The following is a 72,089-nucleotide window of genomic DNA, read 5'->3' on the forward strand; positions in this document are numbered from 1 at the left end:
TGCTGTGAGGTTGTCATGTGCCAGCCCAGTCAATGTCTGCATCCTGTCCCTGAATCTCAGAGCATACTCCACCACAGAAGTCTTAGGGGCAGGTAGCCCCCCTTCCCATTCTTCCCTAACTAAATCTCGGGGCCCCCGCACTTTGTGACCATATAATAACTCAAAGGGCGAGAAACCTGTAGGCTCTTGGGGTACCTCCCTGTAAGCAAATAACAGATGGGGTAAATACTTTTCCCAGTCTCTGCCCTCCGATTCTACAAATGTTTTTAGCATTTGTTTCAAGGTGCCATTGTTACCGGACACTCTGTCCAACCAATGTAGAGGGTTGTGATCAGTTATGACAGTAAAATCCCTGCCATACAGGTATGGCTGTAATTTTTGCAAAGCCCAGACCACAGCTAGACATTCCTTCTCTATGACCGTATAGGCCACTCCCAAATGTCCTGCCAGGGGGTCTCATGGGCCAACCTCAGCAGCTCTTTCCTGTACTGCCTAGGAACCACTAACTGCCTTTCTCTCTCCTGGGCCCCTAGCATGCCTTTGGAAAGGGATATCAAGATATCATTTTCCCAATATACCCGATGCCCCTCTGTGTCAACATCTGTATGCTCAGCACGTTGTCTCAGCCCTTCAAGGGAAGGGGCACTGCGCAGAGCTTCCCGGAAATGCTAATTTCCCTCCCCCCATCTTGGGGCATCAGGGAGCACATTTCCCCAGGTGAACTAGCATCTCCACCTTCCTCTCCCTCAGTTCCAGACATCACAATGTTACAGGCATCATACACAGGGCTATCACTCCTTCCCTCCTCCTCCTTAGGCTCACATGATTGGGACATATCACTCACTGCTGGGGCAGGGGCACACCAACCCCTCCCCCTATCCCATCTCCACTAGGTTTTAGCATTGGCAATGCATTGTCACCACATTTTACAATACACCCCATTCCACTTTTGGAAAACATTACTGGTTCAGTCACAGGTAAACAATTATCAATCCCCTGCACTCCCTCCCAGTTACCACGTTTCACAATACACCCCATTCCACTTTTGGAAAACATTACTGGTTCAGTCACAGGTAAACAATTATCAATCCCCTGCACTCCCTCCCAGTTACCACATTTCGCAGTGTCTCCCAAAGTCTCGCACAGTACCTCAGAATGAACAGGGCTCTCTCCTAGCCCATCCGGTGTGCAAGTAGTGTCCTCTGGAGCATAATGACAGAGCATCTGACCCAAATCATTCCCCAGCAGAACATTAACAGGGATGTCCTCAGAGACCCCCACCTCCCGCAAACCTTTGCCTGTACCCCAATCCAGGTACACACGGGCCATGGGCACAGCAGGCCGCACACCTCCAATTCCTTTTAAAGCCATGGTTCTTCCAGGGATTATGTCCTCTGTATCCACCACTTCAGGCCGCACCAAGGTAAAGGAGGCTCCAGAATCCCGCAAACCCACTGTCACCCGGTCACCCACAGTTACACTCTGCAGGTTTTCCGCTCTTTTCTCCACTGCTCCGGACACCAGAAGAACGGCTGTGTGTCCTCCAGCTACTGGTGGAGAATTCTTTTTGTTGGGGCAAGTGGCACTCAGGTGCCCAATATTGTTGCATCTGTAACATCGGCGGGTGTCCCCCTGACCCAATGTGGCTCCTGTTGCTTTTGGGAATGATGGCAAGAATTTCCCGGCTGACCTGGTGGTGCTTTGTGGTTGTGTGGCTCCCCTCCAGGTACTTGCTCCAGCTTGTGCAGATCCACGCTTTGCTGCTGGCGCCCGGTTGTTGGCAAAGTCATCTCCTAGTTCTGCTGCTTCCATGGCTGTCTTGGGCTTGAGGTCCAAAATCCACTCTCTGGCTTCAAAGCTCCGTGTTTGGAGAAACTGATCCAGGACCATCAAGTCCTCCAGGGCCTCATAGGTAGTGACTTGTAGGCCCCCAGTCCATTGCCTGAATGCAGTCCTTAGCTGACCTGCATGTTCAGTGCAGCTTTCTGTGGCGCTTTGTTGCAAAGTCCTAAATCTTTTCCAATAAGCCTCTGGAGTCAGATTAAAACTTTTTAGCAGGGCAGATTTTATTATCTCATAGTCCTGGTCACTTTCAGAGGTAAGCGAAGCAAACACATCCAGAGCTTTCCCTCACAGCCGTGGGGTTAGATATCGTCCCCACTGTTCCTTAGGTAGATGGAACTGCCGGCAAACCTTTTCAAATCCCCTCAGGAACACATCCAGATCACCATCTTTCTCCAACATGGGGAAATGTTCCAAGCGGGGTTTGTGGTCTCCTTGATCCTGCACATCACTCCGTGCGGATGAAGCATCCCCTCTCAGCCTCAGAACCTCCAGTTCATGCCTTTGCTGGGCCTCTCTTTCTGCGGCCTCTCTCTCTGCAGCTCGTATCTGTGCCTCTCTCTCTGTGGCTTGTGCCTGGGCCTCTCTTTCTGCGGCTCGTGCCTGGGCCTCTCTTTCTGCAGCTCGTGCCTGAGCCTCTCTCTCAGCAGTTTGGTACTGGAGAAGCAGTTGGAGTTTCATATTGGCATCCACATTCCCATGGTGTTGTAAGGCAGTCCGCATATAAGAGTCCAAGGCCTCATGGGGAGTACTGTCCTGATGGGGAGTAATGTTATATTCCCCAGGAGATATCAGTCCTTGGATGGCAGTTCCAGCTGTAGGACTTTGCCTCATGACACTCAGCTCTTCTGCATGGGCATCATACTCCACAAGATCAGCAATAAGTTGTTCCTTGTTCTTTCCTGCAGTACGGATGTCCTTTTCTTGACACATTTGCTCCAGTGCAGGCTTGGACTGCTTGCGATATGCCTCCATATTTCCGAGATGAGACAGAGGAGGTAAAACAGGAGATGGGGAGGACAGAACTGTCTTGCACTCTTTTTGTATGTCTTTTAAACCAGCACTGAGCTCTGTCTTTGGAATTTACACACAAGAAGATGTATGCAATTTCTTTTGTAGTGCTAAGATCCAGTAAAATCCAGTAAGCACTAAAAATCTCTAAATATATCCCGACGCTGCCACCAGTTGTCATGATCACACCCTATCAGTAGAGCCAAGACATTAGAGAGAGTGTGATGGTGCAAGGGTTAAGGCCACCAGACCTCTGGGTATCCACTACTAGTCCCAGCAAGTCACCAAATTAACCCTTAGATAAACGTGTTTCCACCAGAGCTGCCTTCAGAAAGGTGAGCTCATATATTTAGAGATCAAAGACCAGAGCTGATTAATTAAACATTTAATCTGATAAAAGGTATCACAGTGCTATATATATAAAAATAAACAAATGACATACAGTTACAAAAATATGAAAGAGTTTAGCAAGACAAGTTCAGAAAACAAAAATGAAGTTCTTACAGCATGATGGTATAGCAGTTTTTCAGTGAGTTCCAGCTGTTCTTAGGATGGTCTTGTCAGCTTGTTGCACAGCATTGAACACACTGAGTCTAGCATTGTTAAATATTATATATCTGCCTTTTTGGAGGGAGACTCCATTCCCCCCTCCCCTCTGATCCCACCAGGGGGCATCTCTGTTCCTGACCCCTTATCTGTTTGATTATATGATGGGACCAGAGTGCTCTTGCATCCTGCTGCTTCAAAAGGGCCTCTGACTTCAAAGGAGATACAAACAAACAGCCAGACCCCCAATAAAATGCAATACACAAAAAACAAAGGATACACCGTCTGAATGACCTCTCACCCATGTCTTGGATAATCCATCACACACAGTTATAATTTATAATACACATATAGGATTTTAATAATCAGGCCTTGGGCCTGACACCCTCCAATGCCACTTCATTACTCCCCCCTTGAACCCCCAGTGCCACACCATTTCCCTTTGATCCCCCCCACCAGGGCCATTTCATTCCCCCTTTATTCCCCTGTACCACTTTATTCCCCATGTGCCCTGTTCCAAATAATCCCCCCTTCCCCTTTCATTCCCTCCTGTGCCATTTCATTCCCCCTTTATTATGTGGTATGGGGGTGTTTGGTGCAGGGCAGATGTTGTTACCCCAGGGGCAGATGGCATTAACCCCTTGTTTTCATGACACCAGGGTGTAGTTTAGCCTAAAACCACCCGAAGGTATACCGCTGGATCCTGGGCTAGGCAGGGGGGCAATAAAGACCCCGATGCCAAGTTACGGACAACGGTAGCTTTACTGAGGGCAGACAGATGGTAAAGTCTATACAGTTCAGCCAGGGTCACCTCGGGCCCAAGGAGATGACCAGTGACGCAGAGACCTTAAGTGCTTGCTGGGACTTGTAGTAGGACTGAGACCATGCTGACTTGACAGATGGCCGCGACTGACTTGACTTGACTCATAAAGCCGTGACTTTAGCTTACTTGACTTCATGGTGGCTGCAGGACTTGACTTTGAGGCCTCCAACACTCTGGACACACACTAGGCACGACTGCACTGGTCCTCAGCTTAGCAGAAGAGCAGAGCTCAAAGAACGAAGCTAGCTCCACCCAGTGCTTATATGGGGGAGACTAGCAGGGAGCTCATAGGTCACTCTTGGGATCACCTGGTCACTGGTACCTACTGGGTAACAATCACATTACATTTTATAACACTTTACATGGTAAAACATATTTACAATGAGGAAACAAGTGCAGGGGGCCTTGGGGACACTGATGGAGGCTGTCTGACAGGACAGCAGGAGCACCAAGTAACACCTCTTGTACTGTCCACCACAAACTCCCCTCTTAATAAAGTCGTCCTCGACGCCCAGTCCTGGAGAGCGGAGGACTAAAGTAGTCACTAAGGCCTAGTGACAGTTCCTGGGGCATTTATGCACAATGTCCTTCTCAGGTCTGGATTACGAAACGAGATAAGGATGAGTCCATGTGGCATGGAGAATGTCCATACATGCTCTATAAACATATGGGGTTATTTAGACTTTGTAACTGCTTTCTGAAGACACTCAAGACAACAATATACATATCAATATACATAGATTCACAGATTGGGCTGCCGGAGGCTATCTACCCAATGCCTTGGCTTCTGGGGCCCCTCAGTTTTCAACTCTTCTCCCCAGAACTCAATATATGTTGTTACACTATACAACAGTGTTACCTTTACATTTAGTAATTCTGTCGCTCTACGTACATTATCTAGATATCACAGCAGTGATTGACAGATGCTTAGGACCGGAAAGTTCTCTTTAGCTTTAGAGGATTGTATTTGCATAGATCCGCCAGATTTAGGGGTATGATTAGGTCCGGAGATCTTGCGGAGATAGCGGGGAATTGTATGAACTAGCGCAGGCTTAGGCCGCAAGGCTTAGGCCTAGTAATTGTCTTGTAAGCTGCGGAGGTCCTACCTCGTCCAGAGTCTGCAACCCAAGAGAGCGATCAAGATGGTGCAGCTCCCTTATATGGGCAGGGGCTGGCCGTTTTGGATTGTCCCAATCAGCTGTCACTCACCGTTACAATGGATTGTGGGTGATCACATGTCCAAAACCACCAAAGGTCCTTTAGCAAAAACCATAGAGTTTTGCAACTCGGTCACATGACCCGCAGGTCCTGCGACGCTAACAAGGTAAGAATATTAAATATTCATCTTTACACTTATATTTACATTAATTATAGCTAACCGAAGGGTGACGAGGGGATAACTAAGGAAGAGGACCCCCACTGTTCCTAGGGACTCTGACTTTGGGGACCTCACCACAAGGTAACATATGTAATACGGTACCGGGACACCTCAAATCCCCTTACTTAAAACAAGTCGACCCCGACGCCTGTCCTCTAAGGCAGAGGGACTAGGGCTAGGACAGGATTGCTAACTAAAATACACATCCTGACAAAAATCTGAGTAAACATTAGACACCTTTAAATTCTATTGATACTCTGACTAGCATTTTGACTAGACAATTATGAGGCTATCTAGGCATTATAAAGCTATCTAGACATTATGAAGCTTACTATACATTTTGAAGCTTGCTAGACATTGATGAAGCTATCTAACCTTTAGTTTCTAGCTCCTTGGACATTTTTATAGCTCTCTATACATAGGCTAACTAGACATTAGTACAGCTCTCTATACCTTTAGTTTCCAGCTGACTAAAACATTTTTGAAATATCACCACATTTATTTTTGTTTTGCCACGATGAGTCACCTGTTAGTACACAAAAAAGTATATTAGCTTGCCTGAGGCTCTCTACCAATAAGGTTAGCTACTAGGGTCTATCGGCTACACGCTACTTACCCCTAGAACACAACAGTATAACCTACCTAGGTTACCTTTAGAAATACGTGTTTAATTTTAAGCTTGCAAGAGCACCTACTGGCCAGGTAGAGCATCTCACACACGTAATAAAGAGAAGAGAAATATGAGTGTACCTAACAGTGGCAGGAATTGGATATCAATAGGCTACAATTCCTAAGTGTTTCTTGAATGTGAGACATATTGTCATTTTTGTGTATGTACTGAAGAAGACTGAGGTAGTATATTTAAGTGAGCTATTTAGTAAACTGAAAAGATAGAGGTAGTACATTTAAATGAGCTACTTGAGGTGCCATGTGTGCAGGTACTGACTGTGAATCTTGATATCTTAAGGGTAGTTTACACTGGGTAGTCCTTTGAGACCGTCGCAACACCACCTCTGAGCCATCCGGGGTCTCTTCACCTAACGATTCCGCAGAAACTTCAGTCCCCGAGGGACCAGCTTGAGGGCTGGACACAGAAGCAACATCTTCGGTTGGACCGGGAAATTCTCTGAAGTCAGGTGGAGAAGGTGCAGCATAACTTGGAACAGTTACAGGAACGGAACTGGTACTGGGTGTAGCAACCAACGGTGGCTGACTAGGTGGAGCAGCTTTTGGCAGTTGGCTGTATGAAACAGATGACTGATGCTGTAGAGGCTCCTCCTCCTTGAGTACGGTGGTGGAGGCATCAGGAGCAGACCATTTCGGCTTCAGGTTGAAGGGATCCGATTCCCAATCTGTAGACCGAAAGTATTTGAAGGGAAGCTGTGTTGGGGCTGTTGGTCTTGTGACCGCTGCAGCCCATTCTCCATGCAGGCTCTGGACGGGGGTGTACTCCACTATCTTAAATATACTTAAATATATCCAGAATATTAAATATACATCTTTACACTTATATTTACATTAATTATAGCTAACCGAGGGGTGACGAGGGGTTAACTAAGGAAGAGGACCCCCACTGTTCCTAGGGACTCTGACTTTGGGGACCTCACCACAAGGTAACGTATGTAATACGGTACCGGGACACCATACCGGGCATGTACACTGTAACGCCGAGCGCTCCGGGTCCCGCTGCTTCCCCGGAGCGCTCGCGGCGTTACTAGTGTTGCTCGCGAATATTCGCAATGCGAATTTTATTCGCGAATATCGCATATTCGCGAATTCGCGAATATTCGCGAATATAGCACTATATATTCGTAATTACGAATATTCTTTTTTTTTTTTTAAATCACAGTACACATCACAGTGATCATCCCTCTTTGGTTCCAGCTTGTGTGGTGTAATGAAGGCTCTAATACTACTGTGTGAGTCTGGCGTGCAAATTTTCGCATATACGAAAATTTGCATATGCTAAGTTTCGCATATGCGAAGTTTCGTTTATGCTAATTTTTGTATAGGCTAATTTTCGCATATGCAAATTTTCGCATACGTGAATATTCGCATATGCGAAAATAAAGCGCGAATATTACGAATATGCAAATTTAGCGAATATGACGAATATTCGTCTATATATTCGCGAATATTTGCGAATTCGAATATGGCCTATGCCGCTCAACACTAGGCGTTACTCTGCTTGCAGCGCTCCAGTCGGTGCTGCTGACCGAGAGCGCTGCTACCCTGTCACCGGAGGGGATGCGATTCGCGGGACGGGACGTGCCCGCTCACGGATCACATCCCATGTCTCTTCTCACCTGCCCCATCCTTCCTCTGTCCTGTCCCGGCGCACGCGGACCCACTCTCTAGGGCGCGCGCGCGCCGGCTCTCTGAAATTTAAAGGGCCAGTGCACCACTAATTGGTGCCTGGCCCAATCAAGTCCAATCACTGTTTTCCCTATAAAACATCACTTCCCCTTCCTGTCCCTGCCGGATCTTGTTGCCTAGTGAAAGAGTTCCAGTGTGTCCTTTGCCTGTGTTTCCAGAATCTTTGCTGTTGCCCCTGACTACAAACCTTGCCGCCTGCCCTGACCTTTCGGCTACGTCTGACCTTGCCTTGTCCTTTTGTACCGCGCCATCTCAGCCGCCGGAGAGGTTGAGTCGCTACCGGGTGGAACGACCTGGGGGTTACCTGCCGCAGCAAATCCAACCCGCTTTGCGGCGGGCTCTGGTGAATACCAGTAACCCCTTAGACTCCGTTCCCCTGGTACGGCCTACGCCATCACCTCTCTGGCACAGAGGATCCACTTCCAGTGTCCTCACCCTCCGCCAGCCCGGATCCTGACATACACTTACACAATTGGTTACAAATAAACTTCTTGATAAGTTTGTCAGGCACTTTTCTTAAACGTTACATAACCTGTGGAGAACAAAAGTACCTCACAAGGGAAGTTAATGAAATATATCAGAATTATCACGGGTAGACTTCCCTAACTTGTTAACTTGCCATCCCAGCCTCCCCGGTTGGACTGCTTCCGAGGTTGGGACATGTAATGGGGTCCACGGGACTGTGCCCCCTCTAATGGACTCCAGTTCACCTGGGACAATGTGATTGGGCTGATGGTGACCACCATTTGCACTGCAGTGGCTTGTGCCACTGGGGGAACAGCGGTTGGTGCCTGTTGGGCCGGCCAAATCTCCTCTGTGGGAGTAGGCCGAGGCACTTCAGTTGGTGCTTCTTGGTTAGGCCAAACCTCCTCGACCACAGGAGTAGGCCTGGGCACATTCACAGACGACTGTGGTAGATACTTTGGTGCCATGACAGGCACTTCTGGCAAATTTTTCTCTTCTTCTGGACAGATGCCTTTGACTTTAGGGGACAGCAGGGATAGCAGATACTGTTGCAGATACTGGATAACTTGTGGCTCATTGCCAAACAACCACTTAAGTAAAGGTGGGGGATCGGGGACCTGTGGGGTTTTGCTCTGGGTTAGGGGTAGAAGGAGGGGATGAGAACGCAGCCTCAGCCGGGGTACTCACTTCTGACTCCTCGGTGTGAATTTCAGCCCAGGACCCCCAGGTCTGGTGGGGAAGGGACAGCCTCACCAACGATGATGCACTAGAAGATTCTGGCATTCCATCCTCCGGGGTTTGTGGCCAGTCTCCATCGTCCTCGGGCAGCAGGATGTGGTAGCAAGCCTCTTCGGCCCCGATGGAGATGCGCTATAGACGACCTGCCAGCTCCTGAAACATTTGTGCCATGGCAACTTTCCGGGCCTCTGGCGCCATCTTGGGACTCTCTGCACGTTAGCTTGCCATGCTGCCCCTGGCTTCCGGCAAACTGAGAGGTTCAACCGCCGGACGGAAGTGCGTCAACAATGCAATGCTGACTTCTGCTCCCCCAGGAACAAGGGGCGGATCTTCACAGTTCCACTTTGGCACACTTCTCCGGCACATCTTTAACCCTTGCAGGTACAGGCAATACTTGACAACGTAACATAGTTTCTGATCTGATCTTGCACATGGTTTTCATGACTTCCATACTGTTCCAAATAGCAGGCAACAAACTTTTATCTATCTCCCCCCTTTATTTCACAAGCACCGCAGGTAAAACACATTTCATAGACAAAGTCCCGTACACTTTTTGGCGCAGACTTAAATCGCATCGGCATGCGGTTTTTGCAGACAATATTGGACAAAGTTCAGACTGGGGGGGGAGGATTTGTGGCATAAGGTGCACACCTGTATCCTGTTCATTACGCCAAAAGTTGTGGTATGGAGGGTGTGTGGTGCGGGGCAGAGTTTGTTACCCTAGGGGCAGATGGCATTAACCCCTTGTATTCGTGACACCTGTGCATGGTTAAAGGGGTACTCCGGTGAAAACCTTTTTTCTTTTAAATCAACTGGTGCCAGAAAGTTAAACAGATTTGTAAATTACTTCTATTAAAAAATCTTAATCCTTCCTGTACTTATTAGTTGCTGGATACTACAGAGGAAATTTTTTTCTATTTGGAATTCTCTCTGATGACATCACGAGCATAGTGCTCTTTGCTGACGTCATTATAATCATAACTCTATATTTATTGTTGTCCTTAGTGGGATTTGAACCCAAGGCCCCAGCACTGCAAGGCAGCAGTGCTAACCACTGAGCCATCATGCTGCCCTTAGCATACATCTGCTATGCACGGTTACTAAAATGGACAGAGATGTCAGCAGAGAGCACTGTGGTCGTGATACCATCAGTGTTCCAAAAAGAAAGGAATTTCCTCTGTAGCATTCAGCAGCTAATAAGTACTGGAAGGATTAAGATTTTTTAATAGAAGTCATTTACAAATATAAAACAAAGAGAATATGCTCGGCACTACTGTATTAACACTATATGGTGGAAAACTACCGGATAATAGTACTGTCCCCTTGCAACCGCTGGAGATGCCAATAATGGTGCTTCCATGCTTGTAGTAGAAGGTAAATCACATCCAAACATTGTAGATAGAAAAAGCAGAGCACTCACCCCATTAGGCTTCTTGATTGCGATCAGACTTTATTCATGTAGTCTTCAGGGGATACAAGCAGGGGTGTCCGGACGGAAGCGCTTCGGCGCCAAACGATCCGTCACAGAGAGGGCACCCCCCCGTCCGCACACCCCTGCTTGTATCCCCTGAAGACTACATGAATAAAGTCTGATCGCAATCAAGAAGCCTAATGTGGTGAGTGCTCTGCTTTTTCTATCTACACAGTTTGGATGCAATTTACAAATATATTTAACTTTCTGGCACCAGTTGATTTCAAAGGAAATTTTTTTTTACCGGAGTACCCCTTTAAGCCTAACACCACCCGAAGGTATATATATGGATCCTGGGCAAGGCACGGGGCAGTAAAGACTCCGACGGCAAGTTACGTACAATGGTAGCTTTGCTGAGGGTAGACAGTTGGTAACTTCTATACAGCTCAGCCAGGGCCCAAGGAGGTGACCAGTAACGCAGAGACCTTAAGGCTTGCTGAGACTTGTAGTAGGACTGGACAATTGAATGCAGACCATGCTGACTTAACAGATGACAGGGACTGACTTGACTTGACTAATAAAGCTGTGACTTTAGCTTACTTGACTTGATGGTGGCTGCAGGACTTGACTTTGAGGTCTCCAACACTCTGGACACACACACTAGGCACGACTGCACTGGACCTCAGCTTAGCAGAAGAGCAATGGAGAAACAAGTACAGGGGGCCTTGGGGACACTAAAGGAGGCTACCTGACAAGTCAGCAGGAGCACGGGGTAACACTGAGAGGCTGTGAACAGCGGCAGCTGCCAGCATTGACAAGTGACGCTCCTGACGTAACTCGCCAGTGACCGCAGCCGTCGCTGCTGCTATCAGTAAGTGATGCGCAGAGGACGTCAGGAGCGTCATTCATCAATGCTGGCAGACGTCGCTGCTCTCAGTGAGTGCAGCGCAGTGGACATCAGAGGAATGTCAATTTCGCTGAGAGCCCCTGCACCTAAGCATGCTGGCCAGGTAAGAAGATCAAAAGGGCGAGGAGGGAAGGGGAAAAGTCATGTGGCACAAGAGGTAAGGCTCAGGGCACTGGGGGAATAAAGTGGTACAGGGGAATAAAGGGGAATGAAATGACACAGGGGATAAAGGGGGGGGGGGATAATGACATAAGGGGTGGTAAAGAGAAGGCGATGAATTTGCACAGGGTGAATAAAGTGGTTCGGGGGTTCAGAGGCGGTTGCATTATGTGGCTGGCAAATGTACAGAAGCAGGAGACCACTGTTTAAACAGCAGCCTTCTGATTCTGTGCTAAGGCTGCTGCAGGGGGGTACAGCAGGGACCATTGCCCCTTACTGGAGTATTGGCTATACCCCCCTGATGGCGTCCTTGTGTACAAGGTAGGGACGGCACTTGAAGCCTGGATATCCCCTATTGGGAGTGTCTGCATCCACTATTGGAAGTGTCCCCTATTCAGAGGGTGCAAATACATTAAGCCTTATGTGACTCTGCTAAGGGGGTCCACTAAGGGAGATTATACTGTATTGCATTGTTTTCCTGGTAGTCTAGCAGAAGTCTACCAGTGACATAAGCTATCTTATCAGAGGCGGAGAGTTTGCTCAAAATCGCTGCATGTAAGAGGGTGTAATACAAAACCTTTGATAGTCAAACTATTCTAAACGGAAAAATTAAGATGTCAGTAGGATAACAGAGTATTAAATAGTGAAGTGTGACAGAGATTTGCCATTTTTTCTTGCCAACCCTGCAATATTGTGTTGGATGGACATTAGCTTCTTAAGTGGCTGAACACATACGGTAGTTACTGAAAAATATAGAGACATCATGGGAGAGAGAAGCGGCGCCGACAGCCAGGGGGAGAGAAGGGGCAGCGGCACCCATTGCCGACGCCGCTGCCCCGTTGCCTCCCCCCATCCCCGGTGGCATAATTACCTGAGTCGGGTCCGCGCTGCTCCAGGCCTCCGTCATGCGTCCCCGGCGTCGTTGCTATGCGCTGAACGGCGCGGCGCATGACGTCAGAGCGCCGTGCCGTGCATAGCAACGACGCTGGGGACGCACGACGGAGGCCTGGAGCAGCGCGGACCCGACTCAGGTAATTATGCCACCGGGGATGGGGGGAGGCAACGGGGCAGCGGCGCCGGCAATGGGTGCCGCTGCCCCTTCTCTCCCCCCTGGCTGTCGGCGCCGCTTCTCTCACCCTGGCTATCGGCGTCGGCACCGATAGTCAGGGGGACAGAACGGGCAGCGGCGCCGATAACCAGGGGGTGAAAAGGGCCGACAGCAGCGCTCTAGACCCCAGGAAAGGCAGGGGGAGAGAAGCGGGCAGCGACGGCCTCTCTCCCCCTGCCTTTCCTGGGGGTATATCGGGGTATACACGCGCACACACGCACCCTCATTTTATCATGGATATTTGGGTAAAAAACTTTTTTTACCCAAATATCCTTGGTAAAATGAGGGTGCGTGTTATAGGCCGGTGCGTGGTATACCCCGATAAATACGGTAAATAATTAATAACCAACATCATTCTGAGGCAAACAGGCTATACACATGATAGGTGTTGCTGAACATCTACCTCACTCTTTTGTGAACATACATTCTCCAAGATATTTACTTTTATATGGAGAGGGGTAAGCAGTGATCAGACACCTATGATAGGAAATGTCTCCAGACAGAATGATGTATCAGATATGTAAAATGCACTGAGAATGCCCTGTCTGAGAATAGACTGGTGCCATTATTTATTTATTTATTGACAAATATGAAAAACACATGCAACTTTTGTATTGGAAAATGTAATAGCACATTGGGATAAAACATGCAGGAGAGAACATTGGGGGATGGGAAGGGGGCTAAACAAAAACTGTAAAAAAACGAAACTGCTTCATCTACCCATAGCAACCAATCACATCTCAGCTTTTATATCTGAACAAGTTTTGGTATTAAACCAGACATTGTTTGGTTTTTACAGTTTTTATTTATTCTCCCCATTGGGTTGGCACATATTGTAAACTTCACAACAGTAGAATTACATGTGCTTGTCAAGAAACTGCACTGCAGTAGGATAGAAACTACTAGTTTGTCCTCAAAAACACTAGTTCTAAAACATTCCAACCTATAAAAGTAATAAAAGTACCAACAGGTATAGCTACCTTATACAACAAATGCTTTTTCTTCATAGTACCAAAGTACCAAACCAGACCTAATAAAACCCCAGCAAACCCTAAGAACAACTATAAAACTACATTAATTTTGCATAAGTTATTGTTGACCATGACAAATTGTGTCAGATAGTCAACCCCAAAATCATGTGACATAGTCAACTTAAAAGCTTCAATTCTTCTACTATTTCTATCTAATTGCTAAAAATATTAATTTGCAGATGTTTCTTCCGTTGCTTCCTGACAGTAATGATCATTAACTTTGCCATTTATACGTTAAAGACCCTATTATTATTCTTAGACCACCCCTTCAACTAAATCTCCGCCCAATAGGATGTCTTATGTCTCATCCCCATCAATTATTCAGTATTTTTACCATATAAACCACATTCGGAGGTGTAAAAGACGAACAGTGCAACAATGCCGAGATTGCATTTTTGTTGAAGAGGATGTCAGATATACCCTTTCCACTTAATGTCTGTCAGTCAGGAAATTCTGGAGCCATTCACACAATTCCCATGATAGCCAAAGCTTCCCAAGCTTATCTACAAGACACGAGGGCACCACAGTATTAAAAGCTGAGGTAAAGTCAACACACAAAACTCTCATATAACAGCGACTAGTATCAACATATCTTAGAATAGTAAGCATAACTAAGGCTACAGCCTCCTTATGCAATTGGAAGATAGCTTAACCTTCTAATACCCCATTTATATGGACAGAAACATTTTTCTCAAAGCACTCCATCATCACAGCAGTCACGATTACCAATCGATAATTGTTTTTAAATGCCGCAGATTTCTTTTTTTGGCGCTGGCACATTAACCGACCTCTTAAGGCAGTCAGGACAGATTAAAGCGGCTTCTGAAACCAGTGGAAAATCATATACACACAGATGAAGATGTCATGGTGGAATATTGTCTAGTCCTGATGCCTTCTTTACGCCTAAATATTCAAGAGCATTCCATCCATGGTCTAGAGATGCCTGAAATGACAGTGCTGTACTTGGTGTTCCCCTAGTTCTGCATTAGTTGGCATTTCAAATCTCACTTTATTTTTCCAGCCTTTCAATTGCTTCCTTTACTCCAACATATCTCCAGAATTGTTACACAGCATACCATAGAATCTAACATATTCCCATTCTGCCCTAACACTAGATTCCTGTAGGTGGTACTTGGCCTTGGAATGCATGCATCCTTAAAAAACAACTAAATACACATCAACAAAATCATGTACATCATGTCCTTTAACATAGTCCAACTTGTCTAAGACACCTTGTTCATAACTGTCTCCTCTGGTGCCTTTGTTCATAAATGTACAGTTGTAATGTCCCAGTACGGGATGTTGCCAGGCAGAGTCCCTGCATGTCCTTGGGCTCTCCTGCAGCAAACCCCATCATTTCTACAGGTTATGTGCAGTTATGTATTGTAAGTGTAATATACCTTTAAGTCTTTGTACTACATGATTTTATTGTTACCCAGAGAACCCTAGTGACCAGGTGACCTCCCTAGTGACCTACGGTCTCCTTGCACAGTCCCCCTATATAACAAGAGGAGGAGCTGCAATCTTCTTCTGCTGTATGCTGAGGTCCAGTGCAGTCAAGTGTTCATTGCCTGTGTCCAGCCATTGGAGGCCTCAAGCCTAAATTACTGCAGCCACCAGTCAGTCCTGAGTAAGTCAAGTCATCTCAATTGTCTGTCACCATCTCAAGTCAAGTCATCTATAGTCACCGTGGGCTGCATTATAGTCTGTCAAGTCACTGCAAGTCCCAGCAAGCCCGCAAGGTCCCCCTGTGTCACTGGCCACCTCTCTGGGATATTGGCTGAACTGCACAGACTGTACATCTGTCCTACCTCAGTAAAGCCACCGTTACCCTTAACCTGGGCTTGGACTCTTTATTGCGCCTGCCTAACCTAGGATTAGCGGTACTATCTTCAGGTGGTTATAAGGCCAAACCACGCCCTGGCGTCACGACAATAAAGCATTAATACCATCTACCCCTGGGGCCATAACATTTGCCCCTTTACACGTCACATCACACCCCATGGTGCACCTCACAGTCTTAACCATTGGTCTATATGCTGGTGGTACGACTTCCCAAAGCTGAGCTTCCCAACAATGTGAACAGCTTTCTTTATAGGCTCATAGCTGTGATCTAAAGTCTTTGCCATTTGAAGGATTCTGCTATATGTTCCTAATATTGTGGCAGAACGGATCTCAACTAGAAGTGATGATCAGAGTCACAAAGAAAAGCATGATGCACGTATGGGTTATGAGTGATGTGGTCATACTACACCCCAAGAGCGCTGTCCTCTGCCACCCGTGGATGGATATAGGCAGTCATAATAGTGAGCTAAGTGAATTTGCACGCCAGATAAAGAGGACGGCATTTCATAGGTAATTACTCCACGGACTTTGACAATACAACCTCCATCTGTTGTTTACCAGTATGTACACGCCTCTGCCCTTACTTTTTCCCATCATCTCTTTCATACGGTCACTCCATAACAAATTATAAAATATGTGTCACACAGTCTAACATTTGCTCATGCAACCATGTTTCAGGAAAACAAAGGACACAGCAGGGGGAAACATATCTTTGAGTTGCAATGCACATCTGCAGCTCATCCAACTTAATAGGCAACAACTGCAAAAATGTATTCGGGAGCTGTGGTCAATACGCTCTACATTTCAATCTCATCAGCACCCTGAAATGCTTGCTTATCCTCCCAGGGGCGTAACTATAGGGGATGCAGAGGATGCAGTTGCATCGGGGCCCTGGTGACTAATAAGGGTCCCAAGGCACATGGGGCCCTGTTGCAAATTTTGCATTGGGGCCCAGAAGCTACACGTTACACTTCCTTATCCTTCTATATCCTCCATGCATTTTTCTCCATCATTCTCCTCCATCGACCCATCATCACCAACAACTATTCCTCCAGGACCTGCCATAATAGCTGTACCATTCTCATGTCTCCTCGTTACTGTAGCAATATTTCAAAACCAAGGAAGTCCCTGGCAAGAACCTGAAAGCAGGAGCCCAGAAGATTAATCTTTTGCCTTTCCTCCTCCCGCTCCTACCCCACTTCCTCCTGAGATGGGCCGGGGGGAGCCCTGGCAAGGGAGTGTTGAGATGCTGCTGGGGGGACCGGCCGTGGGAAGCTGCCTCTGCCAGGATGGTGACGGTGCCCTCTGCTGCCCAGGCAGTATCTCCAGAGATGTGGGAATACTGCTGCTGCTGTGGTGATGACAGCGAGCCTGAGGCTACAGAATAAGCTAGTTACCTCCACTGCGCTATATATTGGGTGACTAGCTACATATTGACTAAAAAGAAATAAATACCAAAGTTATTTTGTCTATTATACAAGAATACATAGATTTTTTTTCCTTTAGGAGCCTGCTGCAGCAGACAGAACACTTATCATTCAGGTCTCAAGTTTTCTTTGGTTGTCGGTGCCAAATGCTATGTATAGTTTATATGAATATCACCAGGGAAAAATGCACGTAGGGAAATATAAAGACAGGATATGTCCCACTATACAAACAATTTTCCTTCTGGGGAAAGTGTTTGTTTCTATGGCCAGCTTTACATAGCTAAGCACAAGCACCTGGTAATGCAGAAAAGTGTTGTCCCTTTCAAGCATACTCTCAGTACAATGGAATGGAATGCTTTTGTGTGAACATTGCCTAAAGGCAGAGTCATGTAGAGGGGCACTGCTGACAGCATCTACTCATTGGAAAATTAAAAGGCGACAAAATGGGAAAAAGAAGAAGAGATTATAGTGTAGAAAGAACATTCTAGCAACAGAGATAACAGAGTGTTTAGGAGATAAGGGATCTAAAGAGTGAATTACAGTACAATGTTGCACCTTTAGGTGTACTGAAATTGCTACTGTCACGCTTGGCCTAATAGGATAACAGGGAAATAATGTGAATTCTCACAATTGACTCATAAAACTGTTACAGCTATGATAACTATCGCGGTCTCAAAATATGAAGTAAACTTTCACTTTCAGCAGTATTTGCCATGTTCTGCACTGACTATTAAAGGGGTTCTCCGGTGCTTAGACATCTTATCCCCTATCCAAAGGATAGGGGATAAGATGCCTGATCGCGGGAGTCCCGACACTGGGGACCCCCGTGATCTTGCACGCGGCACCCCGTTTGTAATCAGTCCCCGGAGCGTGTTCACTCCGGGTCTGATTACCGGCGACCACAAGGCCGGCGGCGTGTGACGTCACGCTCCGCCCCTCAATGCAAGCCTACGGGAGGCTTGCATTGAGGGGCGGAGCGAGACATCACACGGGGGCGGAGGCGTGACGTCACACGCCGACGGCCGTGTGGTCACCGGTAATCAGACCTGGAGCAAGCACGCTCTGGGGACTGATTACAAATGGGGTGCCGTGTGCAAGTTCACAGGGGTCCCCAGCGTCATGACTCCCGCGATCAGGCATCTTATCCCCTATCCTTTGGATAGGGGATAAGATGTCTAAGCACCGGAGAACCCCTTTAAAACTATACATATTAAATCGTAAGATACTTTTGTCCCAACAGAAAAGTACTTGGCACTACCTGATGTGGCAATGGACACACTGTAGCAGTAGATAGTGGTGAAGTACGGCTCCATAGAAGCTTGTGTTCATCTGTACAGGTGCTGACTCATAGAAAAAACTGGTTCGGGACAATGGAATATGTGAAGAATATGGAGCACTCACCCAGAACTGCTGTGAAGTTTCTTTATTAGTTCAAAGGAACAAATGGGATACAATAAGCAGGGAGGCAGATGGTGAAGATGCGGGGGTATGGAGAGGCGATGGGCCATTATCACCCCGAAGCGCTTCATCAGGCCGCCTGGCCTGACAAAGCGCTTCAGCGCGATAACAGCCTGACACTTCTCCATACCCCCGCATCTTCACCATCTGCCTCCCTGCTTATTGTATCCCATTTGTTCCTTTGAACTAATAAAGAAGCTTCACAGCAGTTCTGGGTGAGTGCTCCGTATTCTTCACATATTCCACAAATCATAAGATACAGTTGTCAGTGGCATTTATGGCTCTAAGGATCAGGATGGGATATATTATTTCACTTGAACCAACCTAAGATACTGTTTTTGTGATAGGGAATGATGAACTCTTTTGTAGTAGGGATAACCAAAACCCTTCAATATAGTCTTCTGTTATTTAGCATGGTTGTAGTGGTGCTCAGTTTGTCACATTGGGTGAGGCAGACTACCACTATGGCCAGTGACTGGCTGAGCGGATTGGATGTCACATGTTGATTCCCAGCACTGGTAAGTGAAGCATGGACAATACCGGAGGCTGCAGGAAGGCGAGGGAGGTAAGTAATTTTTATTTTATTTTTTTTGTAAGCAGGTAGCCTGGGCCTATTTTTTTAACCCCTAAGGGACACTTCCCATTTTTCCCTTGAGGACAAAGCCAATTTTAATTTTTTTGTTTTTTTTTCCTCCTATCCTTGTAAAAGACATAACTCTTTTATTTTCCATCCACAGAGCCATATGAGGGCTTGTTTTTTGTTTGACCAATTGTACTTTGTAATGACACCTTTTATTTTACCATAAATTGTACGTTGAAACAAAAATGAGTTGTTTTATTTTGGAGGGATTGAAAAAAAAACCATACATTTTGCTACTTTTGGGCAAAAAGGCTTTGCTTTTATGCACTGCACTTTAAGGTCAAACTGATATGTTGTCTTTATTCTGTGGTTCAATACAAATAAAACGATATCCATGCTCTTATGCTTGTCTTTTATTATAGTCGAGGTTGAATGAGGGCTATTTGTGACTTTTTGATCATGTTTTATTCCATTTTATTGGAATGTGATGTGAATATGTTTATTTATTTTTTCACATTTTTTGTTTTTTAAGTGGGAAAAGGGGGTGATTTAATTTTATTTTGGGGGAGAGGCTTATTCACATTTTTAAAAACTTTTTATTTTTTTATGCATTTTGTTTTAAGTCTCCATATGTGAGCCTAAAGCTCAATTTTGTAACATCATGCATTGGATGCCTCTGCTCCTTTTGTCCCCTACCATTGTCCCCTCCCTTTTTGTGGCTTCACCTTCACATTTCACACCTATTTAAAAATGCTGTCCCCCAAGATCTGTGGGGGTTCCTACATCCCTGGCTTTAGGTTATCAATATTTCCCCTACACTACTCATATATGGCAAGCATTATATAGCACATGTAGGAGGAAAAGAAATTCTAGTGTAACCTAAATGGTTTGTGAGTGTTGTGGGGGCTGTTTCTGTTCTCTTTATGAATCATGTATTGGTTGTTGCCGGACTGATAGACTACAAAAGCAGTCATGAGCATTTACATAGAGTAGGGCTGCTTTCACTCTTTTAGTTCTCAGTATTCAGATAAATTTTTTATTTTTAAGAGCCGAGGCAAGTGCTCTCTATCACCCAAAGTGCAAGAAAAAGTGCAAATGTGTCACACTAAAAAAAGTGCACAAAGGATGCGGTCTACTGCTAAGCCCTTCTCCAACAGGAGAGAGGCCCCCAACAAACCTACCCTTCACCTCCGGGCCAGAAGGCACCTGCAAGGATCCAGGTTCGATGCCCCTTTTCGCCGAAGCTACTAAGGGGCCACAAATGCCCCTGGCTTCAACCTAGGCGTTAACCAAGGTATCGGCCGAGGAGCCGTATACTGATGGCATCTCAACCGAAGCCAAGATGCCCAGGGGTTGCAGGGAGGTGAGGAACCTGATGGCCACACACACCTCCCCTAGACCACCAGGAGGGACACCCAGAAGGGCTACCACATCCTGACAATATGTTTAGCCAAAACCATGAGTGGCTCCAAAACACAAAAAAGGTGCAAATCTTTCCATTACAGTTTTTCACTCCACTAGGTTTTGGCTAAAAATACTGATGAACATACTGACTGTAATAATATGTGTGAACCCAGCCTTAGGGCAGGTTCGCACTGCAGTCATTTTTGCGTCGTATTTCATTTTATCCATCACATTTTTTTTTTTACGATTATGTGTATAAAAGCATGTGAAAAACTAAATACGTCAAATATTGTGAAAATACTGACTTATATATGATCAATGTAGGAAACACAAGACTGCAAGAGACCTGTCAAAGCAAGATAAAAGTGCATGTTTGGTGCTTTTTTTAAGTCTGAGCTGAAAATATGCAGTTAGGAAATTGAATTTGCATATGTGCAATTGAGCAAGAGTGTGTGAGAATGACTGGCAGGAGAGACAATGTGACAAGGGCGGGAGGGAGCTAGGAGGGGGGGGGGGGGGTGGAGGGAGTCAGAGTATGGGAGGTGGAGAGACACACAGCACTTTGGGGAAAGCCAGCAGTGAGGAGAGCTAAGAAAATGATGAGTTCATGAGACTGACTCTACAGACATATCCTATTACTTCATACTAGGGAGAGTAGGAGCAAGCATTTGCCAGCAAGGTAGGAGAAGCTGCTTGTTGCATGTTACATGGTGGAATACAGTGCATGTTTTTTTTATTTTTTTATTATACTTTTAGTATTAAACATAAAGGCTTGTCTGTGGAAGAGTCACAGAGTAGCTGTAGATATAGACCAGGTACTTATGCTCCAGGCTGATATGGACAGAATGTCTCCAAGACAATGTATAGTGATGGTTATATCTTCATTGTCATAACATTCTATTCTAATATTATTATTACAATATCATTGTGGTAAAGAAGATTGTAATCGCGATCCAGTGCTGGCAGAGCAGGAATCAGAAGTTTGATGAAAGTAGAAACATGTTTGGGGTTGTAGGGTAATGGAGAGCTGAATGTTCTAGCTTTAGACTGATAAGAAACTTGTACTGTAGTTCATTTTTATTTTAGGAAAATATGCGTATATAAAATATAAGTTTAGTTTTCTGAGTAATCTTTACATTGTGATCTCATCACTGGTACTATTCATTTTTGTGGTGTTAGCATCTTCCATAGCACTGGACATTAAAGCCTAATATGTTACTGTACATACAGAGAATCTACAATTCATAGCCTAGCATAATAAATATAACAACACAATAAAATATATATACAGATACCCTATAAACTATAGACATGAGCAGAATCAGCCCTGCTTGTATCAACTTCTAGCCAGGTAAACTTTACACCACAAGCAGAGGGCTCATCTTGGGTTTAGTGGGTGAGGCTGGTGTTGCTTAGGCACCCCTGACTGCAAGGCATCTATATGCGAAAGCCTATTCTACCTAATTATTACAGGCACTGGCTATAGAGAAGAAAATGGACGACCTGTTTAGAAGGGAATACATTACAGTTAGTCTTGTTTAAATTCCTAATAAAGGAGAAAAATGTTTAACCCAGTCCATTGTTGTTGTTGTTTTATCTATTTCTTGACTAGATACAGTAGTTAATGTAGGGTGTTTATATAGTTGTGTAGAGTCTACCTGTGTATTGAGGGTTGGATGTGTCATTGTTGACGTCACTGGACTCTGGGTGAAGCGATATATTTTTGTTACCCATGGGCCTTTGCTTTCTCATAGTATATCTGTATTGTGCACCTGTCACATAGCTGTGGGTGTATGAGTGGTTTATACTGATAATGTATGCGTAAGACTAGCAGGAGCTTGAACATGAAAACACCACCCTTAGGCTGGATTCACACACACACCCTCCTTCTTCATTATTTTTCTTGGAAAAATAATCATTAATTCCAAATGTTTATTACAGCATTTTTCACAAGGATATTTGGCAGAATTTTCTTTTACTGTGTACTAATAGAAAAGTCTATGGGAAAAGCACAGCACCATACCTAGAACCTGCTGCATTTATATATAAAAAAAAGTGCTAAAGACCCCCCAAAAACCCACAGGGAAAGCTATCAAAACCCCCCAAAAATTATTTTTGATAAAACATCTTGCTGCACAAAATAGCTCACAAAAAAAGAAAAAAAAATGCTGTGTGTGTGTGTGTGTGAAATCAACCTCAAAGTGGCCACATTTTCCACACTTGGTTTTGGAGAATGGGCATGTGAGTTCTCAATGGGGAGTAAGCTGCTGGCACAAACCTCTGGCAACGGTTTATCACCATAAATATCAGCATGTCTGGACCTTCTTTCCCCTTCTTTTTGCCATTGGAGAATACCCAGTACACCCCTAAACACATTTGGAGGTCACTGATGTTGGTGCCTTAACCCCTGGTGGTCACCTTAACACCTTAAGGACTCAGCCCATTGTGGCCTGAAGGACTCAGCAAATTTTATTTTTAAGTTTTTGATTTTTCCTCCACGCCTCCTAAAAATCATAACTTTTATATTTTCATCCATAAATGAGTATGAGGGCTTGTTTTTTGCGCAACCAGTTGTCCTTTGTAATGACATCACTCATTTTGTCATAAAATGTATGGCGCAACCAAAAAAATACTATTTGTGTGAGGAAATTGAAAAGAAAACAGCAATTTTGCCAATTTTGCAAGGTTTCGTTTTCACGCTGTACAATTTACGGTAAAAATTGCATATATCCTTTATTTTATGGGTCAATATGATTAAAATGATACCCATGATGACATACTTTTCTATTATTGTACCGCTTTAAAAAAATCGCAAACTTTTAATCAAATTAGTAAGTTTAAAATCCCTCTATTTTGCTGACCTATGAGGTTTTCATTTTTCCGTATAAGCGGCGGTATGAGAGTAAATTTTTTGCACCGTGATCTGTACTTTTTTTTTATTGATACCACATTTGCAGATATATAAAAGTTTTAATACATTTTTTATCAATTTTTTAAGGGGAATAAAATGTAACAAAAAAAGCAGCAATTTTTTTTTTTTTTACGTTCACTTCGTTCACCGTATGGGATCATTAACATTATATTTTAATAGTTCGGATATTTATGCAAGCGGCGATACCAAATATATTTATTCATTTTTTTTATACTTCTTGGGGTAAAATGGGAAAAAGGGACAATTTACATTTTTATTGGGGGAGGGGATTTTTCACATATTTGTACTTTTTTTTATACTTTTTTTTTATTTTATTTTTACACTTTAATAGACCCCATAGGGGACTATCCATAGCAATCACTTAATTGCTAATACTGTTCAGTGCTATGTATAGGGCATAGCACTGATCAGTGTTAGTGGTCATCTTCTGCTTTGGTTAGCTCAATCTCATACCAGAGCAGAAGACCCCTGGAGACGGCCAGAGGGGATCCCCCGGCAGCACCGCATTTTAGTGACCGCACTGCCGCAGATGCCGTGATCTGTATCGATCACATCATCTGAGGGGTTAATGGCTCACATCAGCTCGATCGCTGATGTGCGCCGTTATTGACAGGTCCCTGGCTACTGATAGCAGCCAGGACCTGCCGCGCATGACCCGAGCATCGGTCCGATGCTTGCGGTCATGTACGTCCTGGTGCATTATGTACCACCGCACCTGGATGCACATTTATGTCCTGCGATGTTAAGGGGTACTCTGGTGCCAGAAAGTTAAACAGATATGTAAATTGCTTCTGTTTAAAAATCTTAATTCTTCCAATACTTATCAGCTGCTGTATGCTCCACAGGAAGTTCTTTTTTTTAAGTTTCCTTTCTGTCTGACCCCATAGAAAATCTATCTTTCTCCGGACTGTTCGTGACATGGACAGAGGTGTCAGCAGAGAGCACTGTGGTCAGACAGAAAAGAAATTCAAAAATAAAAGAACTTCCTGTGGAGCATACAGCAGCTGATAAGTACTGGAAGGATTACGATTTTTAAATAGAAGTAATTTACAAATCTGTTTAACTATCTGGCCCCAGTTGATTTAAAAAAAAAAAGTTTTCCACTGGAGTACCCCTTTAACACTTCTACCATTCATGACCTGATATACTGCTTCTCCCACTTTTTAGTAACCATTTGCAAATTACTAGACCTGGCAGATGCAACTCCAATAACATTGTGTTATTGATTTATTAATACATTTAGTTCCTGTTTCCATTGCCATGTGTGATGCATTTATATACTTAATATTAAATTACATTGCCAAATGTTCTTTGACCAGTTAATATACTTATGAAGTTAATATACTTACTAATATAAAGATGATGTTAATGTCTTGTGCACTATAATGCTGGTGGAGTATTTTTGGAGTAGATCGCTAACTGTAATCTTTTCTCTGGCAGGAATTTGCATCTGCTGCATTGTACATACATAACCAGTATGGACTGCCTGTGGATTTTGTTTAAAGATGGTCCTAGAAGCTCCCAGAGTTAAGTTGCTGATACAAGATAAAGCTGGCCAATGCTTGGAGTACCACCACTATTCTCCAAAGAAAGCGAGCTACTGTAGAAATGACTGATGAGGCACCAGCACTTCTCTACTCCATGCCAACATCACCATGTTAAAAGGGGTGTTCGAAACAGAGGACCTGATTTACATAGTTCTAGAGGTGGTCATTGCCATTTTGGCCATTCTTGGCAACGTCCTGGTGTGCTGGGCTGTGTACATTAACAGCAACTTACAGAATGCAACCAATTATTTCGTGGTATCCCTGGCTGCAGCAGATATAGCTGTGGGGGTACTTGCTATCCCATTTGCTATTGCGATTAGCACTGGATTTTGTGCTACTTTCCATGCTTGTCTCTTTATCGCTTGCTTCGTTTTGGTGCTGACGCAGAGTTCCATATTTAGTCTTCTGGCAATAGCTGCAGACCGCTACATTGCTATTCGCATTCCACTCAGGTAAGGAAACTTTAGAATTTTTTTTAGATTCATGTAAATAAAATATACAATATGCTCCCAATTTACATGATATTGTAAGTTTGGTGCATCTTATTTGGCAATGTTTCGATCTAGTAAGAAAACCTAAACACCCCTCCCTCTCCTTAAATAAATAAATAAATAAAAACCACAGTCCTTGAGATGCCATTTTTTGTCAAATATCTTTTTCTGGTATTTCTTAATTAAATCTTTTTCTGGACAATACAACCAATATGCTGACTGTTATGGCTGCCCCCTAAGAGGATGGCTGTATAGAAATCTGCCTAGTTCTGCTGTCATACATTCCACTCTCGTGTGTATATATTGGTTTCAACCCAGAAATAAATGTTACCAAGGTACAACTAAAGTAGATATCTTAGCAACTTGACAAAAGGGAATACCTTTTGCATTAAGGTTCTGTTCACCCAACCGTCGTGATTTCTATTGTAATGGAAACCATGACGGCAGTGTCATACCCGTCAAACGACAACACCAAGCCCGATGGACTTTACTTACTAAGGTATATATGGGGTCTGTCAGGTTTCGTTTTGGTGTTCATCATTTTGAGGAAAGAATATCCCTGCATGCTGCACTATTCTTCCAGGCAAATCTAATAGAACTAGTGAAGCGGGCTCCAAACATAACCTTTGAAGGCAGTGTGAACATAACCCTATACTTGTGTTTGCTATTTTATAGTTTTTTTCTTTTTTTTTTTTTTTAAATCATTTTGCAATCTACTTACCTTTCTCTGGTTTAAAGGGGTACTCCGGTGGAAAACTTTTTTTTTTTTTTCAATAAACTGGTGCCAGAAAGTTTAACTTATTTGTAAATTACTTCTATTAACCCCTTAAGGACTCAGCCCATTTTGGCCTTAAGGACTCAGACAATTTAATTTTTACGTTTTCATTTTTTCCTCCTCGCCTTCTAAAAATCATAACTCTTTTATATTTTCATCCACAGACTAGTATGAGGGCTTGTTTTTTGCACGACCAGTTTTCCTTTGTAATGACATCACTCATTATATCATAAAATGTATGGCGCAACCAAAAAACACTATTTTTGTGGGGAAATTAAAACAAAAAACGCAATTTTGCTAATTTTGGAAGGTTTTGTTTTCACGCCGTACAATTTCTGGTAAAAATGACGTGTGTTCTTTATTCTGAGGGTCAATACGATTAAAATGATACCCATTATTATATACTTTTATATTATTGTTGCGCTTAAAAAAAATCACAAACTTTTTAACCAAATTAGTACGTTTATAATCCCTTTATTTTGATGACCTATAACTTTTTATTTTTCCGTATAAGCGGCGGTATGGGGGCTCATTTTTTGTGCCATGATCTGTACTTTTTTTTGATACCACATTTGCATATAAAAAACTTTTAATACATTTTTTATAATTTTTTTTTTTATAAAATGTATTAAAAAAGTAGGAATTTTGGACTTTTAAAATTTTTTTTCGTTCACGCCGTTCACCGTACGGGATCATTAACATTTTATTTTAATAGTTCGGACATTTACGCACGCGGCGATACCAAATATGTCTATAAAAAATGTTTTTTACGCTTTTTGGGGGTAAAATAGGAAAAAACGGACGTTTTACTTTTTTATTGGGGGAGGGGATTTTTCACTTTTTTTTTACTTTTACATTTTTTTACATTTTTTTTTACACTTGAATAGTCCCCATAGGGGACTATTCATAGCAATACCATGATTGCTAATACTGATCTGTTCTATGTATAGGACATAGAACAGATCAGTATTATCGGTCATCTCCTGCTCTGGTCTGCTCGATCACAGACCAGAGCAGGAGACGCCGGGAGCCGTACGGAGGAAGGTGAGGGGACCTCCGTGCGGCGTTATGAATGATCGGATCCCCGCAGCAGCGCTGCGGGCGATCCGATCGTTCATTTTAATCGCGAACTGCCGCAGATGCCGGGATCTGTATTGATCCCGGCACCTGAGGGGTTAATGGCGGACGCCCGCGAGATCGCGGGCGTCGGCCATTGCCGGCGGGTCCCTGGCTGCGATCAGCAGCCGGGATCAGCCGCGCATGACACGGGCATCGCTCCGATGCCCGCGGTTATGCTTAGGACGTAAATGTACGTCCTGGTGTGTTAAGTACCACCTCACCAGGACGTACATTTACGTCCTGCGTCCTTAAGGGGTTAAACAATCTTAATCCTTCCAGTGCTTATTAGCTGCTGAATACTACAGAGGTAATTATTTTCTTTTTGGAACACAGAGCTCTCTGCTGACATCATGAGCACAGTGCTCTCTGCTGACATCTCTGTCCATTTTAGGAACTGTCCAGAGTAGGAGAAAATCCCCATAGCAAACATATGCTGCTCTGGACAGTTCCTTAAATGGACAGAAATGTCAGCAGAGAGCACTGTGGTCATGATGTCAGCAGAAAGCACTGTGTTCCAAAAAGAAAATAATTTCCTCTGTAGTATTCAGCTAATAAGTAGTGGAAGGATTAAAAATTTTTAACAGAAGTAATTTACAAATCTGTTTAACTTTCTGGCACCAGTTGATTTTAAAAAAAAAGTTTTCCACCAGAGTACTCCTTTAACCCCTTAAGGACCAAGGGCGTACAGGTACGCCTTTGCTCCCTGGTACTTAAGGACCAAGGGCGTACCTGTACGCCCGTGGGAATTTCGGTCCCTGACACGCGCCGGGCGGGGACCGGACTGGGGTGACTGCTGATATCGATCAGCAGGCACCCCGCGCCAATGCCCAGGGGGGTCATCAGACCCCCCCCATGTAGGCGATCGCCGAAAATCGCAAGTGAATTCACACTTGCGATTTTCGGCTATTCCGGTGATGCGGGTCACGTGTGACCCGCTGACCTGGAGACACAAGGTGATCGGGGGTGTAGGATACACCCCCTATCACCCTCTGTATCTATGGGGAGGTGGCAATTTCCTCACCCCCCCAGGATCGCTGCTATTGGCCGGACGATCATCCGGCCAATAGCAGCCGGCAGGGGAGGGGTTAACGGCCCCTTCTCGCGGCTCTGCTTGCTCCCTGAGTTCATTCAGCGGCCAGAGCTGTGAGAAGGAGCCAGGGACCCCCCCCTCTGTGAAGATCGGAGCCCCTCACAGAGGAAGACCCCCCTTAGAGCAGGGAGAGAGTACAGCCCCAGGGACAGGTAGGGTTAACCAGTAAAGTAAAAAAAAAAAGTGTAAAAAATTTTCCCCCCCTGACTCCCTAATAGGATCTAAAGGGTCCGCCACAATTTTTTTAGTGTGACCCGGGCTATATTAGGGATTCAGGGCGCTGCATTTGGCCCCCCATTTTTTTTATTTTTGGCCGCAGCGCTTTTTCCCCCCCCCCATACAGTTACAGTTACACCAATCACACACACTACATACTCACCCCCCCCCCCACACACACACACCACCCCCGACACCAACCCCCCGCCCCCCACCACCGTAGAAAAAAGGCGATGGCTCGCCAGGCATTTTCGGTAGCAGAGGCATACGCTTTTCTTGCCTTCGACTCCGAATCTGTCTGTGATGCCGATTAAGATCCTACATTCCTGTGTTCTTCATCGTCCTCCTCATCATCTAGTACTGATGATGAGTCAGCTATACGGCGGCGGAGACGCCGCCAGGCGAGGCCACGCACCCCCTATGATAGTGGCCCAGTGGTCGGCACTAGTGCGAGTGGTGAGGCTGCTCGTACTAGGAGTCTGACCCCCCAGACAAGTTTACCGGAGCCCCCTTCCGGTGAACTTGTCTGGAGACCCCCAGAGGCTTATCAGCCACGGGTTCCGGAGTTTGTTGGCGACTCCGAAATCCGGATTGACAATTCTGGATTCACTGAAATTGACTATTTCAGTTATTTTTTCAGTGACAGTTTTGTCAATCACATGGTGGAGCAGACGAATCTGTACGCCAGGCAGTTCATCGCCCACCACCCTGATTCTGTTTTGGCCAGGCCCAATGAATGGTACGCCATTGATACAGCAGAGATGAGGACATTTTGGGGCCTCTTGCTGCATACGGGCCTGGTCAAAAAACCAAGTGTCAGACAGTACTGGAGCGGGGACATCTTCTACCAGACCCCGCTTTACAGTATGGTCATGGCACAGAGGCGGTTCGAGGCCATTCGGAAATGCCTCCATTATGCAGATAATGAGGCATGTCCACCCTGAGGTGATCCCACCTATGACCTATGAGGCCGGTCATCGATCACTTTGGGGCCAAATTTTTTAGAGCCCTACGTAGGGACCTCTTGGTTGATGAGTCTCTTATCAGTTTTAAGGGGAGACTCATCTTCTGCCAGTATATTCCCTTGAAGCGGGCGCGGTATGGCGTGAAGCTCTATAAACTTTGTGAGAGTACCTCCCGATACACTCTCAAGTTTAGAGTGTATGAGGGACGAGATTCCCGTATTGAACCCCCAGATTGTTCCCCCACTCTGGGTGTTAGCGGGAAAATCGTTTGGGAGCTTGTGCACCCTTTGCTGGATAAGGGTTACCACGTGTACGTGGACAACTTTTATACCAGCATCCTTCTGTTCACATCCCTTGCCGCCAGATCCACGTCCGCTTGTGGGACCGTACGGAAAAACTAGAGGGGCCTCCCTCTAAATTTTCTGCAGACACCTATGCCCAAGGGTGAGTCCCGTGCCCTTACCCATGAAAACCTGTTGTTGGTCAGGTATAAGGATAAGAGGGATGTCCGTATGCTGACCACTATTCATGGTAACGGCAGCTCACCTGTCCCTGTGCGAGGTACCACAACACCGGTCCTCAAGCCCTATTGTATTCTGGACTACAAACGGTATATGGGGGGAGTTGATCTATCTGATCAAGTCCTCAAGCCATACATGGCCATGCGGAAAACACTGGTATGGTACAAAAAAGTTGCGGTCTACTTGGTACAGGTTGCCATGTACAACACTTTTGTACTGTCCCAGTACGCTGGCAACACAGGGACATTCCTCCAGTTCCAAGAAGAAGTCCTAAAGATCCTGATCTTTGGCGACCGGGAAAGAGCAGGCCGGACTTCCCAAGGAACTGGAGTTATAGGTGCCAGGATCGTCCCAGGCCAACACTTTCCAGGTGAAGTCCCCCACACTGGAAAGAAGGGACGATCCCAGAAAAAATGCAGAGTGTGTAACAGGAGGGGGATTCGGAAGGACACCACCACTCAATGTGACATTTGCCCCGATCATCCGGGCCTCTGCATTAAAAACTGCTTCAGGGAGTATCACACTTCCATGCAGTACTAAATTTTCCCTTTTCATTTTAATTTTGCATAATTTGACCCAAATATACCAAGTCCAGAGTACATTCCAAATTTTAACACCATAAAACCACTAAATTGCCCCAAAAAAACGAATCTAAAACAAACAAACTGATAAGACCTCTGGGGGTATTTTTTTCTCTGGGTCATGGGTCACTGAGTCACTATCATCGGGGACTTTTTTTGTTGCCTCAAATGCGCAGCGCTCTCTCTCCACCTGAGGGGGGTGCGCATTTGAGGCAACAGGTTAGGCCACACACGTCACATTCCCAGAATGATGATTCAGAGCATAGGGTTGGGGGCGGGCATATTTTTTAGTTTTGGCTATGCTCTGGGTCATCATTCTGGGAACATAACCTGTTTTATAATTTTATGTCCCACTGTATCCCATTTTAGTTATTTAGTGTACCCCAGTTATTTACCCCATGTAATGCCCCTTGAGGGGGGGTCCCACTGTTCTGGCTCCATAGGCCTTAACGCAGAAGCTCAAGGCCCCTGAATGCGACCTGCTCCTCTCAGACCAGTGTGCAAGCTGTTTACGCCCAGACTTGAGGTATGTCCTTACTCCAAAGAAATGTATTTACAAACTTACGGTGACATTTTCTCTTTTTACCACTTGTGAAAATGAAAAATTTGGGGTAACCCCAGCATTTTAGTGTAAAAAAATCCAATTTTTCATTTTCACATCCCACTTCATGAATATTTATCAAACACCTGTGGGGTGTTAAGACTCACTGTACGCCTTGTTATATTCCTTGAGGGATGTAGTTTCCGAAATAGTATGCCATGTGTTTTTTTTTTTGCTGTCCTGGCACCATAGTGGCTTCCTAAATGCGACATGCCCCCGAACAAAATTTGCTCTCAAAAAGCCAAATATGACTCCTTCTCTTCTGAGCATTGTAGTTCGCCCGTAGTGCACTTCAGGTAATTTTATGGGGTACCTCCATACTCAGAAGAGATGGGGTTACAAATTTTGGGGGGTATTTTCTGCTATTAACACTTGCAAAAATGTGAAATTTGGGGGGAAACACACATTTTAGTGAAAATTTTTTATTTTTTTTTACATATGCAAAAGTCGTGAAACCCCTGTGGGGTATTAAGGCTCACTTTATTCCTTGTTACGTTCCCCAAGGGGTCTAGTTTCCAAAATGGTATGTCATGTGTTTTTTTTTTGCTGTTTTGGCACCATAGGGGCTTCCTAAATGCAACATGCCCCCCCAAAAACCATTTCAGAAAAACGTACTCTTCAAAATCCCCTTGTCGCTCCTTCACTTCTGAGCCCTCTCCTGCGCCCGCCGAACAATTTACATAGACATATGAGGTATGTGCTTACTCGAGAGAAATTGGGTTACACATACAAGTATAAATTTTCTCCTTTTACCCCTTGTAAAAATTCAAAAACTTGGGTCTACAAGAACATGCAAGTGTAAAAAATGAAGATTGTGAATTTTCTCCTTCAATTTGCTGCTATTCCTGTGAAATACCTAAAGGGTTAAAACGCTGACTGAATGTCATTTTGAATACTTTGGGGGGTGCAGTTTTTATAATGGGGTCTTGCAATTTTCCAATTTTGTGAAAAATTGGAAAATTGCTGCTGAACTTTGAAGCCCTCTGGTGTCTTTCAAAAGTAAAAACACGTCAATTTTATGATGCAAACATAAAGTAGACATATTGGAAATGGGAATAAAAAAAAAAATATTTGGAATATCCATTTTCCTTACAAGCAGAGAGCTTCAAAGTTAGAAAAATGCCAAATTTTCAATTTTTTCATAAAATTTTGGGATTTTTCACCAAGAAAGGATGCAAGTTACCACAAAAATTTACCACCATGTTAAAGTAGAATATGTCACGAAAAAACAATCTCAGAATCAGAATGATAACTAAAAGCATTCCAGAGTTATTAATGTTTAAAGTGACAGTGGTCAGATGTTCAAAAAACGCTCTGGTCCTAAGGTGTAAAATGGCCTGGTCCTTAAGGGGTTAAATGGAAAACTGTCACTTGTTTTCTCCCACACTATCCACAGGTACTGGTGGATAGTGCGGGAGACGCTGATTAAAATGAGCCCTTCCTTGTCCGGATCTGCGCCGCCGTTCTCCCGCAATTGTAGTTTTATTATCTGTTGAAATCTTCCTGTAACTGGCACGGGCTATCTCGTCCTTAAAGGAAAACTGTCACTTGTTTTCTCCCGCACTATCTACAGGTGGTACTGGTGGATAGTGCGGGAGACGCTGATTAAAATGACTGTAACTGGCACGGGCGGGGCTTTGGCGCTTAACTGGCACTGATGTCAGCACCGCTTATAAATATTCATCCCCCTCCCTCCAGTTGGGAGTGGCAAAGAGAGGGAGAACTGGAGGGAGGGGGGATGAATATTCATAAGCGGCGCTGATGTCAGTGCCAGTTAAGTGCCAAAGCCCCGCCCGTGCCAGTTACAGTCATTTTAATCAGCGTCTCCCGCACTATCCACCAGTACCACCTGTAGATAGTGCGGGAGAAAACAAGTGACAGTTTTCCTTTAAGGACGAGATAGCTGATGTGACTACTTAACGCAAAAGTGGATCTGTCACCACACATACAAATCTGCTAAGTTTTGCTGAGTAAATGGTGCAAAAATATTGTGCCGTTTAGCTTATAGATAGTTATGCTACCATAGCCAACAGCCATCAAGTCAATGGTGAGAAAGGCAGAAAAAGGCAAAACAAAATGTCACTTTTTTTTTTAAATAAACCCTACATTGATCTCATAGCTCTATTTGTTTATTACTGCTATTAACCAAATGGCACAATATATTTTTTTAAAAGGAACCTCTTTTCATTTTCATGCTGCCTAACCATGAGTCATCGAAGCAGTCCCCAATGGCTTCTCCCTGCCCCACCAACCTTGATTGACAGATAGAAAGAGATCTACCAATCAAGGCTGGCAGAACAGGTGGAAGCAACGTGGGACCACCCCAATGACAAATAGTTCAGGCAGCATGAAAGTGATAACAGGTTTCCTTTAAGCAGAGCAGCATATTATGGCGCAATATCTATTTAAAAATGTGATCCGATACTTGTTAAATATATGATGATGTAATGTACATCCTAAATTTCCTTTGACCAATGTCTTCTATTAGGTCACTTCTATGTTGTTTTTTATGCATCTGAGGAGGCAGGGAAGCTCGGCAAGCTGGCTCCCCAACTCTATTTTGCACAGAAGTGCTGTAGCAATGCAGCCACCGAGAGGCAGACCTTTGAATCTGCAGTACCCATTTCTGTAAGTGACCCCTCGTTTTAATGCTATTAACCCGCACTATAACCCAGTGTATTGGGTTTAGGGCATTTGAACAGGCTGTCAGTTTTTCTTTAACATGTCCAGGTAGGATTGACCAGAGACCATATCCATGGCAAAAAAAGGGTCTGTAGACCTTGTGCCTGCTTATTGCACAGAACAGGTAAGTCCCTAATGTTGTGGCGATTAACCTTGCCACTGAGATAAAAGGAAGCCTCACTGCAGAACACCAGCCTGTCAGCAAATTCATCCTCTTCCAATCAGCCTTGTAAGTCAATGCAAATGTCTTGGCGTTTCAGGTTGTCGTCTGGTTTCATTTCCAAAAGATGTAATCTGTATGGCTTACAACACATATATTTTGGTAACATAGGACATACCATGGTTTGTGGCATCTATAGATTCATACTACTAAATCAGGTCATCTTTCAAGGTTTATACTTGTGCATGGTTTAATCCCATTCACTGTCTCCTCCGAAGTCTTTGGGTTGCCCGACCTTTTTCCGAGGCATAATCACCCTGTGGTTTCGAATTGCTTCATCCAATGCAAAATGCAGTTTCTATGCAGAGCACATTTACCAAATTTATTCAGAAAATTTAGCTGTACTGTCACAATAGACCCCGTAAAGCCTTTTCTTTGAAGTCTCCATCTTATGTCACACTATGTAAGCACATTTTAAAATTGAAAGCTGTGCTGTGATTGGTTGCTATGAGCAACAAAACCCATTTAGCTTAGATTTTCAGTCACCCGCCATTTACCACTGATGTTTCTTTAACCACAGACCTTTCACTTCGGCACCACCCTCTATGATACACCCTGTATAATATATATTTACTGGCTTTACATTTTGCTGGGGTTTTACATTAAAAAGCAGGCTCTATGTGGGAGATTTATCATTGCTTTTAGAGTATTTTTTATCTATGTTTTGGCACAGTTCAGGCGCAAGCAGCATATTTAGCGACTTTTATGTGTCTTTTGATTCAGGCAGTTTTACTCTTTTTGCCTACCTGTAGAACTTTTTATTTTTGACCATGCAGTGGTCACGTATTTATCATTTGCGACTTTTGTTAAATTCGCTATTTTGTGCGCAAAGGTACTTTTTAAGGCGCAAAGCTACACCACCTACCAGTAGGCATGAGAATCACTTTTACCTTCTGCAATTCAACCTTTAACCTCTTGTGGACAACAGCGTCCCACTCACCTTCTATGACGCGCTCAGGAGCTGAGGGCAGGTCATAGCTGGGTGGTCCTGGCGGCTATCTGCCACCAGGACCCATCTCTAATGCCAGACATGACTGATCACGGTGATGCCCGGCTTTAACATCTTAGACACCGCAATCAAATTTGATTGTAGCGTCTAAAATGCAAGTAAAAATGTCCCGGCAGCTCTGTGAAATTAAGTAAAAACACCAAACCTGCCAAATTCAGGACCCAGGAAAGTGTCTACTTCCCTCCCTCACAAGTGTCTAGAAAAAGTGTATGTGGTAGAGCTTTCCCCACCACAGCAAAGCTGCGCAAAATTCATCATCCTGCTGCACCTTCTTGATAAATAAGATGCACACTAGTCAAACCCACCACCCAAATAAATGTGGGAAAATAGCTCTGCCGTAGACATTCTTTGATAAATCTGGGCCTATGTATTGTTTCTGATATATTATTGGATGGCTTTAGTATATCATTCCTGGGACTTTCTAACTCTTGCCCTATATTCAGTGTCATGTATGTTTTTTTTTTTTTTTTTTTACTCTCCCCATCCAATATATTTATGCTATATAAATGTGCAATATAGCTGCATATAGTTTCTTGTAAATACTTTATGGTTGCTATATATATATATATATATATATATATATATATCATGTATACAAGTTCTATATATAGCCTTTTGATCCCAGTTTTATGATGATGTAACTGGTGTAATTGTCCAATAACTTTTCCATATAACTCACTCTATTGCTTTTTACAACCACGTAATTCTGAATAATACACTTCATTTGCCTTTACAGCTAGGACTGTAGGTCATATGAGTGCTGGCTACACGTGCCTTCTATACATTTCCCATCAGGACATTTTTAAAAAAAATATATTCTGCTTTATGACCTGCTGCTTTATGTAACCAACCATGCAACACTTACTACTTACCCACTATACATATAAATGTTGTACATTTTTCTTTATATGTGCACTGCTTTCCGAAACTTGGTTCTGTTTTCATCAGGATTCAATAAAATGGCTATTTAGATGGCCAATCTGAAGTATTTTATATAGATCCACAGACATTGAATGTGTAAGGGGCAGTCTGGATACACTCTTCTGTCTGTCATTGTGGTAAACATTGATGAAGCATGTTGGATTTCAACATCCCCCTGATCCTTTGTTCCCACAGGATATGAACTACTGGCAGAGGGGGTCTAACAATGGTTTGTCCCTTTCCAACTGTTTAAATAAACATACATGGTTAGTCTATCCAATGGTATTAGGAAATAGATGTCACTTGACTGGGATATATTGTATGCGTTGTGTTTGCTGGGTCTTCCAAACATATGTGTTATAGGCAATTGACTAATCTTTTTAGAAAAAATATTTGAATTATTTATGATAGCTACATTACCTTGTCTAGAAAGCCTAAAGTGCATTTGTAGCAAGAGAGAGATCTGGAGCAATTGTGGCTAGGGTAAAGTCTATGTTTTTGAAGGTCCCTAGTGACTACATACCAGATGTTAGTTTCCATGTTTTTGTCTACTCTTAGACACTGTCACCTCAGCATGGAAACAGAAGTCTTCCAGCTGTTATCCCACGGATGGGAAGATTTTGCCATTTCTGCAGCAGGCAAGCAGAATTCCCAGGTTGTCTCCCCTCTCTGACCTGACATCCATTTCGTCTTATAATATCCAATTTTGTCTCCCATTTTGTCTTATAATATAATTTTTTCCACATCTGTTTTTTGTAGTTGTACCTAAAATGTAATGTTATGTAGCCTGATGCTAATTTTTTTTTTCTAGAATTGCTTTAGGTATATGTCTATAGTAACAAGAAGATGCAGGAAAAACGGAGCACTCACACTGCTGTAGATGGTCTTCAAGCTGTATTCACGGAGGGCTCGGCATGAGGACCCTTTGCAGGAAGGCTAGATGGAATAGGGGGGAAGTTTAGATGGCGGCCACGGTCCCGTATCGCGCCAAAGGGCGCTTCGTCAGGCCGGATGACGAAGCGCCCTTTGGCGCGATACGGGACCATGGCCGCTGTCTGAGCTACCCTCCTATTCCTTCTAGCCTTCCTGCAAAGGGTCCTCATGCCGAGCCCTCCGTGAATACAGCTTGAAGACCATCTACAGCAGTGTGAGTGCTCCGTTTTTCCTGCATCTTGTTACTATAGTCATTTGTACTTATATATGTGCAGCACCATTGATACACATATGCTGGGTCATTAACCTCCCCTCCTTCCATTCGGACATTCCAGTTTGCATTGCCGGTGCCGACTTTGCCACTATTCTTTTTCTGCTGTACTTTTTCTGTTCCCCCTTTTTTAGTTATATGTCTTTTCTCTTCTCAGATATAACAGTCTGGTAACCAGTCGAAGAGCCAACGTGATCATTGCTGTCTGCTGGCTGCTGTCCTTTGTTATTGGTCTTACTCCAATGCTAGGCTGGAACAGGAAGGATTTCAAAGCAGAAAACTCATCTCTATGCACCACTCCCATGTTAGAGTGCCTATTTGAAAATGTTGTGACTATGGATTATATGGTATATTATAATTTTTTTGCATGTGTGTTGGTGCCACTACTGCTCATGTTGGGCATTTATTTGAGAATCTTCATGGCAGCCCGGCGCCAACTAAAACAGACTGAGTTAAAAGTGACATGTGGTGATCGTTCACGGTCAACATTACAGCGAGAAGTTCATGCAGCCAAATCTTTAGCTATTATTGTGGGCCTGTTTGCCATTTGTTGGTTGCCCCTACACATCATTAACTGCTTTACTCTTTTCTGTAAGGCCTGTATGCGTCCCCCTCTTTTACTTATGTACTTTGCCATTCTATTTTCACATGCTAACTCAGTGGTGAATCCATTAATCTATGCCTACCGCATACGTGAGTTCCGCCATACATTTCGGAAGATCTTGCGCCAGCATATCTTTGGTCGAGTACAGTCTTCTCAAACACGTACAGCTAGTGGCAAGTCCTTATCATATGGAGCTGATGGAACAAATCGGATTAGTTTCAATGGCTGCACAGAAATCAATGGGAGTAGCTGTAAGTTGAAAGAAGCCTGGAATCACAATGGGTATCCTACTGGGGAAAATGTTGACCGGACAACAATTCAAGAACCAGAAAACCAACAGACAGAAAAGCTGATACAGTCTTGAAATTTACTTTGAACATAAACATTTACTTGTTATGAACAGAGACAATGGTGGGCTTCTCAAAGTGAAGATTATGTTGACTTTTTATTGCTTAGATATGTTTGACACTCATTTATTTATTAAACTAATTTGCTAAGTGTATGTAGTTTTTGCCCCGATCATATGATGTTCTTACAAGCAGGTACAGATTTGTGCATTAAAAAATGTCTATTAGTCTAAAAATACACACTATTCTGGAATATCTTTCCAGAATTTCTGCTTGCCATTATGCTTACTGGTAACTAAAGATTGTATGGCTTATAGAAGGAAAATAGCTTTCAGTAGCTGTCGGCTAAAGGTTAGATTGGCTGATAGCTATCTCTCACAACCTCCCCATACACTTGAACTTTTGTCATGGCTTAATGTTCATGTGTGGAGAGAGGAGGGGTCAGCCGCCTCTTATCTCTTCCTGAACAATAGGGTCGGGCAGTTGAAATCCAACATGCCCAACCCTTCTCTCATCATCACCTGTTGGGGGAGAGACAGAAGGCCACCCTACTATTTAGACAGACGGTCAAACCTGCTGAAGTGGGTGTATGGACACCTTTAGTCAAATGAGCTCAGCTCTTAATGTTCTATAACATGATGTCTGCAGATTCAATGGCATTTTTAATGTGACAGGTTCCCACTTAGTTTGTTGTATGGAATTAGAAAAAATTGTATGCTTTTAACTTCCAGAAACAGTATGACAACATGGGCTTTGTCTGCTACTGTAGTAGACCTCCAAGCTTTCAAAGAACAGTAAGAGGTAGAACCCTAATGTCCTACTTGATAAATAATGGCCAACAGATAGTGCCCTCTCTAATAATAATGGAAAATAATGCCCACACAGTAATAATGCCCTTATTTTTGCTGCACAAAATACTAAAGCCTCTTTTGTGCCCTAAGCAGTAACAGTGCCCACTATAGAGCTTGCTGCACAGTAATAGTCCCCCACACCCTCACATTGTAATAGTTCCCAACATTGTCATAGTGCCCCTTACACAATAATATTGCCCTTCTTTGTCCAGGACACAGAAAAGATGCTACCTTAGTATGACTACACAGTAAAGATGCTACCTTAGTATGACTACACAGTAATAGAGTTTGTGTGTCACACATTTTCATATTGCCCCCTTTGTGTAACACACAGTAATAGTGCCCCACAGGGTGATGATGCCTACATGTCTAATAAAGCATTTCTCACTAAAGGAACCTTTTACACAGATCAATTATTATGCAGGCAGCGGCACATGAACAGTCGATGGATAATTTCACTTACATCATTGTCAGCTGCACATCCGATGTTTATACTGGATAACTAACAATGATTTTTAGGCATGCAAAAAGCCAATGAACAATAGTTTGTATATTTGTTGGCTGATTGCTGGGTCTATTATATGGGGCAATATCGGCCCTTATGCTGCAGCTGATCCTATTCAAATTAATGAGACTGAGCCATAAAACCTCACATCTTATAAAAGTATAGTTGTTTCTGGGTAAAAAAGCAGACTTTACATCCCTTTTGTAAAAGGGGCGATCCAGTGTCATATCCTGCTGGGTGGGAAAAAATTTTAAAAAAATATATATATACTTACCCAGCCCTAGTCACCTGCACCCTCCATTTGGCTTCATTTATACCTCCTATCTTCTGTCCTCTTTCTGCTTCCAGCAGAGGTGCCCAGTATTGACCAGCAATGGCTGAGTGGGTAGGTCCTGAACCAAGCACTTGTCTTGAAAGCAGGAAGAAGACAATAACAATTTTTTGTTATTTTTTTCCCGCCCCCAGTAGGATATGAATTTTAGCAAAATGCTGGATAACCCCTTAAACTCGTTTAAGAAGTGCAACATATAATACAAGTGCTCACTCTTGCAGCACTGGAAATGAAATGAGTATTTTGCATATTTACAACACAGAAATAATAATAAAAGATCAACTAAAACCCCACATGTATAAAATGTTAAAGAAGTTCTCCAAAATTATGCCCAAAAATGCTACTTGAAGAAAACACTCTGGGAGAGATGTGTCCAAACTTGTGTAGAGGAAGAGTGGTGAAGTTGTCCAAAGCAACCAATCATATTGCTTCTTTCATTTTTAAAAAGGCCTCTAAACAATGAAAGCTGGAATCTGATAGGTCGCTATGGGCAACTGCTCCTCTACCCAAGTAAAAAAAAACTCTCCTATATATATATATATATATATATATAGAGAGAGAGAGAGAGAGAGAGAGAGAGAGAGAGAGAGAGAGAGAGAGAGAGAGAGAGAGAGAGAGAGAGCGAGAGAGAGAGCGAGAGAGAGATAATCCCTCATTATCAGAATCTGGGGAGTGAATTAAGATGCTTAATACACTATTTACTCTTATCAATAAACTTGATAAATAGCACTTTACTGGATTTCTATAGAGAATGGTCCTTATTGACTGTTCTATGTAACCTTTTTCACAAAGTTTTTCAATTTGTTATTATATAGACTTTCTAAAGAAAATGCTGTTTCTATATGAATTAGCTTTACAATGTGAAATAATGTCACCATTGTGTAAATTTGCAATATGTTTGGGTTCATCACGTTCGGTGTTAGTTATGTCATCACTTTGCTCAACAATGGAAAATGCACATGTTAAACAGCTGCAAAACAGACAAACTGGGTTTCTTTAAATAGATTGTTTGACAGCTCTTCCCTGGGGGGCTTATGTATAGAAAAGCTTCACTTTAGCATCCAAAGGGTAGGGGCATTAAGGATATCTTGACTAGGGGATCGTATAGATCCGAAGGCCTACTACCCCACCTTCCCCCTTAAACAAGACACAACTCAAATATTGTGGTAGTAAAGGCCACAGCGGACCATTTTATTAACCTTTTAACCAACAAAATAGATAACTTTTCATATATAAATATCATACAAAACACAGGGGTAATAACATAACCCCTAATAATCATGTAAAGTGCAACAAACATTTTAACCCCTGAGATAAACCAACCCCCAGCAGAAGGGGAGACCTGAAGGCAACCAACTCCTATTCCCCTCCTACTTAGCCCTTAGTCGCCTCACCCCCTGACCCAAGGGCCCCACCTTCGAAGGATATCTACTGCCACGACTAGCTGAGTTCCATCCCAGCTCCACCAGGGCCGGTATAACCGGGCCACTGCCACCGTTTTTCCCAGCCATGCCTCCAAGTCCCCCCTTTCCAATCCAGCCGCTGCGACAAGCACCAATGCCCCTCCCAAAAGCACAATAGAGGGCGGGCGGACAACTTTCCCTGCTGACCAGTGACTGACCCTCTTTCCGGTTCCTGTCCCCTCTTATAGTCCTGCAATCTCCTCCCCCCCCATCTTCCCGCTCTCCCTACTGACCTATAGTTAACCCCTACTTGCTCCTCATACCCCCCCTGTCATGTGCCCCTTCCTTTCCCATACTGTCTTATACAGGGGCTCTTTTTAACATTCCTCCAAATTAGGTACTTTGGACCCACCAAAGGATTCCTTTCAATGGCCTGTTCTCCAGCAAAAGAGAAGGTATTGTTGAATCAGAAATTGAATGTTGCTGTTAAATCTGTAAACACAGACCAAAAGTTATAAGTCATAAGTGTTTGATGTGCATGCAAAGAGTGCTGCTAAGCGTATGCAACAATTGTACAGGTATACCACATTTATTGGCATATGTCTGCCTACCGGAAGTGTTAGGCTAAGTTTCCACTTGGTTTTCTTTCTGGCAGTTTTTGGAAAACTGCCGCTGCAATTTTTGAGCCAAAGTCAGAAATGGATCCATAAGGGAGGAGAAGTGTAAGTCCTTCCATTATATTTCCCATTCCTTTAGAATACACTTCTGGCTTTGGCTCAAAAACTGCAGTGGGTGTTTTCCAAAAACTGCCAGAAAAAAAAAACAAGTGGAAACTTAGCCTAATACAGAGAATTTTCTAATGTATTTTGCATGCAGTTCCCAAAGTTATGTGATGGGAGTTATGTGATTGGAGACTTAACTAGATAACCACAGAAAATGATACCCAAATAAACCACTTTACTATTAGCGGCATATAGGGTTGTTTCCAGCTGGATCTGCTGGGCCTGAATGTGTGCACTATAAGACATGTCTCATGCCACTTTGGCTCAACAGTATTTGGTCAGTATTTGTCAGTTTCCAATAATGAAGTGAAATTCTTCATTACTTATTATCGGAAACTGACATGACAAAGCAACTGCAACACAACCTGATTGTGTGTTTTCACCCTGAGCGGAAACTAGGAGTAGAACCTATACAGAGAAGAACTATAAGCAGAATTTAAAGGGGTGCTCCAGGGAAGTTAAGAAAAATTAAATTGTCCAAAAGCCACCACAATACCTGTTCTGTGTCCCCTGTAGTTATCCTTGTGATTTTTCCAGCTCCTGTGGCCCCTGTTGTCTCCTGAATATTCATTTTTCCTTGCTTGCAGCCCAGAATACAACTCCCAGAAGTCAGTGCAGCTCTGTGTAATGGCTGCCAGCCAATAGCTTTCACTATCTGTGTGCATACTGTGTTGTTGTAAACAGCAGCACACACTTCATGTCTTTTCCTTTAAACTATCTCAGTAATAAATCATGCTATACTCTGAATGGCAGCAGTTATGTGCTGAGTTGTGATTGAGAACCTTCATTGGACTTCTCTACTGCAAGATCCTCTCACAGAAAGAGGGATTGGAGGTGTGCCTGTGAAGCCAGAAGGTTGCAGAAGGTTGGGGGCTAGGTCTCCGTGAGGGGTTTACACAAGGACAAGCAGGATCTGAATATGACATATTTCTCTCACTCTTAAGTGACAGCTCAAAGAGGGGAAACTGCTCTATATAGCTAAGGAATGATATTTAGACAAATAAATAAGTTGGTGTGAGGGAAAGGATGGGCTATGGATTTTATTTCCCCCGTAGTGGGTAAGTGTGATCTAATAGTTTCAGGTATGCATTATATAGTTAAAGACAGATCTACGTCATATGAACTGTATTTCCAAAAGCCTCAGCAGAGGGTTAAACTGCTTTCCCTCCTGGGTTGTAAACCTACCTCTGCAGTCCACCAGACTAGGGATCTCTACTAACTAAACCAGCAGCCACTTAATGAAAATGGAATTGTCTCTGTTCTGTGTGAAATACAATATTTTATCATAGAAACCTGTGTTACGTTTCCAGCAATCAAACACAAGGCAGAATAGTTCCAGATGATGCATAATCGTTCCAGCTGTTTCAGACACAATACTGACAAATCCCAGACACAAGCTCACATTCAATATCCAGTTTCTTATAGGTGAGAGCAGTCACTCATGTACTCACATATATGGGGAAGATCTTAAAATGAAGATACCTAATTCTTGAACATCATAAATGGATTTTACTTTATCACATTAAAGCTGGCATATTTTTCCATTTAGTTTTAGAAAGATAGCGGTCTATTAAACACGCACCACGTTTTCATAGCATTGATATTATTTTCGTCAGCGGTAGCATGTGCAAGGGAATTTGAACGTGACAATTTTTACATTATCACGTCTCTTGAATATTTGATAGAGCCCATCTGTGAGAAACATTATGCATCCCAAGACTGTTGTGAGAACATTAGAACAATTTTACGGTCACAGGGCAGAGGGTGAGAGCTGGGGAACACAAGTCCCACTGGGAGTATTTCCAGAGAGAAGACAGCTGGCGGCATGGATGACTCCTGGTGAGGTTTCACTGGTTGGACATTGCATTCTAGGGGTTGTGTACATGTAACTTTCTTATGTTAAACCTATAATTATCTCAGGCATCACTAATTCTCCCTAAATCACAATATACGTCCTGCTAAATGCTAATTGTATCTCATTCTTACAAGGTAACTTGCATTTAAAGCATTCTTCATAGTAACCACTATTGATGTTGTTGACTATAGAATCTCAGCTTTGCTTTCTCTCTAAACAAACCTGTTACCGTGAATAGCCAGCTAAGCAAATTCTGTTTCCTCCTGTTACAGGACTGGGAACAGAGAGAATATGATTGACTTTTTTGTGAAATTGAGCATGAGATTGTCTCTATTAAATAATGCTCTGTTGTATGATATGCCACATTGGATCAATACTAGCAGAAACATAACATATAGTCCCCCACCTACTATGTGGCATTTATAATACTGGTGCCTTGTTATATGGCAGAAAGTCCTTTGGGCCCCCTATAAGTGCAGGGTCAGGGTGTGACTGCTACCATCTTTATTTAAAAGGACAAAAGCTACCACAAGACGACATAGTTTTAAATTGGGGGCAAAGGTTTAAAAGTAATACTTTGAGTTTGCCTAGAGTAGGGGCTGCATGGAATAGCCTTCCTGTAGTGGTAGCTGCAAATACAGGGAAGTAGTTTAATGGGGTAGTCCACTACTCTAAAACGTATCACCTATCTTCAATTTCAAGAACGGGGCCCCATCTCTCCCTGTACATGGAGTGTATACAGGAGAGCCAGAGATATCTGTGTATATCTGTGTATACAGGAGAGCCAGAGATATCTGTGTATAACTTTCCCATTGATATAAAAAAAATATTGTAAAGTATATATTTCTTGCTGTATACAAAAAGTAAAGTCAACTACACTTTGGTATACAAAAAACCTAAACGTAATGAAATGGAAAGAATAAAACATAACCCTAAAATGCTGCCTGATAAGAAATAAATGGCAGGCACTGATTGGCTGCTATGGGCAACAAAGACAGTTATTCTTTAGGCAGTTTTTACATTTTTTGTGTTTTTTTTCGGACAGTGGCAGTTTATTGAAAAAAATACAGCATGCTCTATTTTACCTGCTTAAAATATTTTAATGTGTGTTGTGTTTTTGGTATGTTTTTAATAGATTTTTTTTTTTTTTTTTTTTACATATTCTTCAAATCCTTAAATGATGTGATCATAGAATCATATGATTTGTAATAAGAACAATGCCACAGAAATACTCCAAAAAAAAAAAAATGCTTGTAATTAAACACCAATGGGGAGATTTATCAAAACCTGTGTAGAGGAAAAGTTTCCCAGTTTCCCATAGAAACCAATTAGATGCTTATTTAATTTTTAAAAAGGTCTCTGAAAAATGAAAGAAGTGATCTGATTGGTTGTTATGGTGAACTGGTAAACTTTTCCTCTACACAGGTTTTGATAAATCTCCCCCAATAAGCCTATACTGGGTATATGGTAAAATGTAGCTCTTTATACTGCACTGACAAACAACTCTAATTTGGTACTAGTTTGGTTGCTCAGGATAGCATTCATTGATCTGCCGCCGCCTTTGTATTGTCTAGACCGGCCTTTTGAAAAGTTAATTTTGGATCCCAACATTCGCTGATTCATCCTGACTACAGTCAGCCGAGAAAGAAGGGCATATTAATAAGTGCTCCGCTCACACTTCCATTTGGTTTCCTGCAATCTTCAGTGAGCAGTCTTCAACTGTCCAGGGAACACAATATGTGCCACATTTATCTTAACCCCTATATGACCCAGGACATTTTATTTTTTACCTTTTTATTTTTTCCTTCTCTCCTTCCAATTACATTTGAAAAATTTACACGTATGATCATGGTCCAAAGATGGCCACAAGCCAAATTTAAAAAAGAATAATAATAATAATTGATGATACTTCTGCCCCTGACAAAGTGTAGCCCAGTGGTGCGCTCATATCAAGGGAACTGACCCGAACCATTGCACCACCATTGAAGCTAAGTAAGGCCGTTTGAATGCTGCTGTCAGCATTTACAGAGGCATTTAAATGGTTAAAAGCTGGCATCAGAGATTGCTCTGTGCTGGGTGCAACCTGTGGCCCTGAGCTGCTAAAAAGCCACCAGAAGCTGTCGGGTATAGTGTAGGCTCTAGTTCTGAGCCCACTCCATACACTCTTTAATGCCCCCATGACAAAAATGTTGTTAAAAAAAACCATTTCATTTTTGGCCAAAGCAACCAATGAGAGCTCAGTTTTCCTTCCTTAACCCCTTAAAGCGTACCTGTCAGATCACCTAAGAAAGAAAAAAAAAACTGTTATATGTTGCCCAGTATCTGTTTATTACTAATATTTATGTGTCTATGACCAATATTTCTCTTAGAATTCACTTTATTTACTTGGAGTGGTTTCAAAGTGAAAGTATTTTTCATTTACAGCAGGGGGGCAGATCCTCACTGTGATGACCACTCCCCCTCCCTCACTGCTCTGGGAGAGGTAACCATTTCCTTTCTGGTTTTATGCTACACACACACACACACACACACACACACACACACACACACACTGTGTGCCTACAGCTTTTGCAAAACTACAGCTCCCAGCATGCCCACACATCCTATGAGTTGTAGTTTTGCAACAGCTGGAGGCATATGATTGGTAAAACTGATTTTCAGCAGTGTTGCTGCAGGCTGTGTTCCTCCACTTGTTGCAAAACCACAACTCCCAGCATGCCCACACATCATTCGGCAGTGCAGGCCTGCTGAGAGTTGTAGTTTTGCAACAGCTGGAAGCATAAGATTGTAGTCCCCCTGTAACACACACACACACACACATTCACTTCATATATTCACAGATATATACACATACATATATATCCACACACACACACATATATATATATATATATATATATATATATATACATGCAGGGACACTTATTTTCTAAACAAACAAATCCTCAATTCTGTCTCCTGCTCAGTCACGGCAGCAGTGTGCTTCTGCCCCAATTCCTTCTCTTTACACAGTAGACAGTGAGGGAGCCGAAAGTAGTGTGCTTCTGCCCCTCCCCCTTCTCTTCACACAGCAGACAGTGAGGGAGCCGAGAGTAGTGTGCTTCTAGCCCTCCCCCTTCTCTTCACACAGCAGACAGTGAGGGAGCCGAGAGTAGTGTGCTTCTGCCCCCTTCTCTTCACACAGCAGACAGTGAGGGAGCCGAGAGTAGTGTGCTTCTGCACCTCCCCTCTTCTCTCCACAGGAGTATGCAAGCAGCAGCTTTAGACCTGCAGACCTGTCAATCATGAAGTGGGTCCATGACATAGGTGATGACAAGTGGACACAGCCGGTCTAGTATGTATCCCAGGAAGGGGGGGGGGGATGGGCAGTTCTTTGACTGGCTTTTTTTTTATGAAAGTGATTGCAAAACCTATTGGTTTTGTATGCTTTGCAACACATCGAGAGTTTTTATATCTGACAGTGCCCATTTAAGGACACAGCTCATTTTGGCTCCTGCACTTGCTTCAAAGTTACTTAACAGGTACGCCCTGGTACGTTAAGGACCGGGGGCAAGGGAGTACCTGTGTGACTGATGTCCTCAATTGGTTAAACAACTCTGGTGACATTAAAGCTGCACTGTAATGGGTTGTTACGGGTTTTACTTTCAGGCAGTTTTGATATATCTGCACGACTGTTGCAGTTTTTTTTGAAGATTTTAATTTAGTTTTTGGACCAAAACCAGAATTTGACTTAAAAGTAAAGACAAATACAAAGGAAGGACTTCTACTTTTCCTACAGGATTCATTTCTGGCATTGGCTCAAAAACTGCAGCTGCTTAAAAGAGAAAAGCAAACCAAATATGCTATGTGTTAAACCACCCTAACAGTTTTATTCACTTTTATGATACTGACGTGATTTGTGGACAGAAAATTGCCAGGAATTTACATGCTCCAGTACAGCACAGTGGGCCAGGAGTAATAATAATGATAATCTTTGTAGTGAGCACTCTGTTCACAAGAGCTTACAATCTATGAGGAAGATTTGCACAATGGTCCAGCCATCTTTAACCCCTTAAGGACCAGGCACGTATGAGTACGTCCCTGCACCCTGGGTCTTAAGGACCAGGCACGTATTCATACGTCCGTGGGAATTTCGCATCCCACCGCGCGCCGGGCGGGGACCTGACCGGGGTGACTGCTGATATCGATCAGCAGTCACCCCGCGCAAATGCCCAGGGGGGTCATCAGACCCCCCCATGTCAGCGATCGGCGCAAATTGCAAGTGAATTCACACTTGCGATTTGCGCGATTCCGGGTCATTACGGGTCTATGGTGACCCGGTGACCTGGAATATAAGGGGGATCGTGGGTGTCTAAGACACCCACAATCCCCCTGAAGAGATAGTGGGGCGGCGATGTCGTGCAGCAGGCTCCCTGGATCCGACGGAAGCCGGTAAGTTGCCTAGCAACATCTGGAGGGCTGCAGTCCAAGACCACTATATAGTGGTATCTATACTGTAGCACTCCAGATGTTGCAAAACTACAACTCCCAGCATGCCCAGACAGCTGTTTGGGCATGCTGGGAGTTGTAGTTTTGCAACAGCTGGAGGGCTACAGTTTGAGACCACTATATGGTAGTCTCTGAACTATAGCCCTCCAGATCTTGCAAAACTACAACTCCTAGCATGCCCACACAACTGTTTGCTGTCTGGGCAAGCTGGGATTTGTAGTTTTGCAGCATCTGGAGGGCCACAGTTTGCAGTGGTCTCTATACTGTAGCTCTCCAGATGTTGCAAAACTGCAAATCCCAGCATGCTGGGAGTTGTAGTTGCGATCCCTCCAGCTGTTGCATAACTACATCTCCCACCATGCCCTTCGGTGATCAGTACATGCTGGGAGTTGTAGTTGCGATCCCTGCAGCTGTTGCATAACTACATCTCCCAGCATGCCCTTCGGTGATCAGTACATGCTGGGAGTTGTAGTTTTGCAACAGCTGGAGGCACACTGGTTGGAAAATATTGAGTCAGATAACAGAACCTAACTGAAGGATTTCCAACCAGTGTGTCTCCAGCTGTTGCAAAAGTACAACTCCCAGCCTGCATGGTCTGTCAGTACATGCTGGGAGTTGTAGTTTTGAAACAGCTGGAGGTTTGCCCCCCCCCCCCCCCATGTGAACGTACAGGGTACATTCACACGGGCAGGCTTACAGTAAGTTTTCTGTTTAGGGCCACATATGGGGTATCTCTGTACTCGGGAGAAATTACACTACAAATTTTGTTTTTTTTTCTCCTTTTACCCCTTATGAAAAGGAAAAGTTGGGGTCTACACCAGCCTGTTAGTGTAAAAAAATTTTTTTTTACACTAACATGCTGGTGTGGCCCTTTACTTTTTATTTTCACAAGAGGTAAAAGGAAAATAAGACCCCCAAAATTTGTAACGCAATTTCGGAAATACCCCAGATGTGGGCGTAAAATGATCTGCGGGCGCATAACAAGGCTCAAGAGTGAGAGCGCACTATGTACATTTGAAGCCTAAATTGGTGATTTGCACAGGGGTGGCTAATTTTACAGCGGTTCTGACATAAACACAAAAAAATAAATACCGACATGTGACCCATTTTGGAAACTACACCCCTCACGGAATGTAACAAGGGGTATAGTGAGCCTTAACACCCCACAGGTGTTTGACAAATTTTCGTTAAAGTTGGATGGGAAAATGAAAAACATTTTTTTTTTTCACTAAAATGCTGGTGTTACCCTAAATTTTTCATTTTCACAAGGGAAAATAGGGAAAAAGCCCCCCCCCCCCGCAAATTTGTAACCCCATTTCTTCTGAGTAAGAAAATACCTCAAAAGTGGATGTAAAGTGCTCGGCGGGCGAACTACAATGCTCAGAAGAGAGGGAGCGCCATTGTGATTTTGAAGAGAAAATGTGTCCGGAATTGAAGGCCACGTGTGTTTACAAAGCCCCCATAGTGCCAGAACAGTGGACCCCCTCACATGTGACCCCATTTTGGATACTACACCCCTCACGTAATGTAATAAGGGGTGCAGTGAGCATTTACACCCCACAGGTGTCTGACAGAGTTTTGGAACAGTGGTCCGTGAAAATGAAAAATTTTATTTTTCATTTGCTCAGCCCACTGTTCCAAAGATCTGTCAAATGCCAGTGGGGTGTAAATACTCACTGCACCCCTTATTAAATTCTGTGAGGGGTGTAGTTTCCAAAATGGGGTCACATGTGGGGGGGTCCACTGTTCTGGCACCACGGGGGTTTGTAAACGCACATAGCCCCTGGCTACCATTCCAAACAAATTCACTCTTCAAAAGCTCAATGGCGCTCCTCCTCTTCTGAGCATTGCAGTTCGACCGCAGAGCACTTTACATCCACATATGGGGTATTTCCATACTCAGAAGAAATGGGGTTACAAATGTTGGGGGGTATTTTCTGCTATTAACCCTTGCAAAAAATGTACATTTGTGGGGAAACACACATTTTAGTGAAAAATTTTTTTTTTACACATGCAAAAGTCATGAAACCCATGTGGGGTATTAAGGCTCACTTTATTCCTTGTTACGTTCCTCAAGGGGTCTAGTTTCCAAAATGGTATTCCATGTGGCGTGTTTTTGCTGTTCTGGCACCATAGGGGCTTCCTAAATGCGACATGCCCCCCGACCAAAATTTGCTCACAAAAAGCCAAATATGACTCCTTCTCTTCTGAGCATTGTAGTTTGCCCGTAGTGCACTTCAGGTCAACTTATGGGGTACCTCCATACTCAGAAGAGATGGGGTTACAAATTTTGGGGTGTATTTTCTGCTATTAACCCTTGCAAAAATGTGAAATTTGGGGGGAAACACACATTTTAGTGAAAAATTAAGCCTCACTTAATTGCTTGTTACGTTCCTCAAGGGGTGTAGTTTCCAAAATGGTATGCCATGTGTTTTTTTTTTGCTGTTCTGGCACCATAGGGGCTTTCTAAATGCAACATGCCCCCCAAAAACCATTTCAGAAAAACATACCCTCCAAAATTCCCTTGTCGCTCCTTCGCTTCTGAGCCCTCTACTGCACCCGCCGAACACTTGACATAGACATATGAGGTATGTGATTACTCGAGAGAAATTGGGCTACAAAAACAAGTATAAATTTTCTCCTTTTACCCCTTGTAAAAAGAAAAAAAATTGGGTCTACAAGAACATGCAAGTGTAAAAAATGAAGATTGTGAATTTTCTCCTTCACTTTGCTGCTATTCCTGTGAAACACCTAAAACGCTGACTGAATGTCATTTTGAATTCTTTGGGGGGTGCAGTTTTTATAATGGGGTCTTTTATGGGGTATTTCTAATATGAAGACCCTTCAAATCCACTTCAAACCTGAACTGGTCCCTGAAAAATAGTGAGTTTGAAAGTTTTGTGAAAAATTGGAAAATTGCTGCTGAACTTTTGTGTCTTCCAAAAGTAAAAACACGTCAATTTTATGATGCAAACATAAAGTAGACATATTGTATATGTGAATCAAAAACGAATTTATTTTGAATATCCATTTTCATTACAAGCAGAGAGCTTCAAAGTTAGAAAAATGCAAAATTTTCAATTTTTTCATCAAATTTGGGGATTTTTCACCAAGAAAGGATGCAAGTTACCACAAAAATTTACCACCATGTTAAAGGAGAATATGTCACGAAAAAACATTCTCAGAATCAGAATGATAACTAAAAGCATTCCAGAGTTATTAATGTTTAAAGTGACAGTGGTCAGATGTTCAAAAAACGCTCTGGTCCTAAGGTGTAAAATGGGCTGGTCCTTAAGGGGTTAATAAATAGGGCAGTACAGATAAATGGGATGAGTTAGTCATCAGACCATTTCTATGTATGTACAGATATGATGAGGGGGATGTGGTAGTCCTACCTAGAAAGTTGTGCTTTTAGGACATTTGTAAAACTTTTGAATTTTAGTCTAGCATAAGAAAAGTCTTCAAGATGACCTTGAAGGATCAAACACAATCATACTAACCCATTGAATAAAGTATTATTGTTTGTAAGGCTGAAAAAGACATATTCCCATCCAGTTCAGCCATTTACCCTATAGTGTTGATCTAGACCAGTGATGGCGAACCTTTTTGAGCCCGAGTGCCCAAACCGTAATGCACGCCAATCTTTTATTCCATCAAAGTGCCAGCACAGCAATTAAATCAGAATACTGATGTGTGTGGGGTATATATGTTTGAGGGGTGCTGTGTGTGAGGGGTGCTGTGTGTGTTTTTGGGGTACGGTTTGTCTAAAGGTGATGTTTGTGGGGGTGCTGATTGTTAGGTGCTGTTTGTGGGGGTGCTGTGTGTGTGTGTTTGAGTGGTGCTGTGTTTGAGGGGTGCTGAGTGTGTTTGAGCGGTGCTATGGGTGCTGTGTGGGGGATGGGGTACCTTATACAAAATACACACATAAAATACATTTAAAAAATGTTATTTCAGCTACCGTGTTGCATGCTAGGGTGGTGCTGCAGTAATTTAGTATTTTTGCTGGAAGAAGAGCACGGACTGCAGAGAGTGGGCCGTGTCCCGTGTATCAGAACAAAGGAAACAAAAAACGGTGCCTCTTTCAAGGTGCTTGCAGTTTTAAAACATCAAACCTTTAATCTGTATGCATTAAAAATAGAAAAAGGTGGACATCAATCATAAAAGAGAAGCAAAACTCCAACACGTTTTGAGCTAAATGTAGTTTAGCTCAAAACGCACTGGAGTTTCACTTTTCTTTTATGATTGATGTCCACCTTTTTCTATTTATAATGCATACATATTAAAGGTTTGATTTTTTAATACTACATGCACTGTTATCCTTGGAAGAGCTGGAGGCAACTTTCTTTTATCTTTTGTTCGGATTCATAATACATATATATTTATCGGGGTATACCACGCACCGGCCTATAACACGCACCCTCATTTTACCAAGGATATTTGGGTAAAAAAAGTTTTTTACCCAAATATCCATGAAAAAATGAGGGTGCATGTGTGCGCGTGCATACCCCGATATACCCCCAGGAAAGGCAGGGGGAGAGAGGCCGTCGCTGCCCGCTTCTCTCCCCCTGCCTTTCCTGGGGTCTAGAGCGCTGCTGTCGGCCCTTTTCACCCCCTGGTTATCGGCGCCGCTGCCCGTTCTGTCCCCCTGACTATCGGTGCCGGCGCCGATAGCCAGGGGGAGAGAAGCGGCGCCGACAGCCAGGGGGAGAGAAGGGGCAGCGGCACCCATTGCCGGCGCCGCTGCCCCGTTGCCTCCCCCCATCCCCGGTGGCATAATTACCTGAGTCGGGTCCGCGCTGCTCCAGGCCTGAGTCGGGTCCGCGCTGCTCGGGTCCGCGCTGCTCCGCTGCTCCAGGCCTCCGTCGTTGCTATGCGCTGAACAGCGCGGCGCATGACGTCAGAGCGCCGCGCCGTGCATAGCAACGACGCTGGGGACCGGCGTCGTTTCTATGCACGGCGCGGCGCTCTGACGTCATGCGCCGCGCCGTTCAGCGCATAGCAACGACGGAGGCCTGGAGCAGCGGAGCAGCGCGGACCCGACTCAGGTAATTATGCCACCGGGGATGGGGGGAGGCAACGGGGCAGCGGCGCCGGCAATGGGTGCCGCTGCCCCTTCTCTCCTCCTGGCTGTCGGCGCCGCTTCTCTCTCCCTGGCTATCGGCGCCGGCACCGATAGTCAGGGGGACAGAACGGGCAGCGGCGCCGATAACCAGGGGGTGAAAAGGGCCGACATCAGCGCTCTAGACCCCAGGAAAGGCAGGGTTAGAGAAGGGGGCAGCGACGGCCTCTCTCCCCCTGCCTTTCCTGGGGGGGTATCGGCGTATAACACGCACACAGACTTTAGGCTAAAAATTTTAGCCTAAAAAGTGCGTGTTATACGCCGATAAATACGGTATACATACGCCATACATACATACATACACACATCATACACACATAACATACACACATATATATATATATATCTATATATATATATATATATATATATACATACACACACACATCATCATACATACTATATGCATACATACAAACATACATACATATATAATACATGCATACATACAAACATACATACATATATAATACATGCATACATCATACATATATAATACATACATCATACATACATATGCACATCATACATTATACATACACAAAGCCATAATATATACATATACACATCATACATAAATACATCGTACATCCATAATACATACATAATACACACGCCATACATACATAATACACACCATACATATTACACACATCATACATACATCCCACCCCCCTCCCGTCCACGGTCGCCTTACCCCAGTCATTTCTCACCAGCTTTGGACCATCGCCCACTTCTTCCTCACGCTGAGGAATGGACACCCGGAACCAGGAGTTGCGGCCAGGATCATCCCAGGAGGTGGAAGCAGACGTGCACAGCTGCGGGGCAGCCCCTGCGCCTTCCGTTAGCGCAGCAGTGTGCGCGGCCGGGGAAGGGGGGAGGAGCGGCCCGGAGGAAGGTGTAAAAAGCGGCCAGAGGGGATAGAGCGGCCGGAGGACTGGGGGGATAGAGCGGCCGTAGGAGAGGGGGATAGAGCGGCCGGAGGACTGGGGGGATAGAGCGGACGGAGGACGGTGGGATAGATACATTTTTAAATACATTTTTAGACATTCCGCAAAGACAGCCGTCCGGCCAACCGGTGTGCCCTGAAAGGCATCCATGGCGACCTATGGCCGCGTGCCCACAGAGGGGGCTCGGCGTGCCACCTGTGGCACGCGTGCCATAGGTTCGCCATCACTGATCTAGAGGAAGGGGAAAAAAATCCTAAACATGTGGTAGAAATTAATATTCCTCATTTTAGGATGAAAAATTCCTTCCTGATTCCAAATCTGAACATTAGAATAAATCCCTGGATCAACAACCCTTGTCCAAAATCTAGTGATTATAACCTGTAATATAATTAGTCTCCAGAAATAGAGCCCCTGTCTGTGCTGGTGTAGAAACCTTCTTTCCTCTAGGCATAGAAAATGCCTAGAGGGGGTAGATTTATTAAAACCTGTGTAGAGCAAAAGTGGAGCAGTTTCCCATAGCAACCAATCAGATTGCTTCTTTAACCACTTAAGGACCACTGGCGTACAGGTACGCCCTCGCTCCCTGGTACTTTTTTTTTTTTAAATGAACTGGTGCCAGAAAGTTAAACAGATTAAACAGATTACTTCTATTAAAAAATCTTAATCCTTTCAGTACTTTTTAGCAGCTGTTTGCTACAGAGGAAAATCTTTATTTTTTGAATTTTTTTGTGTTGTCCACAGTGCTCTCTGCTGACACCTGATGCCCGTATCAGGAACTGTCCAGAGCAGGAGAAAATCGCCATAGCAAACCTATGCTACTCTGGACAGAGAGCACTGTGGACAAGACAAAAAAGAAATTCAAAAAGTAAGGAATTTACTCTGTAGCATACAGATGCTAAAAAGTACTAAAAGGATTAAGATTTTTTTTAATAGAAGTAATTTACAAATCTGTTAAACTTTCTGGCAACAGTTCATTAAAAAAAAAAAAAAAAAGTGTTCCACCGGAGTACCCCTTTAAAGACTAAGGGCGTACCTGTATGCCTGTGAGAATTTCGGTCCCCGCCGTGCGCCGGGAGGGGGCCGGATCGGGATGACTACTGACATCTATCAGCAGGCATCCCATGCCAATGCCCAGTGACCAGGACCCCCCCATGTTGGCAATCACCGCAAATTGCCAGTGAATTCACACCAGCGATTTATGGCGATTCCGGGTCACACGGGTCTCCGGTGACCCGGAAAATAAGGGGGATCGGGGTTGTCCAAGACACCCACAATCCCTCTGAAGGGATAGGAGTGAGGTGGCAGGGGTGCCACCCCTCCTATCCCTGCTATTGGTCGGTCAGAAGCGACCGGACCGACCAATAGCAGATCGGGGGCGGGGGGTTAAAGTTCGGTTCCCCCGTTCTGCCCACCCACAGTAGTCCGGACATAATGGGGGAACCGATGGGGACTGGTGCCGAAGATCTACTTACCATCGGCGGCGGCAGCGGGTGGCAGAGGATGGCGATGCGGTGATCCTATGGAAGCCGGTGAGTAGTTGCTTAGCAACATCTGGAGAGCTACAGTTTTGAGACCACTATACAGTGGTCTCTAAACTGTAGCCCTCCAGATGTTGCAAAACTACAACTCCCAGCATGCCCAGACAGCTGTTTGCTGTTTGGGCATGCTGGGATTTGCAGTTTTTCAACAGCTGGAGGGCTACAGTTTGGAGATCACTGTGCAGTGGTCTCTAAACTGTGGCCCTCTAGATCTTGCAAAACTACAACTCCCAGCATGCCCAAACAGCAAACAGCTGTCTCGGCATGCTGGGAGTTGAAGTTGTGTACCTCCAGCTGTTGTATAACTACATCTACCAGCATGCCCTTTGGCGATCAGTACATGCTGGGAGTTGTAGTTTTGCAACAGCTGGAGGCACCATGTTTGGAAAATACTGAGTTAGGTTACAGAAACTAACTGAAGGTTTTCCAACCAGTGTGCCTCCGGCTGTGGCCAATGTACAACTCCCAGCATGCATGGTCTGTCAGTGCAAACTGGGAGTCGCAGTACAGGGTACATTCACACGGGCGAGTTTGCAGTGAGTTTCCTGCTTCAAGTTTGAGCTGCGGCAAATTTTCCGCTGCATCGCGAACCCCTAGCGGGAAACTCATCGTAAACCCACCAGTGCGAATGTACCCTAAAAACACTACCCTACACTACATTAACATAATAAAGGGTAAAACACTACATATACACCCTCTTACACTGTCCCCCTCCCTCAATAAAAATGAAAAACGTATCATATGGCAGTGTTTCGAAAACAGAGCCTCCATCAAAACGGAGCAACTCCCCCCAGCATTTCTGGGCAGCCACTGACAGTCCAGGCATGTTGGGAATTTAGCAACAGCTGGAGGCACCCTGTTTGGGAATCACTGGCGTAGAATACCCCTATGTCCACCCCTATGCAATCCCTAATTTAGTCCTCAAATGCGCATGGAGCTCTCTCACTTCAAAGCCCTGCCATATTTCAAGGAAACAGTTTAGGGCCACATATGGGGTATTTCCTTACTCGGGAGAAATTGCACTACAAATTTTGGGGGGCTTTTTCTCCTTTTACCCCTTATGAAAAGGAAAAGTTGAGGTCTACACCAGCCTGTTAGTGTAAAAAAATTACAAATTTTACACTAACATGCTGGTGTTGCCCCATACTTTTTATTTTCACAAGAGGTAAAAGGAAAAAAAGACCCCCAAAATTTGTAACACAATTTCTCCTGAGAATGGGAATACCCCACATGTGGGCGTAAAATGCTCTGTGGACAAGGCTCAGTTGTGAGAGCGCACTATGTACATTTGAGACCTAAATTGGTGATTTGCACAGGGGTGGCTGATGTTACAGCGGTTTTGACATAAACGCAAAAAAATAAATACCCACGTGTGACCTAATTTTAGAAACTACACCCCTCACGGAACGAAACAAGGGGTATAGTGAGCCTTAACACCCCACAGGTGTTTGACGAATTTTCGTTAAAGTTGGATGGGAAAATGAAAAAAAACTTTTTTTTCCACAAAAATGCTGGTGTTACTCTAAATGTTTCATTTTCTCAAGGGAAAATAGGAAAAAAGCACCCCAAAATATGTAACCCCATTTCTTCTGAGCAAGAACATACCCCATATGTGGATGTAAAGTTCTCTGCGGGTGCACTACAATGCTCAGAAGAGAAGGAGCGCCATTGGAATTTTAGAAAAAAAATGTGTCCGGAATTGAAGGCCACGTGTATTTACAGAGCCCCCATAGTGCCAGAACAATGGACCCCCCCCCCGCCCCAAATGTGACCCCATTTGGAAACTACACCCTTCACGTAATGTAATAAGGGGTACAGTGAGCATTTATACCCCATAGGTGTCTGACAGATTTTTGGAACAGTAGTCCTTCACTGCCTCCATACAGCAGTGTTTTCCAAGGAGGGTGCATCCAGCTGTTGAAAACCACAGCTCCCGGTGCATTGCCGTAGAATGAGATTTGCCATAGAATGAGATGGTCCGCCTCCATCACATCCTATTGGCTCTCTCTTGTCACGTGACATATTTAAACGTCACGCATCGATGCGCACAGTAGTGTCAGTTTGGCTATCACAGGGAGAGGATCTCCTCTCCCTGTGATAGCTGAAGCTGCACGGAGCTCTCATGGCCTCTGTGGCCCGACAGAAGTTCACACATTTACGCAGCTCATACGGCTGCCTCATATACACTTACTCTATTATTACATGTACTGTTGATCCACAGCGCTATCGGGATCCTGATGCCCGATAGCGCTTTCATCAGTGTGCGTCCCCGCAGCTCTACTCCCCGTCCCCCGCAGCTCTACTCCCCGTCCTCCGCCCCCCGCAGCTCTACTCCCCGTCCCGTTAACGTTCTGGGAGCGGGGAACAGAAAGTAGAGCATCGGGCGCAGGTAAAGTTATTCGCGTAGTGCTGCGCATGCGCAGTACTACTTTACCTGCGCCCGATGCTCTACTTTCTGTTCCCCGCTCCCTGAGCGTTAACGGGACAGGGAGTAGAGCTGCGGGGGGCGGAGGACGGGGAGTAGAGCTGCGGGGGACGGGGAGTAGAGCTGCGGGCGTGGGGCGCTCGCGGGGACGCACACTGATGACAGCGCCATCGGGCGTAGGAATCCCCATAGCACTGTGGATCGCTCCCTGAGTGTTCACAGGGGACGGGGAGTAGAGCTGCGTAGGACGGGGAGTAGAGCTGCGGGGGACGGGGAGTAGAACTGCGTAGGACGGGGAGTAGAGCTGCGGGGGATGGGGAGTAGAGCTGCGTAGAACGGGGAGAAGAGCTGCGGGGGACGGGGAGTAGAGCTGCGTAGGACGGGGAGTAGAGCTGCGGGGGACGGGGAGTAGAGCTGCGTAGGGGAGTAGAGCTGCGTAGGACGGGGAGAAGAGCTGCGGGGGACGGGGAGTACAGCTGCGGGGGGCGGGGGACGGGGAGTAGAGATGCGGGGGACGGGGAGTACAGCTGCGGGGGGCGGGGGACGGGGAGTAGAGCTGCGGGCTTGGGGCGCTCGCGGGGACGCACACTGATGACAGCGCCATCGGGCATAGGGATCCCGATAGCGCTGTGGATCAACAGTACATGTAATAATAGAGTAAGTGTATATGAGGCAGCCGTATGAGCTGCGTACATGTGTGAGCTTCTGTCAGACCACAGAGGCCATGAGAGCTCCGTGCAGCTTCAGCTATCACAGGGAGAGGAGATCCTCTCCCTGTGATAGCCAAACTGACACTACTGTGCGCATCGATGCGTGACGTTTAAATATGTCACGTGACAAGAGTGAGCCAATAGGATGTGATGGAGGCGGACCATCTCATTCTATGGCAAATCTCATTCTATGGCAATGCACCGGCATGCCCAGACAGCCAAAAGCTCTCTGGACATGCTGGGTGTTGTAGTTTTGCTGTATCTGTATGCACCCTCCTTGGGAGACACTGCCATACACGCAGCGATTCAGTGTATTATTCCTGTATTATAAAATCACTAGCTTTTGCTCACTTCACATTTCACTCACGTTAAATTTGGGGTAACATAGATTTACTTTTTATGATCCTACAGTAATGAGGCCGCTCTGGGTAATGTCTACGGGCATCCAAACAACCTGAAACATTACATCTGCTGTTTCATGGAATTGAAGATAGACATCCTTTGAGGACTTTTACCAAGTTTGCGTGCAGGGGAACCCGCCTTCTCGCGCTGTTTATATACTGCCAACAGTCCTCATATCCCATCCTCCTATCCCGTCCTCCTATCTCGATCTCCTATCTCAACCTCCTATCTTGACTTCCTTTCCCGACCTCCTATCCCGACCTCCTATCCCATCCTCATATCCCGTCCTCCTATGCCGACCTCCTATCCCATCCTCCTATCTTGAGCTCCTATCCGGTCCTACTATCCCGCCCTCCTATCACGTCCTCCTATTCCGTCCTCCTATCCCGTCCTCCTATCCCGTCTTCCTATCCCGATCTCCTATCTCGTCCTCCTATCCCGTCCTCATATCCCGTCCTCCTATCTCGACCTCCTATCTTGACCTCCTAATCTGACCTCCTATCCTGATCTCCTATCCCGTCCTCCTATCCCTTCCTCCTATCTCATTCTCCTATCTTTACCTCCTATCCCGACCTCCTATCCCGTCCTCATATCCCGTCCTCCTATCTCTACCTCCTATCCGGACATCCTATCCCGTCCTCCTATCGCGACCTCCTATCCCGTCCTCCTATCTCGACCTCCTATCCCGACCTTCTATCCCGACCTCCTATCCCGTCCTCCTATCCCGTCCTCCTATCCCGACCTCCTATCCCTTCCTCCTATCCCGAACTCCTATCCCGACCTCCTATCCCGACCTCCTTTCCCGTCCTCCTATGTTTACCTCCTATCACGACCTCCTATCCCGACCTCCTATCCTGTCCTCACATCCCGTCCTCCTATCCCGTCCTCCTATCCCGACCTCCTATCCCGTCCTCATATCCCGACCTCTTATCCCGTCCTCCTATCCCATCCTCCTATCTCGACTTATCCCGACCACCTATCCCATCCTCCTATCTCGACCTCCTATCCCGACCTCCTATCGCGACCTCCTATCCCGACCTCCTATCCCGTCCTCATATCCCGTCCTCCTATCCCAACCTCCTATCCCGTCCCCCTATCTCGACCTCCTATCCAGACCTCTTACTCTGACCTCCTATCCCGTCCTCCTATCTCGACCTCCTATCTTTACCTCCTATCTATACCTCTTATCCCGACCTCCTATCCCGTCCTCCTATCCTGTCCTCCTATCCCGACCTCCTATACCGTCCTCCTATACCGTCCTCCTATCCCGACCTCTTATCCCATCCTCCTATGCCGTCCTCCTATCCCGTCCTCCTATCCCGACCTCCTATCCCGTCCTCCTATCCCGACCTCCTCTCCCGACCTCCTATCCCGTCCTCCTATCCCGTCCTCCTATCCCTTCCTCCTATCATGACCTCCTATCTCGACCTCCTATCTTTACCTCCTCTCCAGACCTCCTATACCGTCCTCCTATCCCGACCTCCTATCCCGTCCTCCTATCCCGGCCTCCTATCCCGACCTCCTATCCCGACCTCCTATCCAGTCCTCATATCCCGTCCTCCTATCCCGTCCTCTTATCCCGACCTCCTATCCCGTACTCCTATCCCCTCCTTCTATCTCGAACTCCTATCCAGACCATCCTGTCCTATCTCGACCTCCTATACCGACCTCCTATCCCGTCCTCCTATATCGACCTCCAATCCCGACCTCCTATCCCTACCTCTTATTCCGACCTTCTATCCCGACCTCCTATCCTGTCCTCCTATCCCGACCTCCTATCATGTCCTCCTATCTTGACCTCATATCCCATCCTCCTAACTCGACCTCCTATCTCGACCTCCTATTCCGACCTCCTATCAAGACCTCCTATCCCGATCATCCCGTCCTCCTATCTCGACCTCCTATTTCGACCTGCTATCTCGACCTCCTATCCCGACCTCCTATCCCGACCTCCCATCCCATCATCATATCCCGACCTGTAATATGTGTACCAGGTATTGAAATATCTCCAGCCATACGGAAGTTATGTGGGAACATACATTTCCCATTGATTTGCATGGGACTTTAAACAAAAACCCAGACCCTCACAAATGGGGGTAGTTAAGGGTTAAATTAACTATCCAATATTTTAAGTGGACATATAAGTAACATGTGACCAAGTATTATCGAAATATCTCAAGCCGTTTAGAAGCTATGCAGTAACATATATTTCCCGTAGACTTGTATGGGACTTTAAAAAAAAAAATCAAAAAAATATATTTTTTTTTTTTACCCCCCTTAAGGGTGGAATTTCGAAAAATCCTTTCTTATTCCTTGTCTACGTCTTAAAAACAACACCTATGCAAAAATTCAGGTTTCTAGGTCCAAGGGTTTAGGCTGGGCGTTGATGAGTCAGTGAGTCAGGTCTTCTCCTTTTATATATATAAGATTGGCTATGTTATCCCTGTACTGTGACATCACTGTGTGTATTATCCCTGTACTGTGACATCACTGTGTATTATCTAGGTATTGTGACATCGCTGTGTGTATTATCCCTGTACTGTGACATTAATGTGTATTATCCCTGTACTGTGACATCACTGTGTGTTATCCCGTACTGTGACATCACTGTGTCTTTTCCCTGTATTGTGACATTACTGCGTATTATTCCTGTACTGTGATATTACAGGGTGTATTATCCCTGTACTGTGACATCATTTGATGTATTATCCCTGTACTGTGACATCACTGTGTGTATTATCTCTGTACTGTGGCATCATTTAGTGTATTATCCCTGTACTGTGACATCACTGTGTATATTATCTCTGTATTATGAGATCACTAGCTGTATTATCCCTGTACTGTGGCATCATGCGGTGTATTATTCCTGTATTATAACATCATTGGCTATATTATCCCTGTACTGTGACATCGCTGTGTATTATCCTGTGTACTGTGACATCACTGTGTATTATCCCTGTATTGTGACATCACTGGCTGTATTATCCCTGTACTGTGACATCACTGGGCATTGTTATATTTTATATGTTAGGGGCACAGGACAGGGGCCATTATTACTTGTCACGTACCAGGATGTAGGCAGTCACGAACAGGATGTGGATCCTCTACCTGTGTGGCTGATGACTTGGACCAGGTGCCGCTGGTCTTCACCAGAGCCCGCTGCAAGGCAGGATGGGCTTGCTGTGGCAGGTGACACCCAGGTCGCTACCCCCCGACACGGCTCGACCACACAGGTAACTGGCCAAGGCGAGGTACCGAAGGAGGAGGCTGTAGCGTAGTCAATGTAGCAGAAGGTCAAGGCAGGCGGCAAAGGTTCGTAGTCAAGAAATGTAGCGGTAAGGTCTGGATACACGGGTATGGCAAAACAGGCAATAGGGAACGCTTTCTCTCAGGCAATAGGCACTGAAGATCTGGCAGGGAAGTGTGGGAGGTGCAGGAACTTTATAATGTGGTATCAGTTACAACATTAATTATGGGCGTACTGGCCCTTTAAATTTCAGAGCTCCGGTGTGCGTGCACCCTAGGAGACGGGGACGAGTGCACCGGACCTGAGAGACAGGAGAGGATACGGCAGCAGGATGTGGTAAGTGACCGTCCGAGATTCGCATGCGGGCGCGTCCCACGATGTGAATCCCGGCCCCGCCGGCAGGCGGGGACACAGGGACTCTGCGCTCCCGGCCGGTGCTTGCGGACGGAGCGCAGAGTGTAACATTACTATATGTAAGGGGCACAGAGTGTTTTGCATTTCAGAGGTATGGTGTATATTATAAGGAATTTCTGGGGTGGCACAATTTTTATGCTCCACAATATGTTGTGGAATTGTATTCAGAGGGTACACTCTATGGCAAGGTTATATTTAGAGACGCAATGTGTAATAGTTTTCTATTCAAAGAGCACAGTGTGTGGTGGTATTTTATTCAGAGAATGCGGTGTGTGGTAGTATTATATACAGAGGATATGCCTTGTTGGATCTGATCATTTCCAACAACGCAGAGCTGGTTGGTAATGTAACTGTGCGGAAAAACCTTGGTAATAGCGACCACAATATAGTTACTTTTGACTTAAAATGTAGAAAACGAAGACAGACGGGGAAGGCAAAAACATATAACCTTAAAAAGGCAAACTTCCCTGGGCTGAGGGCTGCACTACAGGACATAGACTGGGGGAGGTGTTCTCAAATACTGATACAGAAGGTAAATGGGACATCTTTAAATCAACTCTAAATAACTATACAGCTAAATATATACCAAAGGGGAACAAATATAAACAATTAAAACTAAATCCTACATGGCTGACAAATGATGGTAAAAGAGCAATAAACAACAAAAAAATAGCCTTCAAAAAATTCAAATCTGATGGGTCAGCTATAACAGTTAAACAGTACAAAGAGCTTAATAAAATCTGTAAAAATGTAATAAAAACAGCAAAAATTCAAAATGAGAGACAGGTGGCCAAAGAAAGCTAAACTAATCCTAAATATTTTTTTAGATATATAAATACAAAAAAACCAAGGACAGAGCATGTAGGACCCCTTAATAATGATAATGGGGAGGTTGTCACGGGCGATCAAGAGAAGGCGGAGCTACTGAATGGGTTCTTTAGTTCTGTATACACTATGGAAAAAGGAGCTGACATTGGCCAGGTCAGTGCTGGTAACTAACACATCATGTAATGTACTGAACTGGCTTAATGTAGAGATGGTACAAGGTAAGTTAAGTAAAGTAAATGTAAGCAAATCTCTAGGACCGGATGGACTACACCCAAGAGTTCTTAGAGAGGTAAGTTCAGTAATATCTGTACCCTTGTTCATGATATTTAGAGATTCTCTGGTGTCTGGTATTGTGCCAAGGGACTGGCGCAAGGCTAATGTGGTACCAATCTTCAAGAAGGGCTCTAAGTCTTCGCCAGGCAATTATAGACCGGTAAGTCTAACGTGCATTGTGGGTAAATTGTTTGAAGGACTTATAAGGGATTACATACAGGAATACATAGGGGATAATAGTATTATAAGTGATAGCCAGCATGGGTTTATTAAGGATAGAAGTTGTCAAACCAATCTAATTTGCTTTTATGAAGAGGTGAGTAGAAGCCTTGACAGAGGAATGGCTGTGGATATAGTGTTTCTGGATTTTGCTAAAGCGTTTGATACTGTCCCTCATAGACGTCTGACAGGTAAGTTAAGATCTTTGGGCTTGGAAACTTTAGTTTGTAACTGGATTGAACACTGGCTCATGGATCGTACCCAGAGAGTGGTGGTCAATGATTCGTACTCTGATTGGTCCCCGGTAATTAGTGGTGTACCCCAAGGTTCAGTACTGGGCCCGCTTCTGTTTAATTTATTTATCAATGATATAGAGGATGGTATTAACAGCTCTGTTTCTATCTTTGCAGATGACACCAAGCTCGGTACAGTCTATAGAGGATGTGCATAAGTTATAAGATGACTTGGATAGACTAAGTGTCTGGGCATCCACTTGGCAAATGAGGTTCAATGTGGATAAATGTAAAGTTATGCATCTGGGTACTAATAACATGCATGCATCGTATGTCTTACGGGGGATTAAACTGGCAGAGTCACTGGTAGTGTTGAGCGGCATAGGCCATATTCGAATTCGCGAATATTCGCGAATATATGGACGAATATTCATCATATATTCGCGAATATTCGCATATTCGTTATCTCCTAGTTTTATTTTCGCATATGTGAAAATTCGCGTATGCGAAAATTAACATATGTGAAAATTTGCATATACAAAATTAGCATGTGCGAAAATGCGCATATGCGCATTTTCGCATATGCGAATTTTCGCACGCCAGTCTCACACAGTAGTATTAGAGCCTTCTTTACACCACACAAGCTGGAAGCAGAGAGGGGAGATCACTGTGATGTGTACTGTGAAGAAAAAAAAAAAAAAAAAAAACGAATATTCGTAATTACGAATATATAGCGCTATATTCGCGAAATTCGCGAATTCGCGAATATGCGATATTCGCGAATAATATTCGAATTGCGAATATTCGCGAGCAACACTAGTCACTGGTAGAGAAGGATCTAGGTGTACTTGTAGATCACAGACTACAGAATAGCATGCAATGTCAGGCTGCTGCTTCCAAAGCCGGCAGGATATTGTCATGTATAAAAAGAGGCATGGACTCAAGGGACAGGGACATAATACTCCCACTTTATAAAGCATTGGTACAGCCTCACCTGGAATATGCTGTTCAGTTTTGGTCGCCTGTTCATAAAAGGGACACTGTGGAGCTGGAAAGGGTGCAGAGACGCGCAACTAAACTAATATGGGGCATGGAACATCTTAGCTATGAGGAGCGATTAAAGGAGTTACAATTGTTTAGTCTTGAGAAGAGACGTTTAAGGGGGGTTATGATAAACGTATATAAGTATATAAATGGCCCATACAAAAAATATGGAGAAAAACTATTCCAGGTTAAACCCCCCCAAAGGACGAGGGGGCACTCCCTTCGTCTGGAGAAGAAAAGGTTTAGTCTAAAGGGGCGACACGCCTTCTTTACCGTGAGGACTGTGAATTTATGGAACGGTCTACCTCAGGAACTGGTCACAGCAGGAACAATTAACAGCTTTAAAACAGGTTAGATACATTCCTGAAACAAAATAACATTAATGCTTATGCAGATTTATAAAACTACATCCCTTTCCCTTATCCCCTTACACACTTCCCTTCAATTCCCTGGTTGGACTTGATGGACGTATGTCTTTTTTCAACCATACTAACTATGTAACTATGCAACTATGTGTGGCAGTATTATACTCAGAGGGTACAGTGTGTGGTAGTATTATCTTCAGAAGATACACTGTGTGGTAGTACGGCACGGCAGTTTCTCTTATGAACTTCCAGCTTTATTGCAATATAAATAATCCAACACACAGGACAGGAGAATCGTGACGCATTTCGGTCTGATCACCAGACCTTAGTCATACAACAATGGATTAAAAACCAGAACCCTATATACTTTAATTCTCCAAGAGAACAGCTCACCCCTTCCTGCTATCGTACGCCAGTGCACGGAAGCTGCCGGAATCGCCGCCGGCCAAACACAGGATACAACAGGGAAAGAAATCCAGCACTGTTCACTTGCGATCCAAAAGCCTTGTCTTTATTGAACGTATTCACACAGGATACAAACAGGAGATAAACCTCTTCTGGTGCGTTTCGCGCAGGCAGCGCTTAGTCATAGAATACTCTTACAGATATGTAAAATACTCCAGAAGCCACATCCTACTTCCTGTGGCATGGATTATTTCTCAGTCAAGCTAGCACCCACTGGACAGGTGAGTTTTCCAACTGTTAACCCCTGCATCTCCAAATGGGCTATTGTGCTCAAGTGACTCTATTTTATATCCAATATAATTAATAATAATTAATATTTCACTGGCAGCCCGTATTGGTTAGCAGGGTAACAGTAGGTTGACATCAATGTGATAGATTTATTCATAAACACATGTTTATATTCAAATTTTCAACAAAAAAAACAAAAGACGGACATCATTTTCACCAAAAAACAACAAAACGCATTGTCTGAATAAAGTTCAATTGTAGTCAGTATGTGGTGATGAGATCTAATCTGTGATTCAAGCCCAACGGTTGTCTGGTTCCAAAAATGAACATCCAGTACATTTCCCGATTGTATAGCCGTTTTCTAAGATCTCCTCCTCTTGCACCCGTACTGACTTTTTCTATGTCACAAATCCTAAAATTCCTAGTGTCACCTTGATATGCCTCCTTAAAATGGCGTGACAGTGCAGATATATTAACATTGTCATTTCTTACGTGTTTTCTAGTTCTCACTTTTAGGGCATTACTCGTGCACCCTATTGTACGCGACAGGACATGCATGATGCCAAATACACCACCGAAGATGATTGCAATTAAAGTAGCTCTTAGCATTGTATATTTTGCCTGTAACAAACCATTCGAAAGAAGCGCAGACAGCAATATAATCGCATGTCAGGCATCGTGCATGTCCACACCTCCAATTGCCCTTGTGCGCCAACCACGTAGGGCAGGGTTTCCCCGTCCTGTTACTGGCAAACCGGCTCACGGATATCATAGAGCCTAGAGATGGTCCTTTCCTAGACACTATAGTTACACCTCCTCCTACTGTGTTTCTCAATACGGGATCCACCTCTAACACTGGGATGTACTTTTCTATGATTTTCCTAATCAAATTGAACTGTGTACTGTACGCAGTGACAAAGGCGGGTTTGCGGCATTTATTTTTATTTATCTTCCTGTGCTTGTTGCTCATAGGTTTTGTTAGTTCCCCCCTGTTTACATTATGAATTTTGGATTTGGCCTTATCAACAATCTCTTCTTTATACCCCATTTCCTTTGCCGTATATACTCGAGTATAAGCCGACCCGAGTATAAGCCGAGACCCCTAATTTCAACCCAAAATCCCAGGAAAAGTTATTGACTCGAGTATAAGCCTAGGGTGGGAAATACATCATCCCCCCCTATCATCATCCAGACCCCCGTCATTAACATCCTCATCATCATCACCGCCTGTCATCATCCAGACCCTCATCATCATCACCTGTCATCATCCCCTTGTCATCATCCCACACCCCCCTTCATTATCCCCTTGTCATCATCCCCACCCCCCTTCATCATCCCCTTGTCATCATCCCCACCCCCCTTCATCATCATCCCACACACCCCCCTTCATCATCCCCACCCCCCTTCATCATCCCCTTGTTATCATCCCCACCCCCTTCATCATCCCCTTGTAATCATCCCACACACCCCCCCTTCATCATCCCCTTGTCATCATCCCACACCCCCCCCTTCATCATCCCACACACCCCCTTCATCATCCTCTTTTCATCATCCCACACCCCACCTTCATCATCCTCTTGTCATCATCCGCCCGCAGTGGTCTTCAACCTGCGGACCTCCAGAGGTTTCAAAACTACAACTCCCAGCAAGCCCGGGCAGCCATCGGCTGTCCGGGCTTGCTGGGAGTTGTAGTTTTGAAACCTCCGGAGGTCCGCAGGTTGAAGACCACTGCGGCCTTCGACATCATCCAGCCCCCTCTCACCCTCTTTAGTTCTGTACAGTACTCACCTCCGCTCGGCGCTGGTCCGGTGCTGCAGGACTGTCCGGTGGGGAGGTCGTCCGGTGGGATAGTGGTTCCGGGCTGCTATCTTCACTGGGGGCGCCTCTTCTCCGCGCAGCGGGCCCGGAATAGAGGCTTTGCCTGGACGATGACGCAGAAGTACGTTGGCAATGAACGTACCTCTGCGTCGTTGTCAAGGCAACGTGACTCTTCTGGGGCCGGGCCCGAAGCGCTTAGAAGAGGCCTCCCCGGTGAAGATAGCAGCCCGGAACCACTATCCCACCGGACGACCTCCTCACCGGACAGTCCTGCAGCACCGGACCAGCGCCGAGCGGAGGTGAGTACTGTACAGAACTAAAGGGGGTGAGAGGGGGCTGGATGATGTCGAAGGCCGCAGTGGTCTTCAACCTGCGGACCTCCGGAGGTTTCAAAACTACAACTCCCAGCAAGCCTGGACAGCCGATGGCTGCCCGGGCTTGCTGGGAGTTGTAATTTTGAAACCTCTGGAGGTCCGCAGGTTGAAGACCACTGCGGGCTGAGAGTTTACTCGAGTATAAGCCGAGGGGGGTGTTTTCAGCACGAAAAATCGTGCTGAAAAACTCGGCTTATACTCGAGTATATACGGTAATCGATTTTTCAGCTTATTAGCTTCCACCTCAAAATTACTGATTTTAGAGCAATTTATTTTCAAATGGCACATCTCCCCATAAGGAATGTTATTAACTACCTGCCTGGGACGGCATGAAGATGCTTTTAAACTAGAATTGGTAGCTGTTTCTTTTCTATATGGGGAGATGATGACTTTGTTATTAACTACAGAGATATTGATGTCAAAAAAGTTTATAGTGTTCCTATGGTGATGTGAATCTTAGGTTGAGGTCATTTGAATCAATGTACTTGGTAAATGCCTCAAACTCTTGCTCTGTACCCCTCCATACAATTAACAGGTCATCTATGAAAAGTCCCACCCATGTTATATTTCCATGAAAAGGTTTGGGTGACAAAAACATTTACTGAATCTCCCAATTGATCATATAGATGTTTGCCAGAGAGGGTGGGTACTTAGCGCCTGTGACGAGGTTCAACACTCAAGGATTGTCACACAATCAACAGAGCAGGAGATGGGAGAACAGCACCAGGTTTATTGGCAGAGATCACAAAATAAAAAAACACAATCCACACGATGAGGGGTGATCTGGAGTCTGGGCAAACAATGGGCAACAGAAGGGCACAGTCACTGGGTACAGGGAAGGAACAAACTGTAGATCCCGGGATTCAGCTCCGGGTCCAACACTCCACACTCCAATGTATTGTCCTCAGTCCACAGGGATCCACAGCTAAGTCCACAGATAACTCCAACACGATTCCTTGTTCCAGAGGGCGACCTCAGCCACGGCTCCTCTATCCCAGCAATTCTCCAGATTCTGGGGCACAATCTCCAGGGCAGTGTTGTACTAGCAGCAACTCCTACCCAAGAGATCATCACAGTAACGGCAGGCTCTGTACTAGCATCAGCTCCTGTCTCTGGGACATCACACACTAGACACAGAGTCTCCCACCCAGCTCTTCTTATCTCTCCAGATTCCTGTAGGGGGGAGGGAAGGCATCTCCAGCATCTCCAAGGTGTCTGCCCCCCATCTTCCTGTATCCATCCAGCCCCCACCCAGACCAGACATACAAAGCAGGGTCAATCCACATTCCTCTGCTCAGCATCTTCCTGTGTCCATCTTATGTCCAGTTATATCCACCACGACAGCGCCCATAGGGGCTCCCCTGGTCTGAAGGTAATATTCCCTATCAGCAAATATATTTATACATGTCACCTGTTCACACTTGGGAGGGTGTCCTGCGTTTTATAAGTGAGGGCTCCCAACTCACTGATAATCCAAGTACAAAATGAAAAACGCCACCGGCAACTTTGTTTCTTTATAAATAGCTTTTAGTGAAAATTTTAAAATTCACAATAATTTAGGCAAAGTCTTTGCAAAAGAGTAGATGTTACAAAATTTCAATTCCCCCAAAGTGCACCTTCTACGGACGCGCTCGACACTCTTCAAGCTGTAGTAAGTCTTCAACCCATACCTGGGTTTCCTTCAGTGCATGAACCTTCCTCTCACGAAGGGGAACAGACTGGAGCTTGTGTCGACACCTTACAACGTTTCGGAGACCACGCCTCCTTTCTCAAGTATCCGTCTCCTTTCTCAAGATACTTGAGAAAGGAGGTGTGGTCTCTGAAACATCGTAAGGTGTCGACGCAAGCTCCAGTCTGTTCACCTTCATGAGAGGAAGGTCCATGCACTGAAGGAAACCCAGGTATGGGGTGAAGACTTCCTACAGCTTGGAGAGTGTCGAGCGCGTCCGTAGAAGGCGCACTTTGGGTGAATTGAAATTTTGTAACATCTACTTTTTTGCAAAGACTTTGCCTAAATTATTGTGAATTTTAACATTTTCACTAAAAGCAATTTATAAAGAAACAAAGTTGTCGGTGGGGTTTTTCATTTTGTACTTGAATATTCCCTTTCAAACATAAAAAATTATGATGTAACAAAAAATCATTTGACAAGATGAGGAATTCCTTCAGACCAGGGAAGTAATTACTATATTGATCAAGCATTTGGGAGAGAGCAAACAGACCTTGCTCCCAAGGAATGGAGGGGTACAGAGCTATGACATCACATGTTGCCCACAGAAAATCCTTATGCCACTTCATGTTTTCCAATGTGCCAATTATGTGTTTTGTGTCCCGGATAAAGGTGGGGGTAACCCGAGTGAGTGGAGATTCTTTCGAATCGTTTGTTACAGGCAAAGTATACAATGCTAAGAGCTACTTTAATTGCAATACGTCTTCGGTAGTGTATTTGGCATCATGCATGTCCTGTTGCGTACAGTACGTGGGGTGAGAACTAGAAAACATGTATCTGACGTGAGAAATGACAATGTTAATATATCATGCCATTTTAGGGAGGCACATTAAGGTGACAGTAGGAATTTAAGGATTTGTGGCATAGAAAAAGTAGTACGGGTGCAAGAGGAGGAGATCTTAGAAAACGGCTATACAATCGGTAAACGTACTGGATGTTCATTTTAGGAACCAGACAACCATTGGGCTTGAATCACAGATTAGATCTCATCACCACATACTGACTACAATTGAACTTCATTCAGACAATTGTTGTTGTTTTTTATTGAAAATGATGTCCGTCTTTTGTTTTTTGGGTGAAAATTTGAATATAAACATGTGTTTATGAATAAATCTATCACATTGATGTCAACCTTCTGTTACTCTGCTAACCAATACGG

General features: G+C 44.4%; 1 protein-coding gene across 1 annotated transcript; it reads left to right on the forward strand.

The window, feature by feature from the left end:
- Positions 1-21,060: 21,060 nt before the first annotated feature.
- ADORA2A (adenosine A2a receptor) lies at positions 21,061-38,501 on the forward strand. Its single transcript, XM_056552309.1, has 3 exons — positions 21,061-21,188; positions 24,882-25,440; positions 37,541-38,501. The coding sequence occupies exons 2-3, from the start codon at positions 25,097-25,099 to the stop codon at positions 38,349-38,351; spliced, it is 1,155 nt and encodes a 384-aa protein (XP_056408284.1). The 5' UTR covers positions 21,061-21,188; positions 24,882-25,096; the 3' UTR covers positions 38,352-38,501.
- Positions 38,502-72,089: the final 33,588 nt, after the last annotated feature.

This window comes from Hyla sarda, chromosome 1 (assembly GCF_029499605.1).
Source record: "Hyla sarda isolate aHylSar1 chromosome 1, aHylSar1.hap1, whole genome shotgun sequence".
Classification (NCBI taxonomy): Eukaryota; Metazoa; Chordata; class Amphibia; order Anura; family Hylidae; genus Hyla; species Hyla sarda.

Coding starts and splice junctions, on each gene's coding strand:
- ADORA2A (XM_056552309.1), top strand. CDS start 25,097: ATGTTAAAAGGGGTGTTCGAAACAGAGGACCTGATTTACATAGTTCTA. Junction 25,441..37,540: donor GCTATTCGCATTCCACTCAG/GTAAGGAAACTT, acceptor TTCTCTTCTCAG/ATATAACAGTCTGGTAACCA.